This window comes from Drosophila elegans, unplaced genomic scaffold (genome assembly GCF_018152505.1).
Source record: "Drosophila elegans isolate 14027-0461.03 unplaced genomic scaffold, ASM1815250v1 contig_208, whole genome shotgun sequence".
Classification (NCBI taxonomy): Eukaryota; Metazoa; Arthropoda; class Insecta; order Diptera; family Drosophilidae; genus Drosophila; species Drosophila elegans.
This window is the reverse complement of record NW_024545578.1, coordinates 18,147,851-18,217,980: the sequence shown is the minus strand read 5'-3', so window position 1 is coordinate 18,217,980 and position 70,130 is coordinate 18,147,851. Positions and strand designations below refer to the sequence as shown.

General features: G+C 41.7%; 6 protein-coding genes across 18 annotated transcripts in view; 4 read left to right on the top strand and 2 right to left on the bottom strand.

Annotated features, from left to right (window-relative positions):
• LOC108142745 (POU domain protein CF1A) overlaps window positions 1-740 on the bottom strand; it is a 4,249-nt gene extending 3,509 nt beyond the window's left edge. The window contains exon 1 of the mRNA XM_017266771.2: window positions 1-740. This exon is cut by the window's left edge and continues 3,509 nt beyond it. The gene's annotated coding sequence lies outside the window, so the exon portion shown is untranslated.
• A 28,719-nt stretch (window positions 741-29,459) lies between these two features.
• Window positions 29,460-38,017, top strand: LOC108142820 (radial spoke head protein 3 homolog B). Of its 2 annotated transcripts, none has more exons than XM_017266882.2 (4): window positions 29,460-29,767; window positions 35,926-36,016; window positions 36,102-36,517; window positions 37,197-38,017. In XM_017266882.2, exons 1-4 carry the CDS (start codon window positions 29,562-29,564, stop codon window positions 37,711-37,713), a joined length of 1,230 nt encoding a protein of 409 aa, XP_017122371.1. In that variant the 5' UTR covers window positions 29,460-29,561; the 3' UTR covers window positions 37,714-38,017. The 2 variants fall into 2 exon arrangements, with proteins under 2 accessions (XP_017122371.1, XP_017122370.1); XM_017266881.2 differs by lacking the exon at window positions 29,460-29,767 and adding an exon at window positions 31,963-33,165.
• A 541-nt stretch (window positions 38,018-38,558) lies between these two features.
• Window positions 38,559-41,022, top strand: LOC108142510 (IST1 homolog). 6 transcript variants are annotated; one of them, XM_017266423.2, is made up of 5 exons: window positions 38,559-38,837; window positions 38,902-39,619; window positions 40,022-40,072; window positions 40,372-40,434; window positions 40,710-41,022. In XM_017266423.2, the coding sequence occupies exons 1-5, from the start codon at window positions 38,656-38,658 to the stop codon at window positions 40,926-40,928; spliced, it is 1,233 nt and encodes a 410-aa protein (XP_017121912.1). In that variant the 5' UTR covers window positions 38,559-38,655; the 3' UTR covers window positions 40,929-41,022. The 6 variants fall into 6 exon arrangements, with proteins under 6 accessions (XP_017121912.1, XP_017121915.1, XP_017121914.1 ...); XM_017266426.2 differs by lacking the exon at window positions 40,372-40,434 and having other exon boundaries at window positions 40,746-41,022; XM_017266425.2 differs by lacking the exon at window positions 40,372-40,434.
• Window positions 41,023-41,543: 521 nt separating this feature from the next.
• Window positions 41,544-42,529, bottom strand: LOC108142512 (ribosome maturation protein SBDS). Its single transcript, XM_017266429.2, has 2 exons — window positions 42,352-42,529; window positions 41,544-42,270 (listed from the first exon to the last, which is right to left on the bottom strand). Exons 1-2 carry the CDS (start codon window positions 42,480-42,482, stop codon window positions 41,643-41,645), a joined length of 759 nt encoding a protein of 252 aa, XP_017121918.1. The 5' UTR covers window positions 42,483-42,529; the 3' UTR covers window positions 41,544-41,642.
• Window positions 42,530-43,058: 529 nt separating this feature from the next.
• Window positions 43,059-51,672, top strand: LOC108142509. Of its 3 annotated transcripts, none has more exons than XM_017266421.2 (9): window positions 43,059-43,645; window positions 44,202-44,262; window positions 44,349-45,056; window positions 45,128-47,539; window positions 47,614-47,725; window positions 48,705-48,823; window positions 48,902-49,118; window positions 49,550-51,006; window positions 51,119-51,672. In XM_017266421.2, exons 2-9 carry the CDS (start codon window positions 44,212-44,214, stop codon window positions 51,446-51,448), a joined length of 5,406 nt encoding a protein of 1,801 aa, XP_017121910.1. In that variant the 5' UTR covers window positions 43,059-43,645; window positions 44,202-44,211; the 3' UTR covers window positions 51,449-51,672. The 3 variants fall into 3 exon arrangements, with proteins under 3 accessions (XP_017121910.1, XP_017121909.1, XP_017121911.1); XM_017266420.2 differs by having other exon boundaries at window positions 44,202-44,292; XM_017266422.2 differs by lacking the exons at window positions 43,059-43,645; window positions 44,202-44,262; window positions 44,349-45,056; window positions 45,128-47,539; window positions 47,614-47,725 and adding an exon at window positions 48,433-48,589.
• A 2,019-nt stretch (window positions 51,673-53,691) lies between these two features.
• LOC108142583 (protein split ends) lies at window positions 53,692-69,563 on the top strand. Of its 5 annotated transcripts, none has more exons than XM_017266541.2 (11): window positions 53,692-53,801; window positions 54,757-54,881; window positions 55,265-55,353; window positions 55,416-56,095; window positions 56,192-56,416; window positions 57,215-58,438; window positions 59,533-59,670; window positions 59,844-59,968; window positions 60,032-64,252; window positions 64,867-65,955; window positions 66,190-69,563. In XM_017266541.2, the coding sequence occupies exons 2-11, from the start codon at window positions 54,854-54,856 to the stop codon at window positions 67,713-67,715; spliced, it is 9,345 nt and encodes a 3,114-aa protein (XP_017122030.1). In that variant the 5' UTR covers window positions 53,692-53,801; window positions 54,757-54,853; the 3' UTR covers window positions 67,716-69,563. The 5 variants fall into 5 exon arrangements, 2 of the variants coding, with proteins under 2 accessions (XP_017122030.1, XP_017122029.1); XM_017266540.2 differs by having other exon boundaries at window positions 59,113-59,670; XR_001774307.2 differs by lacking the exons at window positions 59,533-59,670; window positions 59,844-59,968; window positions 60,032-64,252; window positions 64,867-65,955; window positions 66,190-69,563 and having other exon boundaries at window positions 56,192-56,783; window positions 57,215-57,240; window positions 57,311-57,359.
• The last annotated feature ends 567 nt before the right edge of the window (window positions 69,564-70,130 follow it).

The following is a 70,130-nucleotide window of genomic DNA, read 5'->3' as shown; positions in this document are numbered from 1 at the left end:
TTCAGGCCCTCCACGCTGGCGGGGTAGGGCTCCAAGTTGGGGCTCAGTTTAACGACTTTGTACACCGATCGATCGAAAGGAAGACCAGGGTCCCTATGCTCATTCCACTCGAACCGTGAGGCAACCGTCTTGACGTCTTTTACGGGCAACGTGGCAGGCGCAAAAATCTTCTAAATCTTTTCTCTGTTCTGTTTACGGCCTTTTTCGGGGGCGTGGCCCTCGAGCGCGCTCAACAAGTTTGGTTCTTTTTTGTTTCAAAAATCCGACGGCAAACGCTTGGGTTTTCACGGGTTTTTTTGTTGTTTTTTTTTTTTTTTTTGTGTTGTTTAGCTTGACTAGCGGTTGGCTAATTTGTTGTTTGATTTGGGTATTCTATTTATTTGTTGTTAGAATTTTGGTTTAGCACTCTTAAACACTTGGCACTTTTGTGACGAGAATTTCGCTTCGGGTGAAATTTCGCTTTGGATCATAACATTAATAATCAGTGGTCAAAACGCGAAACTCTGATTCGGATACAGATTGAGATTCGCTCGAATTGAAATTCAGATGCGATTGTGTTTGTGTGTGTGTGTGTGTAGTGGATTTGTTTGTGGGCTGACCGATTCGAAGCCGACTCGATGCGATTCGATTTCGATTGAGATTGTGTGTCTGAGATTGAGACTGAGAAGTCAAGACAGCCGAGAGCCCAGGGAAATTCACGTGCAGACTCGTAGAGCTATCGAAGTGAACTAACGTCATGTCTCGCACCGCAGCGCTACGTTGAGCGCTCTCGACGCTCGGCGGTACGGCACACAGACACGGCGACGCACACACTCGCACTCTCTCACGCACACCACCGTGCGAGCGGAACCAGTTTGTCCACTGGCCTTCCAGCATTCCACGGGTGCGAGCAGCACCGCCAGCAGTGCGACGAGTGAGACAGCTGCTATCGCAGCAAACTGGAAGTGAGACTTGCGCTCTATTGGGTTCGCCGTATTCCAGCGTTACGCCCCCAAAAAATTAAAAAAAAAAGATTCCAAGAGCCGGCTCTGCGAAGTTTCCTCAATGCATTCCCATGCAGAGTGACATTTTTAATTGCCCAGTGCGAGAGCGAGAGGGCGAGAGCGCATCTCTCGATTTTTTGCTTACCGCTGGCTATCGGGAATAAGCTATAGGTATAGGAATACGAATTGGGTTCCCGGTTGGAGCTTTTCCATCCAGGACTTCTCTCTCTTCCTTTTGGGAGCTTTGTTTCAGTTCCTTGCAGCTCCTTGGCCAGACAACTTTTAATTTCCTTTTGTCAGTGTGTGTGTGTGTGGTTATTGCGAAAAGGGGAGGAAATCAGGAGAGGTGCCATTGCGATTCTGAAAAACATATTAGTAACATAACGTGGATAAGGAATTGAGAATATATATAGTACAAATATTTTGTTTTTTTCACTTTGATCATCATTTTAAATGTGTATAAAATTCTATTTGACTATTTTCGTTCAGTTGGCCAATGTTTGTCATATAATGTTTAACAAGACAACCAAAAAATGGCATTTGGCTTATCAGTAAATATAAACTAAATTACTTTTACTATAACCCTTTCAATTTTAAAACATATATACTATAGGAAAAATATATTATTATTTAATTTTTTGTGTGTTTTATAAACTTGTGTTTTTGTAAACTTTTTCAAAAAAGTTTTGTCGTCTTTGTTGATTGTGAATTTATAAGCCGTAGAATTTAACTGTTGTGATTAAAAAGTAAATGTATTACAATAGCGCAGGCAGAATCACAAACTAGTTTAAACTGCTATTTAATTTACTGGTCAAGTTATCATTATACAATTATTCACTTGATGAGGTCCAATTAATTATCAAATTAATGTTTGTAATAATAGAACTAGGGCACTAGCCTGGAATAAAACTCAAATTAATTGAAAGCGCTGTAAGATAAACTTAATTTCTAAATTAAATTTCAAAATATAAATGCACTTTTACTTGGTAAGCCGTATGTGGTATTCCCTTTGTTATGCATATAAATATCATTTGTTTTTCTATACAAAAACTGCCTTTCTTTTGCGCGTGAACATCTTTTCCTTTTTTCTTTTGTCAGTCTGACTTTGTTATGACTAGTTAACAGTTAAATTATGGCCCAATGACAATTCATTGATTCTTTGAGGGGTTTGCGAAATTGCCGTTCCAATTTGCATAGCTAAAAGAACTGGCATCGTTATATCTTTCATCCAAATATCCCCTTTTGTTTCTCAATGTGCAGTTTTTAAGTTATTTGTCTCTCAGTGTGCAGTTTTGAAGCTTTTTATTTATTTGATCGCTGAGGGATAATGGGAAGAATCGAACGGAGATAATATGAAAAGTTTTATGTTCGCTAAAACAATGAATGAATGGATCCGAACCCAATCAACTAATATATTTACGTTTATTAAACAAATTCTCCTAAAAATTTCACTGGCTGGGCCAAAACTACAATTAATTTAAATAAATTTCCATTTCCTAATAGTTTATACGTTTTTAAGTAGCTGAATTTCAATCTGTTTAATAAAGAAAACCAACTCGACACTGTTTTGTAGTACATATTACCCCAAATAGTTTCTCTAATAAGCCCCTTAGCCTTTTCAACCAAACAAACTCACACCCCCACACGCTACAGCATAAAATTCTTAACATAGTTTTAGACCTCTTTTGAGGCAGGTCAAGAGCTCAATCAAAAAATTATGCAAACTAAGGTCATCCAACCGAGCAGACGCAAGCCAGACAAGTTCAACCGTATTTGCATGAAATTTGTTTACGTTTTTTCCACGACCATATCCTTTGGCCACGCACTTGGGCATAATTAATAAGCCAACAACCGTTTCCATCCCAAAAACCCAGTGACAAAATAAAGTCACAGTCACTCTCGTTCACTCATTGTTCATCCTTAGACAAAAATTTACATGATAATTAGGTGGCGGCGCTAAATAACAACAGCAAGAGACAAAAAACAGTATTTAAATTTCAAATGTCGAAGGAAAAATCCTGTTTTTGCCGGCCATCCTCCCTCGGTGATTCTGTATTTTTTGTTTCCCACTCCTTTCGGTGGCATATGCTAAATGCGCACGCGCCGCGTTTTTGGTTTTTGTGGCCAGGAAAGGACTTGTTGCATAATTATGCGCCGCATGCGAGTAAATAAAAAAAAAAAGATGGTAAAAAATGAGCAGGAAAGAAAAAATAACTAAGCGCTGCGTTTATGAATGGAAGATCTCTCGTTTCGGCCGCGACCACGGAGCCGTTGATTTGGATGATAATGAGCTCGATTAGCATTTTGGCTGCATTTTTATATGGCCATCTACCCGCTCCGACTCCGACTCCGATTCCGTCTCTATCTCACACCTCGTTCAGTGCCCGTTTTTGGGCGCACTTGTTTATAATTATTAGCATAATTTTCTTCTTATTTTGCATTAATTTGTTGTCCGGCAAGCGAGAGTGAGAGACCCGAAAACCTCGACGTCTGCTTTGGTAATTAAAGTGCCATAATTTCCGAATCAAGACATTTAAACTGGTCTGCTTTTGATCGCTTTGTTTATCGCGCAATACAATTAATGCACACAACCGCACACACACACACAAAATTTGTAGGGGTAATATAACGCGGCTACTAATTTGTGGCAAATGCAAAGCAATTTTATTTGCTTAAGCGGTATTTAATGCATTTAAACAGGATTTTAAGTAAGAAAAACATTATTTTATTGGCCTTGCCAAAAGCGGAATTTAGTCTGGCTGTGGGAGTAGTTTTATTTAAGTGTCAACCCATCGTAAATTAGCATCAGCTAATCCGATTTTTATAATTTTAGCAGCAATGAAAAAGTCTATAAAAGGAATTTGGGCTTTTCTTGATTTTTATTTTAACGTATAGGATTTACGTATTAAAATGGTAACACATACTTATCATTTAAGATTAAATTATAAAATTTTTAATTTGCTTGAACGGAAGCTTATTGTCATAACTTTTGAAATTTAATGGTTTCGTTCCATGAACTGATAATTTGATTCTTTTTTAAAATAATAGCTTATGGAACCCCAGTTGATTCTGAAGGTAACCCAAGGAGAATCGATTAAAAATCTCGCATACAATTAATCCTTACTGACTGTCCTACCTACATCATCTTCAAAGTATATTTCATGCAAATAATCCTTGCATCGTCTTCACAACCCCTTTTCACCCTATCTATTGGCTCATTTGCAAACAAACGTTTCATTAGAGAGACACATCGAAGGCATCATCGTCATCCTCAGCTGCAATCCATTTGCGTAAAAAGAATCCTCGGACAACTCTTTACCATATGCCCAACTTTAGATTATTTTTTTGCGCGCCAAAAAAAAACACAAACACTTAAGACAACAACAGGATGGGTTGGAAGTCCTGAAGACGAGACCACGGAAGACAACCCTTGAGCAACCCTTCATTGCTATTTTTTGGCAAGGTCAACTATCGTGTAGGCAAATTGCATGTAGGCAAATGCGAATCTCCCCGTGGATGCAACCTAGTCATTTATCATTTTTTTTTCATGTGCAGACCTCCTGCAATTTCAATTTTTGCGATTTTGCATGCAACGGCCGTTAAAAGTCTTCGGGTATGCAATCAGGGCGCTTATCCTTTGGGCCCCTTGGCCCGAATCCTTTCACTTTCGCTACCTACCAGCAAGCTGGCAGAGCAACCCAGTAGAGAGTTTGCCAAATTCCGGCACACACACACTCGCTCACTCACACGCACTGGGAACATCCTTGCTGTCATATGCAAATTAGGCCAGCCAAAAATAGAAAATTTCTGCGTCCCGCCAAAAAAATACAGAACGGTGAAAAAATAAAATGCGAGCGGAGCACAAAGTGGCAATTGTTGTCCAAAAGGGTAAATGGGTAGAAGTAGAAGCTGAAGCTGAAGCGCCCCGTTTGGGTTTAAATGCATTTTTGGTGCGCCTCATTGGCTTTTGGCATTGAAGTTCGTGGCCCGACGCCCAACTGTCAATAAGACCGCGCAAAGGGCAAATATGCAAATTAGTTAGCATTTTTCCCTTTTATTTATTAACTAATTTATCTCTGCGGCGCTGTGACACGTCCCATAGGCAGAGCGAACCCGTCATGGTCGTGAATTATTGGCGAACGACATAGAGGAGGTACGAAAAAAGCGTTGCAACACCTGGACACAAATTTTTTTTTTCGTTTTTTTGTGGGGTAAGCGTTGCTTTCAACGCTCGTTAAGTAGTTAAGTAGGTTATGGTAAAGCGGATTGGATTGGTTTAAATCCAATATTTAATAGAGAAAACGGTGAAAATGTAGTTAGATGATATTACTACAAAGAAAATTTCCTTGTTTTAACTGTGCTGTAGTGGAATTCAATTAGCTTATAATTTTTTACCTATCATTTATACGGTTTCTGACGCCATAAACAGTTTATATGTTGCAAATTATACATTTTTAGATTTCAAACAACATATTTAAGTAAGTGTTTTTTTCATTAAAATATCAAAATACCTTGGGCGTAAAAAATGAGTTATTATTAATAAAAAAATCTAATTAAAAACTACATATTTAAGGTATAGACTTTCCATAGCTTAATATGTTTCAAAATATTTTTATTTTAACGACCTAACTACTTTCTTAATCCCATCATATTGGTTTAATAACCGAAAAACTTTTTGAGTTATAATTAGTAGCTATAAGCCATATAACCCACCATAAAAATATATCATAAAATCAAAACTCAGCTTCATTTAGAGTTACAAAACTTGCATTCGCTTAACTCACTTTCAAGATCTGAGTTTAATAGTTTCGATTTTGGTTTTATTTTTTTGGGAAAATCCAACAAAGAGGAAAACTAGAAAAATAAATAATTCATTAAGGCGTAAAATCTCCATAAACTTCACTTTTGAGCGCTGGGCTCTCACTTTCAATCGGTTCGAAATGCAATCCAAGGCACTCTGTGACAGAAACCCAACCCAAGAAGTATGGCTGGAAAATGTATGAAAATTAAAACTCTGTTCACACCCACCGAAGTGGCGACAGGAAACCCAACGAAATACATATACATACGTATGGTACAAGCCAGGCAAAGGGAAAAACATATGTCAATAAAAATCTCTTTTCAAGGAACATTTGCATAATGCAGTCAAAAGGGCAACGCGTTCTCCGACTCTTCCTCTTCCTGTGCCCAGGTGACTGGGACTTCAAACAGAACCCAAACTTGCAAACTATGGCACAACTACGGCACGCATGTTGGTTTCCTTCGAAAAACAGGGAAAAAAAACCGATTGCGTCAAACGATATCCATCGCATTTGAGGGGTCGCGGCCTTTTAGGCCCAGGGGTGCATATCATTAGCGACAAAACCAAAAACAGTGGCACACATTTTCCGACTGACACTTTTTTCCTGGCTCACCAATCGCCTCCTGACACATCAAAGGCCAATCAACTCTTCCAATTGTTTTTATGCTTCGAGTTCTTGGTGTTTTCGAGTCTTATAGGAAGCGGAAGTGAACCCTTCTAACCCCCCGACTTAGCCTGTCCACAAACCATCTGCCCAAGGGGTGGGTTTCGTGCGGCGCGTGGTGAGTTTCTTTTGACCTTGCCATAAAAATTGCGAATTGGAAAAGTGTGTTAAAAAAGGTCGATACTGCCTATAACTTGCAAAAAAGTGAAAATGCTGTTAAAAATATTTTTTTTTATTTTGGTATGAATTTTTTTTTGTTTTTATCAATACAATTATTTTGGGATACATTTTATTATTAATGCCATTTTATATTAAGAACACAAAGACTTTAAGTGTTTTGAAATTACTAAACTTTTAAGCTTTAAAATATGTTGGCTAGTATTTTAGTCACAAATATCACCCTCAAGACATCCTCCCATATCACATAATTTCTGTATTTACTTACAAGTTTTGTTAAATGAATTTTAATTGAAGCATAAACGCCGTTTTTATTTCGTAAATCGCACGCGCCAAGCGATTGGGGCACTTATTTACCGAACGCTAAAAAAAAAATGACGGCGCAAATTGCGCAGAAATTGCAAATCGCCCATAAGGCATAAATGAAATTTTTATAATCGAATCGCATTGCCGAAAAGTGACCGAAAGTTGCGCATGTGCCGAATACTTGGTTTTTGCTGCTGCCCCGAAATTGCTTATACTGTTACTGTTATTGTTATTAACTTTTGCTGACAGTGACAGGAGCGAACAAAAAACACTTATGCCGACAAAGACTTGACGCCCTGACGTGACATGGTCAACTCTTATTTTTTTTTTTTGGTCAGCAGATAGCGCGCTTTGATCTGCGGTCGGCTGGCGGAGGTGGATATATAGCACGTGCAGAAACCCCAGCCGGCGATGCTATCTTCAGGTCCACTATCCTCCAGAGATGTGGCGAAAATCAAAAGACTTTGGACACAAACGCGTTTTCATTGAAACCGCTTTGAGCGCGATGCTTTACACCTGATAACCGACCAACAAAATAAAAACGCAAAAAAAATAAGGAAAACCTCCATTGAGGCCGCCACAGGACTGTGATGTAATCAGAGTCAGACCCCTGCCACTGCCACTGCCCCTGCCCCTGCCCCTGCGATTTGCCGTACGTGATATTGTTAAAAGCTTTTAATTGAAGTCATCTTCTTGCTCAAAACAGGTAGCTGCCCCCAAAGAGTTGGATTCTTCGCGGGCTGCCGTTGCTTCTGCTTCTGCTTCTGCCGTTCGATGTCGAGCATTTTTATGATTAAACTAATTTTTCTTTCCCCATAGCAGGTGAGATGGTTCCCCGAGCTCTCTGATCCCGCCATTCCAGTGCGTCCCTCTAGCCAAGTTATTTTAATAAACTGCGCGACGTGCCGCGCATTCTGAAATGCGATCAGTTTCAATTTTATTGTAGCTGCTGCTGCTGCTGCTGCTGCTGCTGCTGCTGCTGCGGTTGCTTCTGCTTTTCTGCTTTTAGATTATGTAGTTCCAGCACTTGTAAGTGTTTTTAGAAGGCAGCCCCAAAGAGGAGTGCCCCGGACACGGCTGACCAGGCCCAACGTGCTCATTTAACAGTAGCCAGCAAACGTTCATATTTCCCTGTTGTTTGTACCTCTTTGTATAATAATTTAAAGCGGCGTAAAAATATTTTAATGATAAGATATAATGGCCGTTCAAATGGCGGAGGCGCTTGCTTTTGCCCAAGTCAAACAAATCGGTTGAAAGGGCTTTTAAAATAGAAGACCGACGCGAGCTAGGAATTTTAATCGCTATTAAATAAAGCAGAAAACACACCTCGAACTACACGATTTGAATTGATATAATTAGTTAGACATTTGCTTATTATAACTTTCCTTATTTACATTTATTGCATGCGCAACTGTAAATAATAATAATAACAGTACAATTCTTCTTATATGACAAACAACTTATATACTGTTTTATAATTAAATTTTTGTTTATTTAATTAATTTTTGTGTTTTACAAGGTGAGTTAAAATATTTGAATTTCTTTGGAAACATGTTACTTAGATCAAAGGAGAAAATTTCAAAAAAATATACGTATAATTTTTTAATCCATATCTTTTTTTTTAACAAATTCCCCCTTCAAAAACTCATCTATTAACGCCCTTTTTACAAATTTCTGGCTGGCTTGTAGGCAACCTGTACAACGTTTATTTATTTTTCAATCCTTACCCCCTGAAATAATTTATGCGCTGCAATGACACTTGCTCATGACCTTATCGACGTCATCATCGTCATTGCAGTTGGGCCCGGACTTTAGCCACAACTTTGGCCAGCGGCACAAATATATTTTTAGCGGTTATTTTTTTTTTTTTTTTTTTTGGCCAGACCTAAACGAAAAACCAATAACAACAATTAAGCACATGTACACGACCATGCACAACAACGAGCCCAGAGTTGCCATGAATTGTATTGTTGCCATTTTTCTTTATGGTTTTATGCGTTTTGGCATAGAGTTCGAGCCAGAGTCGAAGGAGAGTTCGATATTGAGCAAATAAATCAATTTATTTCAATTATAATTATAGGCTCGAGTGCAGGTCGAAGCAGAGGCTTTGCTTCTCGCTGCATCCTTCTGCCTTTATGCCCGCGAGGTTAATGTTTTTCCCCCCTTTTTTCTGGGAGCGCGCGTGGCCAACTGCTCATTACTTTTGTGGCAGCACACGCCCCGTTTTGGTTATTGAGGCGTAGTTTTGGCCAATTGTTGAAAAATGAAATGGTCTGGCACATAGTTATGGCCCGGTATCGGATCGGCATCTCCCTCGCTCCTGGCTAGCATACATAAGTTACATGGAGATGTATAAATTTCATTTTTGATTTTAATCAATAGAATCGCCTGTTATTTATATGCCACCGCTACTTCACAACTTTATTTGAATGCCCCAAGGTTTGCACTTTTGAGCCCTCTGTTTGGTGGGTTTTCTGTTTTTTTTTTTTTTGTTTTTTATTTTTGTTTTCGGTAAGGTTGCAAATTATATGCATTACGCATGCGCAGCAGGGAAATCCTCCTGCTTCCAACTGCAGTTGCTTACGTTTTGTAAATTAACTTATAAGTGGAGCCCAGAAACAGGCTGCAGCGATGAGAGCGATAAGTAAGCGGAATAACCGAAGGTTTTAATCCAATTTTAATTGATATTATGGCAAGTTTATATAAAGGCTTGCAGGTCATGATGGAAAACGGTAAACCTTTAAATAAACTAAACAATTTATAGAATGTTTTAAAACCTATTCCTATTTGTATTAAACATGGGTAAAGCTCTAGACTAGGACGTTGGATTAATTAATGTTTACTATTCAGCAACTAAATGATGCCCTTTACCTTTTGACATTTTCTCACCTTTCAGAAAAAGTCACAGGCAATCTCTAATCGTTATCTCGAAACTGTACTGCACCTGCTATCCCCCAGTTGTCAACGACAGTAGCTGGGGACCCAGTCTTCAGAAATAGTTGTGGCCGTTCCGTACCTAAATATACATACGTACAGATACCGGGTCCGATGCTTTGCCAACCTGTCTCACATTTCAAAATACATAATTAAGTATGCACAGCGAGTTTGTTAGATAAAAATCTTAAAAACCCTTAAAAAGCTTTAAGCGCCTAAGACACACACACTGGAAATTGTTCAGCTGTATGGGGCGGGTAGGCGAGACAAACAGTGGAGGCAATACTTGATGGATAACTTGATGGGTATCAGAAGAGTTTTTCTCTTTCTGTTGGCGACTTTTTTTTTTGTTTTTTGTATAGCAGAGCACAAGAAAAAAGCTAGAAATACAACAAAATATTCAAAGGCAGCAACAACAATCACGTATTCGATGTATGATACGAAAACACTTTGGCGACAATCATGGGAACGAATTTTTTAGATTTGTGTGCGTCGCTGGCTGCGACCATTAAAATGACCAAACCCAAAGAAGAGGTCAGTCCGATAACGAGCGAAAGCTAAAAAGGCAGTTAAGACGGTCTATGGCACCTGATGGTCGTTTTAGACGATTTGTAACAGAAAGCTTTCACATGTGTCTCCAAAAACCAAAAAAGTAAAAACTAAAACTGAAACCCCAAGCCCAAAACCCCAAAACCAAACCGAACCGCGGCGACCAATCAACGACAGAAATCGATAAAGTTTCCCAATGCCAGAAAGACAGAGAAGAAACTTAATTAAAAGGTCTCTGTTAATGTTGTTAATTTGAAAATATTGTCGAAGGAAACGACTTGACATACCAGCACAGTCACACAAGCGGACCTCTCGAAATCAGACAAAAGAGGCTGCGTTATAAAATCGTAGAAGAAACGCCATAAAAACGGCAGCCAACAGCATCAACTAATTTTATGGCCCCCGCATTTTGCGTCTGCGTTGACAGACATCTCGGCGGGATCGGATCCCCTCCGATTGGATGTCAGCCTGAGCCACCTGGCTAATCAGGCCCCAAACGCAGTTGATCAACAATGTCAGCCTGATGACAAACAAGTTCGTTGCTCAATGCATTTGCTCTAAATATTCGACTGAAAGAAGCACAAACATCAAAAACCCATTTTCAATAACAAGTTCGTTGCCTAAGTCTTTTGTTTTGATTTTAATGAATTACAGAAAATGTGGCAGAATATTACAAAAATAGGTAGGGAGTAAAAATTTGTACAGTTGATAAACGAGATTACCATTTAAATATTAAAAAAGGCTTAAAATGTTACTTGTTGTTAAGTGCATATGTATCGTAAAAGTATCAGAGTAAAAAATAAATAAATAAATAAGCTAGAAATGGTTATTCTAATTTTGTTAAAGAAGTAATTGCTAAACTAAAATTGGCAAATCAAGTGTTTAAGGAACGCATAGATAGGTTTTTAGTTCTTTCATTCTAAATATTTAAAAAATTCAAAGTTTATTCAATATATTTCTTTATTACTTTTAAACAAAAAAAGCTGTTTTAATACTAAAACAATATGCGCTTACTTTCTAAAATATTGTATATAGGTTTAAGGATACTTACGGTTGCGTGAAAAATGTTCTGTACTCAAAATACTAAATTTAATTCCCCTAAATACTTTATGGGATATCTGTCAATAGTCTCTATAGCTGAAGCCCTTGTCTTTTCCCACTTCAATTAAGGCCTTAATGTATGAGAGCGACCACCGCTCTGCAAATGCATTCTTCGCATACAAATGACGCCCATTTGGCCTTAACCAAAACGAAAATTTCACTGAATTTTCAATGCGACAACCGATTTCCTCAATCAAAACGAAGGCATTGAAAATTAAGTCCCCCCTCCATCGTCGCCCCTTAATAATGTTAATAATCAGGCATAGAGTCGAAGCTAAAGAGGAACATCGGCAACAGAAAACAACCGTGATGCAGGTGGCTTTGGGGTGGGTGAACGGATGGGTGGATGGGGCCAATTGCGATTGCTGCGTGGCCTCCGTTTCATTTTTCTATATATGTATATAATTTTTGTTTGCCAGTACGCCCGAATGGCGTTGCACGCACACATGGACACACACATATGCACACACGCACTAGCAATGTAATTTCAACCTTCAATTGTTGTTGGCGGTTGTCACGAAACGTTATTCGTGCGGCGGCCATGCGAGTTCACTGCCTCCCCGCACTACGTTTGTATGGGTAGCTTTTGGTGCTTTTCACAGACAGTAAGCCTTCGAAATGGTGGACAAAAATTTTATTAAGAGCGAACGATATACTTGTAGTAAATGTGTGACATGAAATTTTTCCAAATATATAAATTCCTAACATTTTTCTTTCTTTAATTTATATTATATTTTATTTAAGACGTCGGCTTATTATCAAGACCCTGATATTTTTAAAATAACTCTTTAAACATTAGATTTATTTATTTACAAAGAAGACAATTGTAATTAATATATTGCACGATTTTTTTTTTAATTTCCATATTATATTTCAATTAAATAAAGTTGACTCTAGCATTTTAAGATATTAAATGCTAAAGTCATATGTTCTGGTTTAATTTAGGTAATATTGAAATTTTCTAATTTGAACTCCGTTTAATTAAATCCCCCGTTTCAATGGAAGTGTTGTCTAATATTTCTTAAATGTATATAATTTTATTAGTGAATGGGTTCCAAACCCCAATTTGTTTATTTTTTTATAGTATAATTACAGAATAAGAAACTACCACTCGCTAGTTTTGACTGTATAAAAACACATTGTATAATGTTGTTGGCCATTTGCCGTTCGCTTTGTTTTTATTGCTCCTCGCCGCATTCGTGGCTCTAACAACAGCAACAATCACAGCGGGCTCCACACCATGGCGGCCATATTAACATGGCTTAGAGTACAGTTTGCACCTGCAGCTAGGGAGGGACGGTCAGAAAAAAACTCAAAATATCGTTAACTGCTCACAAGTTTAACGACAGAGTATCTATTGTCGAGCACTGCACGTGATTGAATCGAACCAGAGAAGAAAAACCACAAACAAAAACACTGAAAAATTGCGTTGGCTTTTGGGGGCGAATTAGAAAACCCGCTCACGATCAAAGCCAGCTACAAGAACACAACAAACAACAAGCTAAAAACCACAGCAGGGCTAAACGGAGAATTATAGTAAAAATTTCCAAGCTTCGGGCCTGCTAATTGGTCAAGTCAATAATAACAATAAATATTTTTTTTTTATTTTTTGGCAATTTGTCGGCTGTCAACACTCAATCATATCAACAAATATTTATGGTCGGCTCTTTTTATTTTGATTTTTTGTGAACAATAAATATTTTGCATGCCTTTTAATTTGTTCAAATTCTTGTAATGCTGGCTACTTTTAAATATAGTAATCAACAAGAGGAAAACTTAAAAAAAAAGAGAGAAGATTCCATTGCTGTTTAATTGGCAAAGCACATGCAAGTGTAGGAGGAGGGGGAGGATCGTGGTGAGAAAACCCATCAGCTTGGCTAGCTGACATGCAATTATAATCTATATGTATATATAGCTGTGTCTTAAAACACAACAATGCGGGGCTCACACAATAAATTCATTAGTTATTGTCTAATTGGCGCATATAACGAAGGCAATTGCGAGTGCTCAATGGGCATGGGGGAATTAGTTTTGGCAGACATATGAAGATATTATATATAGAGCAGGTTGAAGGAACTTTCGATCAAAGATTAAGGCATCTTCGAGTGTTTTCGTGCCTGACTTTAATATCTTTTCCTTGATTTTAAAGATGTTACCTACTTAATTGATTCATTACTTCCTTTGGTGAGCCCTTTTTTTCTTGATTCCATCACAATAACCCACACACGGCAATTAATTTGGGCCGGAGCTTGTTGCCATTTTACGATCGCCAATAAAACCGAGGATGCTTCCTCTCAAAGGGGCTGTATTCCCCCCTCGTCATACAAACTTTAACGACTGCCATCAAGCTCACAACATTTGACGCTGATTTGCTGATTAGGCGCAGATCAAGAAACTAACCGAACTGAAAAAAGATAAGTCTTTGGTTAGTTGGCAGAAGAAAGAAGATTTTACCTATATAATATTTTAGTACCAGCCCCATTTTCCGCTCTTTTCAAGTGTTAATCTCCTGCCTAATGTGCGAAAAGTGTGCAAACTTTGTAGGTTCAAATTAAATGTGTTTTATTTTCAATTCTGCCCCGGGCTAAGCTTCTTTTTTAATTATTGCCCTCCCACCGATTAATATTCATGAACTCAAGTGCGGCTCCCATGGATCAGGGTCTTCAGCAAAACTCGTGATTGGCTGAAAAGAATTTTTATGAACATCTTCGTTTTTTTTTTGCAGTTGCTGTGGCATAGGGCGTCACTCGCTTAGAAGTCAATTAAAAAGCGGAAGTTTTTGTGTCTCACTCGAGATAGCGAGTGTCCACGCCCTTGACAGACATTCCAGCTGCATAAATCAGAGCTCCACGCCGAGCTGGCTAATAACAGCAATTGTTGTCAATTTGCCACAAAAGCAGGCGCGAAAAATGCAGACATAATTCTGTTGTTGCTGTCGTTGAGCTTCGAACACACCCTGACAATTGGCTGAATTTAAATTGTTTATAAAAATAGAATATGTCCCAAAACACGCGTCACACACTCACACTTCATCGAAAAATGCAGCTCACCCTGGCTGGCTGGCTGGCTGGCAAGTTCGTGCCTTAAGTCTTTCGTTTTGGGGCTACGGCGACAATGAAAGCCTAGGATAGCCGCCTGCATTTTCGGTTCCGACGCCACGAGCATGCAAAATACCATTAACAATTTGCGCACATAATGCCAAGGCAGCCACACAACAACAACAAAAATCTGTTCCACGCACAACTTAAAAGACCAAAAAAAAAAAATAAAACCGCAAAAAAGACTGTCTACAAGAGTTTTGAATTTATTTATGTCAGCAATTATTTTATTTATATTGTCATTGCACACAAGCAGACACTGTCTTTTCGCATTGTCCGCATCGCCATTCTGATTTCGTAGTCAAAATATGTTTGCAGCTTATGATATGCTACCCGTATTCAGCGTTTCTGCCGCTTCTGCTGCGGTTGCCTTTGGGGCTACTGGTCTTATGGTGACAGTCACGGACAGATGCAGAAACACACGATTAAGGCACGTAGATTACATGGAAAAAGCGAGGGAGGGATTTATAAGTGAAAAAGATTGGATTTTAAGGAGGTTCGGTACAAGTTCAACATGAACCCAAATTGTAAAAATGGATGTTTAGTAATGTTTTTAAAGGGGACGTAGGGATTTTAATTTTTTTTTTGTTAGTTTTATCTATAACATTTTTAAAAATTTTTGCCAGGATTTCCTATAAATCGGACTAAAACTGACAAAGTTAATGCGGTTAAAATCGATTTTTCCACGAATGTCATTGCTGAAGTCTGTTAACATCCTTCGCTGACGCCTCCACAGTACTCATCCACCAGAAGAAACCAGAAGACGTCAGCGAAGACGACGACGCGACACCAAATAATGCCATTCCAACAGCCTCGATTCCTGGGACCAAGCAACAACAGTAGCCCCCAGCACACGGCAGTTCGTCAATTGTCAGCGACAAATAAATTTCTGAAGCGAAACACCAAAAAAAAAAAAAAAATCAAAACCAAACCAAACCAAACTAAAACGCAACCACAAAAATCGCATTTCAAATTCAAAACGCGATTTTTGCCGAGGTTAAACTATTTTATCATTGTCACAAACGGAATTTTTCACCAGCGATCGGATCGTTTCGAACGCCTGTCCCTCGCCCTTGCTGCCACGCCCACCGACCCTCTTTCACCGCAGCCCCCATTTGCCAGTGCGTGCGAAAACGCAGCAAAAATGAGAAGAGAAGAGGAAAAAAGTCGCTGATTGTACGTTTTAGGGCGTTTTCTGGCCACGGTTTTCATTCTTCTCTCGGCCGTCTTTTATTTTCCTTGTGGCCTCCTCATAAGTTTTGCGTATGCAATAGGTAGGTGGGTTGGTGGATTGGTGGGTAGGAAGCGGGGGGCTGGACTTGGTTTATATCTCTTCATTTGCCCGGACCGGCCAGTTATTTATTGTATTTTATGTGCTTGCTGTTGTTGCTGTTTAATTGAAGGCCAAGAGCTGCCGCATTGCTGCATGCATGGCAAACATGTCCTGGTTGCTGCTGCTGTTGCTGCCGTTGCTGCTGCTGCTGCTGCAGTTGTTGCTGCGATTGCTGTTGTCGCCGCTTTGCAGCTGATGGCCACTGGCCAGACATGCCCTTATTTGCGCTGCCAGCCAAAACGTCCAGTGCATAAATTATATATGCCAACAACACAAATTTTTCGCTAAATACCCTTGATATTTGATTACGGCAACATTGTATATACCTTCGATATAAATTATCAGATTTCAAGAGCGGTTCTTCAGTTCTAATGTGATAAAAAAAATTATTGAGCAATATTTAAACTTATAATTATAAGATTAATTTGTTCTTAAACTTAAATAAATTTATTTTTATTATTTATTCTTTTCCTAAAACTAAAGATATTTCAAATGAAAAAATAACTTAGAAATACATTTTAATTTAAAGACAAATGTCTTGCAGCAACTTTAATTTATTGGTTGATTGAAAACAAATTTTCAAAACGTTCCTCTTTACACACTTGCTATTTGGTAAACTTCCGCTTTGGCCTTATTGAAATGAAGAGCTATATTTTATAGAGTCTAAAAACATTGTCAATGCTACCCAAAAAAATACATTTTACGGAAGCAGCTATGCCAGATTTTTACATTTTGTCTCCGAAAGCTTAAACAAATTCCCAGACTACCTGCGTTTCATGTTTATTAAATGGGCCTTTATTCATCGAATCAGTGGATCGTTTCGGTGGATGCAAAATCAAAATCGACGACAAGGGCATTCCTGCTTCGGTACCTCGATGTGAGCCCTCTTCCACCGCGGCAGCAACTTGATTTTCATTTTGGCATTGGCTGTTTTTGATTTGGGCCTTTGACTGACTGACAGTTTTTTCTGCTTTTCTGTTATATGTAAGCACGGGACAGAAACAATATTGTTTCTACATATTTTATATATACCAGAGAGGAAAGGATTACTTGCGCAACTTGGCGCGAACCACTTAGAATATTGTAGCAATTGTATTTGACATCCATAAAACATGCGATCGATTGGCCTCTTTAGGCGGGTAGCTCGCAGATCATGCAAATCGCTTGGTCCGAGATCGAGATCAATTATAAATGCAACAGCCGCCGTTGATAAACATAACTCGGACCCGGCGGTGCCAAATACAGTGGAGATCCCCAAAGACAGACACGCGGGGGTATAGACGGCTGGCTCGATAAGAATCTCGGGTCTGGCCCCTGCAGTTTATATAAGCAGCCAGCATCCGTAGAACGCGATCGATGTGACAGACATCGATCAACGGGGCGACCAGCGACATTAACGCTGCATAAATTGTCATAAATTACATCAAACAGACTGCGAGCTGGGATAGACACAAACACAGAAACAGAAACAGAAACTGAAACCGAAACCCAAGCCCAATCTCAGACCCAATCCCAACCCCAATCCCAATCCGAATCCGAAATCCAAATCCCAGGACCGAAACTCCACGCATTGTGTGGGTATGATCGTAACAGAGATATACGCACTGCTGTTTTGTAATGCGATAAAACCCGAAAAAGTCAGCATTTAAACCAAAAACAGTTTTTTTCGCCACACTCACTGATGGAACACCCCAAAGACAGATCCAACACATCGGGCACATCCCAGAGCGCTACCCAGATACGCATCATCGTTTGGCTAAATGCTTACCCAGTTTGGGTTTATCCATGCCCCCCCTAAAGTCCCCGCTCCGCAAAACGTAGATCGATATGTTAAAAATCGCGATTAAATGCGTCGAGCCAAGACATTGTGACAAAAACTTTGATTGACACAGCCTTTGTGTTGGAATTGGATTGTAGACGAAAAACGACGAATGGAGAAGGGACTGGTGGGAGTTCTCAAATGGCCATTGTAAAGGAAAAGATCCTAAAGGATGATGGAATGGCACGATAGAGTGCTTTAAGGGTCAACGATCTTGAGTCCTGAACAGGAACATTCCGATCATTTTTGGGTAATAACAATATGGTTCACTTTTATTCAGTGTGCTCCACTAACAATTGTTTTCGATAACTATAAATAAATATTTACACGTTAATCGGGATGAATTCCTATCAGGTTTAATATAACTTTTAACAAAATATAATGACGCATTACAGTTTATGGGGAATGAGTAATGAAAAAATTGAATTTTTTAATTTGAAGTTGCATGATAAAATGTTACTTTCCAAAAACTGAATATAAAACCAATTCAATTCCAAATTGAAGGATATTTGATACAGATGTTAAGTAATCGCACCGCTTAGATAAAAACAATATTATATCATTTTTTATTTATGAAAAATGGTGAAATATAATATATGCAGTGTGGTACATTTCTTTATGCTGAATTGTATCTAGAGGCGAAAATATATAGCACATTATGAGACAAAAATATTCTTGAACGTTTGCCTTGACCATTTTATGCCGTTTTTATAACCAAATCTAAGCAAAGCCTAAAATGGAATAATCGCATCATAAACGCTTCATAAACATGTGCAGATATTTGAATTGTAATGCAAATGACACAAAACCGAAGCTCGCAGTGAGGAAAATCAAAATCAAGTCGGGAAACAAAAGCAAACTTGGCAGGCAACAGGCATAAAAGTCGTGATACTAACAAATTTCATTAATGTACAACAGCGGCAACAAGTTGCAGGCAGGCAAAGTCGCTCGATGATCCTCATCCTCATCCCGATGCTCATCCTCATCCTCAACTCAACTCACAGCCTCATCTGCAGGCGATTCCATTCATAAAACGAAGCGCACTCAGGCCAAAAAAAAAAAAAGACAGACAACAAACACTAAGCGCATTGCATGATTTTGCATAATTTTATGCAAATTTACGCTGCGAGACGATCGGTGGTGGTGCGCAGGCGCAGATTCGAGGCAGTTTTGAGCGGGCGTTGGGGCGTGGCAATCGCCATGTCTACGACGACATGATATATGCCACATGATGTGGCCCACGATGCGGCGAACAGTAGCAATTGCTTTTGTTGTACAAGGACACGATTATGGACAGTGCGCAGTGTGCAGTATGCAGTGTGCAGGATATGCTGGCAGTTGGGCTTTTTAAGAATCTTCCAAAGCTACGACTTCGCACAATTTATGCAAAGTGCAAAACGTGGCAGCCAAAAGTAGATTTCTGCATTATTTCTTTTGCCTCTCGCGTTTTGTTTTCTTTTCTCTGCTTTATAAATAATTTTTGGCCAAAATCGAGAAAAAAAAATCACTGATTGTTTCAAGGCAAGACAAAACATAGAGATGACAATGAAATTCAATTTATGGCTCAGAAAAATATTGTTTAAAGCTTAACCAGTAAAGGAAGTGTACTTTTTGGAGGGGTCAGAAGATTTAAAGTTCTCGGTAAAAGAAGCCAGCAAGCCTCACACAAAAATTTAAACAATAAGTACAGTGGAACCGATGGTTGAGGTTGTACCTGTAATGTACAAATATTTATTCAGCAAATAATTTATATATATTTTATAAGGTTAAGCTTTAGAAAAGTGAAATCAACATTAAAGTTTCAAAAAGCCTTTTATTGTTTAATTTAAATCATACTAACAAAATTCTAGAGATAGGTAATGGCAAATGGGATAGTATTTCCACCCAAAATTATTTTTTTTAAGTGTAGTAGTAAATCTAAGGTTTCACTTAATATATCATAGAAACATAACATAAAAATCTAAATATTTTTATAGTAATCACACTGTTTTTTAAAAAGATTCTACTGAGGGATGTATAAATAATATAAATTATAGTGTCACAGCAAAATTGGAAGAAGTCTTTCTCACCGAATTTGATTTTAGTTATATGGTTGTGGTCATAAGATCCTGTATTAAACTTCTTAACCAAAAAGTTTTTGAAATTTATTTATGTTTATCTTTTGGATAAAACTTAAAACAGGAAGCTTTAGTGAATTTATCTTAGAGGATTTTTCCATCGATCCCCACTGTTTGCCATGGAGGATCCCTCGTTGTCTGTTCCTGTGAATTGTGCTTGCAGTGGTGCCTCCGGTTGCTCGCGGTCTCAGTGGCTCACTGGCTGCAGTGGTGCAGTGGTACAGTGGCTCGGTGGTTGTGTGGAGGCCGCCCGTCAGCCAACGTCAAGTTGGAGCGATGGACGGACGAGGACGAGGACGTGGACGAGCTGCCTTCTGCCTCTAATCAGATTCAGATGTCGTCGAAAAATGCGCGACGCGCTGGCCATTTTAGCCAGCATCGCGTAACACGGTAGTTGGGCCAACAACTTAGGGCTCCTTCACTGCCCTCTGTTGTTGTTTGCTTTTTTTTTTTTGTCAGTTTCAGATTCTGATTCCAGTGGCATTCAGCACCGGCAGCTGAAGCTGAAGAAGAATGACGAAGTCATAGCCGAGATGCGTCAATTTTAGATTCAACAAAAATGATTGCAATGCATGTTTGGGGCCGGATTCCCGTCCAGGATGGATTGAGGATTGCGGATTGAGGAGACGAGTAACCAGTTTGGTTGTGCTGGCACAGACCGACCGTCTGTCAGGGGCAACTTGTGAAATGCCAATTTATTCGTTAGCAAATATTGCATCTGATAGAACGGGCCAGACCAGGGTCTCTCCGAAACTGAACCCCAACCCGAACCCCAATCCGAACCCGGGACTTCTGATTTCGATTTCGAGTGGCAGTGCAACATATGCAGACATGACTGCCAGGATGCCGGGACTCGCGGGTCTTCTGGCTACTGAATCATGTGTAAAAATCTTAAGTGCAAACAATTGTACGCGTTTATCGTGTCTCTGGGGCGACGACCACCATTGAAGCTTCATCGCGGAGCCTCGGAAAACACAGAGTCGAACAGAAAGGGCAGTGGAGCGTCTTCACAAACGAAAAGAGCCAGGAGCCGGGGCCCAGGAAGAGATTCCGTTTAATTAAGCTCGCTGATTCCTGATTCCTTCTTCCTTTTTTGATTTTTTTGTTTTCAGTTTGGTTTTAGTAAAAATTGGTTTAAGCATTTTTTGGAAAGCCCTTAAGGTGGTACATCGATCCGATCGATCGGCAGACTTTTGCCAAAAATATCCATCAAATTGATCAGTGCTCATAAATCAAATGTGGATGCCACGGAGTATTATAAGACTTTGACTCGCTTTTACTGGAAATTGCCCGCAAGAGGGCCTGGCTGGTCGAAATTAGTTTTGCCCTTGCCTTTTTCGTTTGCCTGACGCGTCCGTTATGACGACGCACGTTGACCCAATAATTATGCCCCCCTGCTCATTCCACACCTAAGCATCCGTCCATGTCGATCCAGTCCTCCTCCATCCGTCCATCTCCATCCTATCGAGAAATTGAGAGTGAAACGCAGGCGCAGACATTCTATCCGATACATTTACTTAGTTATTTTCGGAGAGCCCGCGGCGATTTAAACATTTTTGCTTATCAGTTAGACATAGCCTAAAGTTTTCCATGTCACGGATACTCTACAAATGGGCATAAAAACTGATCATTTTTTTAAAAGATTTGTAAGCCTTATTTAAATGGCTGTTAAAAAATTCAAATATAAAATACAAATATTTTTAATGTTAGCTTTTATTTACATAACGTTGCTAGAAACAGTGCAATAACATAATGATTAAGTTGAATTAAAAATGATTGGAAATGCAATTATAAATTTCTAATGTGGTTTGAAACAATACCATACTATCCTTTTCATTTTTTAAATCTTTTGTAATAAAGCTGGAATTCTCTTTTATAAATTAAATAATTCAGTTTCCTAGTTCTTAATTTGTTGTGATATTGCATATTTTTAAGAATTATTTTGGATTTTATTTCTAATAAAAGTTTACTCAACATTTTTTTTTCTGTACCCGTAAATATATATATATTTTTTTTAGGGTATCGAAACTTCAACTTTTGAAAATGAACCAGCATTTATTTCTCTTTCAACTAATGTTCCAATTGATTGGCTAAAACATAATTTTGTGATTGCTGGCTATAATATATAGCACGCGACACACACGCATGGTGTGTGTTATAAGGCCCCCAGAAATTGTCTGCGATTTGGGAGAAGTTCGGGCCGCGGGCGAATGTCACACCACGCGATAAGCAGGGGGTTTCATTTCGTCTAGACATCTTCTACAGACTGGGATTAGAGCTTTGAATTTGGAATTTGGGATTTCGGATTTTTGGATTTTTGGATTTTTCATTTTTGATGCCTGATTTCGGTTTCAGCTTGACCGGGCTAATCAATTTTAAATGTGTTTTTGCGTGTCAATCGCTTGTTTGCGTGCGCGACTTTTATTGATATGCTTTTTGGTCTTTTGAATTTGATTGTTGCCAAGGCATTTCGGCTAATAATTATTGCCTGACTTGCCTTGAAGTCACTCCTCCCCAATAGTTGCTCAGTTTCTCAATTTCTCAGTTTCTCGATTGTTTTTCTGAGTGAAATTCAGATTCATTTGATTTATTGCACAAATTATGGAGACAGCGACTGGCTGTTGGCCATTATGCAAGCCAACAACCTGAAGCGGTGGCAAGCGACAACGACAACGACAACTATAGCTATTATAACCACGATGAGAGGAGTCAGCCAGCCAGTCAGCTAGCCAGCTTTACACTTGTCTCTTTGGCGCATTTTTACAAATTTGGCACGCCTGGCCATAAAAATTGGTTCGAATAAAAAAGTGTGAAACTGCAAATGGCGTCGCCTTGGTTAGACGAGTTCTTGACTCGATTTGGCATACCAACGATTAGCATAGTTGCTGCCAGATAAATATATTTTCTCTATATATACACACATCGTATCTGGCGATAGATATATCAACTGAAAATTGGGGTGGCCGTGCTCAAGGGGGCGTGGCACTGGTGCACGCGCTGCAACGGAAGTCCAGCTCATTTGGCCAGCGAAAGGAATCGAAAAATGCGGCGCGAGCGGAAGGGATTTCTTTTTTAAACGCATCCTGGACACACGTTCGAGGACAACTTCATTGATATATGTTCTGTTTTTCCTCCTTTTTTTTAGACCCATCCACATTTCCTGTGTGCGGCCTTTTGTTTGCCAGCAAACAGCCACCGAAAAAGTGTAATAAATATTCTCAAATTTTGGGAAGGTTCGTTTTATGAACTTGTCTAACCATTTTGAGCTGACCCAGCTACCAGCCATAAAAATACTATATATAAGAAGTATTTTCAATAATTAAAAACGAGTTGCTTTTTTAACGATTCGAAACCCTCTAACAAATAATAAATAAGACCAATAAAACCAATAAAACCGCACAAGGAAAGCCAAGAGTTGTAAAACATTATGAACCAGGTCTGATTCGTTGAGAGCCCCACGCAGCGCCACCCAAGAAACAAAGAATAAAGTCCGTAAAAATCCATTGATTGGTTAATTTCTTTCATAGTTTCCTCGGTTTTTATGGGCCCACAAAATCTCTTTTGTGGAATATGCTTCTTCAATGGCGAGGCAAATATGTTGACAATAAACAATAGATTGCGAGTGAAGTGGATGACTGTTGAAAGTTTGATGAAGTGAGATCGTATCGCCCGATATCCCAGTAATATTGCTCATAAGACGAGAGGGGTGTGCCATTAAATACCAATTTGTAGGCAATCGTTAAGTCGTAAGAGGATAAATCAGAGAGGGGGGTTGAATCACTGCTGAATCGCATGAAATTGTTCTATGAATATGTGATTTGATGATGATTTGTTTAGAAACTTCCGTCGGTCGAAGCAATGGCTGTAAAGATTATGAGGAAAGGAGAAAGAACCCAAACACTAAAAATGTATTTTAAGCGGTTTTTCATTTGAATTTTATAGGTGAAATAATAATAGAAAAATGTAAGGTAAATAAATCTGAGGTTTCAAGCATAATTAATTAAATATTGAGTATTACAATATATTTTAAAACAAGTGATTTAGGTTAAAATATTTAACTTACTTTTTCTTTTAGAAAGTATTATGTTGCTTGTAGGTGCATACAATTTTTGTTTTGTAATTTAAGAGCTACTTTTATATATTACATTGATAAGTAATTTAAAATGACTTGAAATGACTTAAAAAGAATCCCTTTACTCAAATGTGTTCTGTAAAAAATTTAATAAATCGAAAATTTTATTTTAGTCTGTAATATTTTAGTCGGCATAAGTTAATATATATTTTTATACACAAATTGTTATATTTTCTGTTGAAAAGGGTACAATGAATATAAAAAAAATTAATCACCTATGATCTACAGTATAAATCCAACACCTTTAATAGCCCTTAACTGTAAAAAGACCTCATCATCACACGTTTTCTAACCAAGAATTATTTTTAACCCGCTACCGCTACGTGACTCGATTTCCGGGTCCCGGTCACGCGCATCCTTAACACTTGTTCCCGATAAAGTCCCAACAGGAAGAACGTTTTCCACACTTTTCGGATCGCTTCCACGGAAAACGGAAGTCATCTACCAATTGTCTTGTAGTGTGGCCACAACAGATAGTCCTTGGCTAATAAAGATCTTCACTTTTTAACACCACACGTAGTCCTTGGAGATTTTCTGGCTAATTGAGTTATGAGCCAAAACAAGGCAGCACCCAAGAGATCGATTACAATCGAAGCCCAAAACAATAATATTTACAATTTTTCCAGGAAAACTCGAAGAGTTTTGCACGTGTGTAACAGGTAAATTCCGAGGAAATCTGTCTGGCCAGCAGAGTGAAAGTGTGCCCAGCACAAAAGATCTTTATCCCGGCAATCTTCGTTATCCTTGAAACGTTATCCTTGAAACGGGATAAGAGTGCTACAGGTGGCGCCTAACGGTGCTGCTGGTCATAATATCCCTTATTTATTTATGTGGGTGTCTGAAATGTTCGACGTAAAGGTCAACCGTCCATAAAGATTTACTTAAATAAAGGGATATGAGGGAAAAATGATTGTTGCAACCACAAATAATTACACAATTGAATGAATTGCAATAATTACATCTTAACAATATTAAGATTTAATAAACTTTAATTAAAAATTTTTATAGTTTTTTAGATTGTAAATGTTTTTAATAAACTCTACATTACAAGCTTTAAATTTCGAATTTAGATTCCGACAGGGTTGTAAAACTTTTATACCGAATAATTCTTAAATATTACAATAAATAAGTTGATAAGCAAAATTATTATATTATATACAAATAATTATAACATATTATAATAAATAAGTTGAATGGATGAACGATAAATATAAAATAACCTTGATTTAATATACCTACTTATCAGGGAAAGTTTATTTATTGATAAAACGATGATTTATTACATTGCAAGGCAATTAAATAGGCCTTCTATAAATATTTTATACGGACTCCAGTTATCTGCATATTAACTTGCTCAAGGGGAATCACACCCGCAGATTGGCAGCGCAACTTCTCAGTATGTAATTGAAAAATTGCGGCTTTTCCCAGCTGAATTTCATTTTCAAACTGCCAGACAAAAAAATCTCAGCTGCAGCAAATGATTTTTGTTTCTATTTTTGGTGGAAGAAACTATTTCGAGATCGAGAGGGCGACTCAATTATGAGGAATGGTTTTTGGTCTCGGGCTCCTAAGCCCGAGCACTGCCGCAAGCATTCGCATCAATTATGCATACGCCAACGCACACAAAGGACTCAGCCAGCTCCTGAAATCCTTGCTGCCGCTTGGAACTCAGCAGCTTACCGCATGGCAAATTCGACGAATTTCCTGCGGTTTTCAGGCATTTCACTGGCCCGGGCGCAAACCTAAAATGGGGGGGGGGCGAATCCTCGACCGCAACAGCATTGGTCAAATTCAATTTATTGTAAATGTGCAAAAGGATTTGTTGCGGCCCGGGGCCGAGAATGCGAACCCAAAATGCAGCTGTACTCGGGGCGAAAAAGGGGAACAGTTGTCTTCTCGTTAACATGGCACATCCGCATGTCAAAAATGTCGCACAAAAATCAATCGGCCGGCTACTCGACTCTGGGGTCCACTGGGGGTCCAAAAGGGAGGGTCAAACGTACCAGGAACCCAACAGTGGCCCTCGGCACTTGGCAAAAAAAAAATACAAATAAATAAAAACAAAAACAGAAACAGAAACAAAAACCCAAAGGCAAACCCAAGCCAAAAGCCCAAGTCAACTGAAAAGCAAATTAGCAATTCCGATGCGACCATTTATATTGTTCATTCTCATTGTTGTTGACGATCAGACGATCGCGTTTTTATTTTTATTTCATTTTCTATTTCCCCCAGTGTGTGTGTGTCTGTGTGTGTGTGTGCGTTTGTAAAGTAACAAAAACGCTCGAATTTTAAAATATTCCACCGTGTAGTTTGGAAGCGATCGACAAACGGATTTTGCTGTTATCAAGTCCCGACCCAATGCAAATTAGACGCACAAAAGTCAACCGAATGGCGAAATGGATGGCGAAGGGGAAGGGGGAGGGGAAACAATGTCTAATGTCTGACTAACCAACTAAAGCGGCATTTTCACTTACCTCGCACATTTGTCAGGCGAACGAAGAAGTTAAAGAGCCATTTATGCTCCGAATGTCGGCAATCAATAATACTCGGAAATATTTCAGTCATGCAAACTTGTACCTCCAAAGAGCCACAAATATGTTTGCGTGTTTTGCATTTCTTATATATGGGGCTTGTCATTAGGAGAAAAATTGTTATATTTATTTTAATTTGGGTGAGTTTGTTTATCGACTTAAGTAGAACGTTGCTTCTTTGTAAATATATTATACGGCAATTTAGGTCCGTTTTGTTGCGAAATTACCTCATCACATTTATTGAACTCCTGCAAATATGGCTAGCAATTAATCAGCTTGGATTGACATATACGAAAAAGTTGAAATAAATAGGGATGATGAAAACCATTTTGAAATAACAAATATTTAATGTAAATGTTTATAGCTAGCAAAAAATAATAAAATCGTTTGCTAAAATTAGTATTCCGCATTTGATTTATTTACACATTTCATTATTTAAAATCCTGTTTTATCACCAATAAATTTTAAGCCTTGTTAAATAAATTGGAAATTAATCAATAATATATATTGAATATGTTAAAAATAAATTTGTTTGTAAAAGGTGTTAATTTGTGTTTAGAATATTCAAAGATTTTTAAGTGTTGCTTTAATATTTGTTTTAATCAAATTGTTGATATTTGCAAAAACTTTAAGTTCAACGAACATTTAGAGTATTTGGTTTGAATACGTTAGCATGTATTTACACTCTGTTAGCCATAATTATTTTATTTTTCTGTTGGCGCCGCTGTCGCACATAAGGAACTCATAAAAAAGTGCCCACAACAGCAGCCCGCAGATAATTTAACAATTGTCTACCGAACGTTTTTTACGATCCCCTACCGTTAGGTACTCGAAGATCACTTTCCCTTTGGCAAACGGGTAATAAATTAATCAAATCTCGAACTGGACGTACTTTTTCCTGGGAAACTGCAGCTCACACCTACACAGGAGTTCGGGAGGTACGGGAATCCCTAAATGATTTGTTTGACAACCAGCCAACACACTCAGTGGGACACTTTTTCCGGGGCACTTCGCAGAATCCGGGCACTCGTACTCTTGCCTCGTATCTGTGCAAATGATCGGGAAATTGCTGGACAAGATCTCAGTCGCCAGTTGTCGCCTGTGTGGCCTTTAACCAATCCCAATGTCATGGCCACTTATGCAATGTTGACTCAATGTCCCATTGCCTCTGTGATCTTATTAGGCAGCCCGGGATTTTCAAGGGGTTCGGACACAATTATCACCCCCGCATAAAGCGAATCGTCATCGTTGATAGCCACGTCATTGTGTCCGGGCCCGAAGTCCAAAGTCCCCCGAAATGTTTGTTAATGAATAAGCAAAACAATACAAAGGATTCAATGTAACTCGAACAAAAAGGGGGGTAAAATGTACAAATGACAACCATGCAATAGTCCAAGATATGGATATGCCATGAAAACCTAATTAAATGACACGTTCCAGGGAATTCGATTCAGGCGGGGCCACGTCAAAACAGTTTAACTCATGGCAAAAGATTTAACTTCTGCGGTAATTAATTGAGGATGAAATCGAAAACGAGGTTGCCTATTTTCAAGGAATAAAAGTAATTTGTATGGGATAATCCTCAATTTAGATGAGTTGCTAGATAAACGTGGTAATTTTGATGCAACAAAATTTTATAGGTATCCACAGAATGTCATTTACCACATTAACCAATTATAACGATTTCTAATAAAAGAAATTTATAAATTAAACTTAAATATATTTTTGTGCGTTTTTAAAATGTTCTAAATTAAATTTTTATTGTTAGTTAGTTTATTTCATTAATATGTCCAGCGTGTTTAAGAACTTTTGAAAATTATTGGTAAGTGTAGTTAATTCTTCACCAAAAATATACATACTTTCCTATTACCAATCTAATTTTCTTATCTGGCAAAAAGTGACATCAAAAAATAAGGATGTATAAGTGTCGTTTATTTATAAGTATTTTTTTTCAATAGTTCATCATTTAAAAATTCGCGGGATAAACTGCTTGTTTTTACTTGTTGCACTGCTTTAAATGCCTTCGAAAAATAAAGCTACCGCATCGGTTGCTAAACATCGACAAGACACACACTGCTTGCAACAAATACAAAACCAAGTTGCCACATCACTTAAAAAACATCGCATAGGGCTGCCTGACTGTCAACAACACATGTCAGAAAAAATTTGAAAAAAAAAACGTAAAAGTTGTGTTATTAAATGTCAAGTTAAAAAAAAAAAAGAAATAAGAAAAAAAACAATTTCTGATTTGTAATCGGAAATACAGGTCATATATGTAAACTATGAATTAAATATATATTTTATGGTAATTATTATTTATTTTGCAATATTTCTTCCATTATGTTTTCTTTTATTTTAAATTTAGTTTATTGAAAAACAACAGTTTTCAGTGCTAGTTCCAAAATTAAGAAAATAAAAATTAAGACATTACTTCGCACTTCTAGCTTAAAGCTAAAAAAGCTCCTTCAAGTAATTTGTGGCTCCTTGAGTTTGATTTGAAGAAATAAAAATAGATTCCTCATACTAAGGGACAGTCAGTAGTGAATAATATATGGACAAGTTGAGTGACCAGAAATGGAGCAGGCTGAAATTCGTATGAGAAAGCACAAGGCATACAACTTGTGTACTTAAATATAAACGTACAAAATTTATCGAGTATTCATACAGAGTGTTTCTGCAAACAGAACCCATGCCAAAAACCCATCCCAGCACAGCAACAGTTTAACAATGCCGACATCAAATTTCCATGGCAACTGCGGAAATTCCGCCGTTGTTGTTTATTTGGGATACAAATTCTAGCCAATGTCAGCTAAGTACAACAAAAACAAAAATATTATTTGAATAAAATGTTTAATAACTTCAATATATAACGTGCGGATAACAAAGAAACCTGTGAAAATGTGACAGCTTTTGAGAATCACTTTTTTACACGTAGTTTCGGCAATCGGTTGACTTTTACCCCGTAAATATAATATTTTTTTAAAAACCTATAAACGTAACAAAGGAAAAGTGAACAATGCCGACGATCCCGAAGCGGGAATACAAGCCCAATGGCGGGGGAAAAGGCATGGGCATGGATTTCCTCAGTTCTGGAATCAAAGGAACCGAGGTCACCGAGATGCAGCTCAAGTGGCACGAGAATCCTTGTCCCGCGCCGCCCTGCAAACAGGCCTTCTGGTGGGCCAGCCATCCCAAGCCGATCAAAATCAAAGGTTGTCCCAAGTGAGTAGCAAACGGAAAACACCCAAGGAATTTTCCTTAAATACCCTGTCATGGGGGTAAAACTACTGGGGTGTATTTTAGTCCTAATTCAGAGGTTAAGTCCATAGTTTTACGAACTAAAAGAAAAACTGCAGCTAATGCCTAGTTGAATAGATGTAATATTTTATGTATTTTATTCACTTTATTTGATAAAGTATTAGGTTTTAAGTCTCAAAACTATTATAAAATTATCTGTGAATTAATAACACATTAAAAAAATACATTTTTTTTAATTAAATGCAAAACTTATGTATTATTAACTTTAGGTTTAGATAATAACCATGATAGAAAAAGCATTTCAACCTATTCTTAAAAAATATCAACACTTTCTGTACGTTAGTATTTCTAATCTTAATAAGTGATATAGAAAAAAGAAATCAAACAACCTGATGATGGGTATCTGAAAGTTGCAAAAGTAACCTTCAGTCATAAAAACTTATTTAACGCCCTGGGAATGGGATTTCCTATATGTCTCCCCACTGGGGTCAACGGAATCCGAGACCAAAAACGAAAGTCATAAATTGCGTAAATAAATTATTAAACGCCGACCGTGTTCGGGTGATGGTCAATACAGAGGCTCAACTAAAGGACACGCAAGCCGGCTAACATTTTGAACAGAAGCCTTCGTGTCCCGAAAGGAAACAAATGACGAACAACAGGGAAGGCGGATTTGCGGGGAAATTATGAGAAGTGTGCAAGTCGTTGACTGCTCAAAAGTATAAACTGACGCACTATCATAAAAATAAATAAATATACATATCGGAGTACAGATAATGACGGGGGCTGGTCTTGGGTCCGATTAAGGTCAAACAGGCATTAAGGATGATCCCAAAATGTGATAAAAACACAGTAAACTTTAATGTTTCGATATCAAGTTATAGCCAAACTCTCATGCTCCTTAACAAAAGATGGAATTAAGGTCATCAAAGCAATAATTATTGGATAAATTAATTGGTATAATTAAGGAAACATTTAAATAGATTTAATAGTTACCCGAACAGTCAATTATTGTCGATTGACTGCGCAACATTAAAAAACATAATTAAAAAATGTGGACTATAATAGTATTATTTCAGGGGGAGACCCTTATAAAACTAAACATTAAATTAGAAAAATGTGTTAGGTATTTGTTATCCTTAGAAAGAATTTTGTCATGTATCTAATTTAAGATAATTGGTTCCTTTTCTAATTAATTATGCTCAGATTGCTTTTGAATTCCGCTTATCGGGCAGTCCGAACCATCGACCTTGGCCATTGACATTAGTCGGGTGGAGTTCCAAGTAACAGAACCACCCACCTCCGATTTCAATGTCAGCCAGCAAAATGCGTGAAGTCATCTCCAGCAATGCGACAGGAAATGTGGACACCATTGAATGAAATTCAAGGTCCTCCGCCAGGCAGGACCTTTAATTGGAGACCCAACGACCTGCGTGGAAAAAAAAGCTCTTATGCAAAGTAGAATTCCTGGGAACTTGGATTTGGCCATGCCAACGCCGTCGACTGTTAACAGTTCGCATTATTATTGCAACACCTGCCCGTCAGGTGCCTCAAACTACGACGCGAACTTAAGACACACTTGTAAAAATCGGGTTATCACTCTGATTTATAAAGCGATTTATTAATTGGATTTTAAATGAATATTCCATTACTAATTATAAACGCAAAGGTATCATTTTTAAAGCGAAGTATTTTAAAATGCCTTTTCCAGAGATTAAATTTAAGTGACAGCCTTTTTTAGGGAAAACCAATATTTGCGTATGATTATTTATAAGTGTTAAAAAAAAATGTTAGCAATTAATTTAAGTTTCTTGTAAAACTTTAGTTTTAAAATTTATGAATTATTTAAGTTAAATCCCTTTTGACTGAAACCGAAACATAAATTGTTGTCAAAGAAATCACACCCATAAACGCAATTCCTATACAAAAAAAATGATGTTGCAACACATTACTTCCTAAGAAATGTTTTAAATACGTTTCCTTGCAAAAACGTTTACCACATAAACTCAAGGGCATGAGGTGGAATATTTCATAGAATCAATTTGTAATATTTTTCCGACTGCACAACCGACTGCTGACCACGGGCCGAGTTAAGGACGAAGCCGGGTCCGAGTGCTAGACCTGCGAGTCCTTTGGTCATTTGGCGTTTGCCATTCGAACCGTGCGGTAGTGTGTTCCGCGGACAAACAGCCAAAACCAAGCGAAGCAACACCTGACCGGGCGACCAGCGAACCACACAAAAAAGTATAGGAAAATTATTGATTAACTTTTTTTCGGTGCGCTGGGCGAGAGAACCGTGTGGTGGCTATTTATAATGAACGAGGTGACCGGTGGCCGGGAACAGGGATAACCAGGGCGGAGGAAGCGGAGACCATGCCAGAGACGGAACAGCAGCATCAGCAGCAGCAGCACCCAGCACTCTCACACCCTGAACCTCAGCCAGATCCAGACCTGGACCCGGAACCCATCCCCGCCAATAGACCGGATCGCGTGCAGAACTTCTCCTTCGCCAGCAGCTATCCCTATGCACCAGGACGCAACTCGTCCACATCTAACTCCAACTCTAACTATAACTACAACTCCAACTATAACTCCAACTACAATTCCAACGGTTTCAACGTTCAGCGGTACCAGAGTCCTTATAATTTCCAGCACGTGGTGACCAACGCATTTTCGGTGCTGCGCCATCAGCCCTCGGAGGAGCAGGAGCTCGTTGCCCATCCCACGCGACCCCAACAGGCCATCGTGCGTCCCATCAGACGTGAGGAGGCCGCCATCCCGACGGATCACCAGGATCACCATGTAGCAGAGCCTGCCGGTAATCAGCCGCCGCCGAGATCCTTCTTTTCGCGCAGCACCCAGGAGGTGCGCAGCTTTGCCGATGAGCTGAGCCAGAAGCTGCGCTTCCTGGCGCCCGAGGAGAACGGCTACGGCGGACGGCAGAGCGCCAGTTCCGGCGCCTGGATGGATCCGGCCATGGCCCAACGACCTCGGTTCGAGACGACTGTGCCGCAGGGCATCTTCCTGCCGCCGCCGCATGAAGTCCAGATGATACCGGCCACCATGCTGCGCAGGCATGTCTACGCCTACTCCTCGTATCCCATGATCCTGCAGGGCTACTACGCCAAGGATCCCGCCATCGGTGAGGCCAAGGAGCACAAGGTGACCGCCACCCGGCTGAACGGTGTGCGTGCCACGGCTGCAGTGGCAGCGGCAACAGCAGCGGCCTCCAAATCCGCCCACGATTCGCAATCCCTCGCCGGCGGTCTGCACATCACCAAGGCGCAGTTCCAACAGCAATTGCAGCAGCGACGCAACAACAACAGCAACAACAACAACAACAGCAACAGCAGCGACAAAAGGTAATAAAAAGGCCAACCCCTAAATACAAAAAAAAAAAAAGAGCAAAAAGGGGGGAAGGTTCTAGCAACTGACCAAGGCAAAGTGGGCCAAAATATATTACCATAAATTCAAATGAGAAATATACAGCCGGGCAGGAATGGAAATGGAACCAGAACTTAGCTCCCCCTTTAGACCGCAAATACTTGGCTTGCTACCTTTATCGATTGACACCTAAACATTGCAATTATCAATGTGTTTTTGCTACAAAGTGCTACTATTTAATTACAATTTAATAGAACCTTATAATATTTTTAATCGGAAATCTCTTGAACGTTTAGAGATATTTAAACATTTATTAACTGACTAGATCTAATGACTCAATTCAATTTCTTGAACATTGTTTCCAAAAGTAAACTTAATTAGTTATTTTCTTATTAATTGACTAGATCTAAAATGTCTCTGATGAAAAGCGTTTAAAAATTGCCTAGCTCTTGCCAACACTATTAATGTTTATAATATCTTTTAATACTTTTTAATAACAATTTAAACAAGGACACAAACTGCGGCAAGCAAATAGAATCGAAGGTTCTTCCCAATCTGCGTTTTTCCATATTTTATAAATATACCCCACTTCTTACCTTTTATTGACTGTTCGACAATTCAATTAGATATGCTTTTCCAATAGCATTTGGACATTGTAAATTCCCTGAACGGTTTGATTAATTTATTTAGCGCATTTTCGTTTGGGAAACTCGTTTGCCTTGCATAAACGAACATGCGAGCCCAACGGACAAAGGACCCTCGAATGTGTCGTGCCAGCGGTGAATATCCTATATTCCCAACTCAGGGCTTAAATAATTTAAATCAAGATTTCGTAAACAACAACAATGGTCGAAAAAACAGCGAAAAAAAAGTGCCACAAATGGAGGGAAATTAAGTTCAATTGCCACACCAAAAGAGGCAAGAAGGACACCTATGGAAAAACAAAAACAAAACACGTCCTGGCGGGTGTCTCTCATAAATGGATGTTATTCTGGTAAATGGGTTTTCTTTTTTTTTGTTACACACTAATATGAGATATCATTCAACATTGAAATTAGAATGGCGTAAAAGAGTTGACCGAATGCAGGTCATTTTCCCATTCTTTATTGAGGGAAATCCACAAAGTTAAATACACAATACATGACAATTTATTATTTTCTTTTTTTTTTTTATTTTAATTATTGGTGCCTTAGGCTGCTTAGTTAAAATATTGGTTCTTTATATTTGTAAAAAAAAATGTTTTGATACATTTTATAAAACCATGTTGCTCTGATATTATTATATCAAATTAAAAATACAAAGCTTTGAATCTTAAACACATTTAAAGTATACACTGCTGCTTTACTTAAAGTTTAACTTTTCAATTACTTAATCTCTTTTCATACCCTTTTTTTGAATAAACATTCTAAAAAATGTTGCTTAACTCTGTGAAAAGTTTCTTACTTGTACATTGTATTTGCGAATTTTAGAATGTATATTCCCTGTATACGAAAAATCCAAGAAATTATTGCAAACTATATTTTTTGTGCAAGGGTATATCCCCAAGTAATAGGCATAAGGAAGCCGGACCAGCGGTTTCTCGTTCCATTAGCTGATTGCTTTGGTCTTCAGACCCAGACCCAGAGAAATGTTGTTAGACATTCGCCAACAACTTCAATGTGACTTCCTGTTTGTGGGCCAAAAGTAGCAAAGAATTTGCATAGGTCACGAGTTCAGGTGCCAAGTTCTCCTAGTGCAATGTCTGGCAATGTTATGTACGCCATCGTATGTGCAAATGCGGTAAGAAATGTTTGTTTCACCGCTAACTTGCCGCCGGGGCCATACATATAAATTAGCAAGTCATAAATTACTCAGCAACTTCGGACTGGACTCGCTTAACTTTAAAGCTTTAAATCGGCGCCCCTCCATCTGACCCAAAAGTGTACTGAACTTTGGGGAAATTGATTCGAATCGGAGATGACTTGACAAGCGGCCTGCGAGGGCGTTGAGAAATGCACAAATTTGATGTTTATCGCCTTGATAGTGCAACAGATTTGGGTCTAGGAAAAGCTGAGAAGTGCACTGAACATAGGGCATGAACTATGCTCGAAACCGACATATATCCAATAACTAATAATTAAGTAAATCTATTAAATATAAACGGTACCTTTATAAAACAGACTTAACAACATCATATAAGCAGCTCATTAAATGCAATATTAATAAAGTACATATATGTAATGTAATTGTGTGCTTCTAACGGATTAAAAAACTACGTTTACTAACTGAATATTAAATACAATTTCAATTTTTAATAATTTTGTCTTACACCATTTTTAATAAATAATTTTTTTTTACTTCTATTATATATCAAATATTTTCTGAATTATTAATTTTTTTTAAGAGCAATACTTAAACTATAAGTACTAATTATGTCTTTTAAATCTAGGTATATTCTAAAAACGGTAAATAACAATCGTATTTAAAGACTACGTATACTTGAAATGCATTTACTAACTGAATAATAAATACAAGTTTTATTTTAAATTAGTTTAAGATAATAAGGTCCTAGACTAGAACATATATTTTTATTACTTTAGAATTTTAAACGAATTTAATAAAACTTCACATGAGAGCCTTTTGAAAAATAGGCAATTATTTTTCTGCATGTGGAGTTTGTTGAACTGGGTCGAGGCTTACTAATTGATGGCTCTCTCACCTGCCGGCACCTCCTTGCCTCCCAATTCCTACCTTTGCAGACCCATCGTCCCGCCGCCGGAGCCTTACAAGAACGTCATGTACGACCGTCGCGTCATAAAGGGCAGCAACTTCGGCAACTCCTCCATGGTGGTAGGTTTCCCCAGTTCACAGTTCTCGGTTCTCAGTTCTCTGCCAGCCCTGACCCGCGACTAATTCACATTACTTTCCGCTCCAGACGGATGTGGATCCCTTCGACAAGGCCGCCGAATTGAGGCGCCGCAATATGTTGCGCAAGCGGACGATCCAGTGCCGCAATCAACGCAACGTCCTGGGAACTCCGCCGCCGGTCAAGGGCCGCAAACACGAGACCATTCAGACGGAGAAGTACCTGGAGAAGCTGGTGCAGCGCCCGCCGGAGTTCTCCATCGACACCCAGACGGACCTGTTCCTGGAGAAGCCGCCAACGCCTCCGTTCATCCCGGCCAAGGTGGGCGTGGACGTGGGCACCGAGATCGGCGACGGCGAACTCTTCCACTTCGATGCCGAGGCCCAGCCCATCATCGATGTCCTGGTGGACGCGTGCATCGAGCAGAGCATGCTGGAGGTGGCCCACGAGATGGAGCTGGCCAGTCTGCGGCGCAAGCAGGAAGAGTAAGTACACTGAACAAAGTACAAAGTTAGAAAACAAAACTATTTCATACTCAATTTAAAATGTGTTCGCATGGATTTTCGTTGCGGTTTTTAGTTATTTCAAATATAAAAATATTATTTAATCTAATATTTAATTTGACTTGAATACATACAGTCTCTCAAAACTATATAGTTCAAAATCTCAAAAAAAATTAATACTTGCATTCGAATTTATAGTAGTGCCCTAAAACATTTTTTAATTAACTTGTTTAGCACGGAAGTAAACAAAAATTCTCCTTAATCTAACAAATTATCGTTATAGTTAAATTTCGAACGTAACTTAGATAATTATTTTAAAATTATATAATTTTTATGTGTTCCGAAATGTTCCAAAATTCATTTTTACATCATATGGTATATAATTTCTGTGCATTTACAATTTGTTGTATTTTGAGTCACAAATAATAGCTAAAATGAAGAGATATATATTCAAATCATATTGAAATCACATCGTATATTTTTCTGTATATTTTATGATTCACATATCCAATAACATTACATAAAATATTACTTTTAACAGCCAAAATCGGGTTACAAACGTTACAATCATTAAGTTTTGTATATATTACAGTTGTGTTCTGTGTGGCTATAACCATATCCATGACCTGAAATTATATTGTTTTTAATGACCATTCCACAGATTCCTGGCCCAACGGGAGGCTGAGCTGGCCGAGCTGCGTCGCCTGGAGGCGGAGGAGATTCGCCTGCAGGCGGAGAAGCAGCGCCGCCTGCGCCAGGATGCGATTGCCAAGGAGCTGGATGCGGAGATGCAGAAGAGCGTGACGGCGGCCAAGCTGCTCCAGGGACACATTGCCAGCCTGGTGCCGGAGGTTCTCGAGAACATTGAGCCGGCCAGCGATGCCGTGAAGAAGGAGCAGCTGATGAAGAGCGTCTGCCCGTGGCTGTCCGCCGAGGTGGCCGAGGAGGTCGGTCACATCGTGGACTCGCGCGAGATCCTTACGGCCATCATCCAGGAGATCATCAAGCAGCGGGCGGAAGTGTATGCCGGCTACCGGGATCCCGAATCTGAGCCATCCGCCCCGGATGCGGGTGTTTGCGAGGAGGAGGGCTGCGCCATCGACGAGATGGAGGCGTGTCCTTGCGAGACGGAGGAGGAGGAGTGTCCCGAACCGCCGCCACCGCCCCCGCATATCTAAATGATTTCGTTTCAGTTTAGTTAATATTTCGAGTCCTTAAAAATGGCGATTCCTAGCCCCACACACACACACACACACACATACACCACAAACACACACACCTGCGATCAAGGATGGCTGCAACTTTGTTGTTGTGTCTGGCGAAGGACTCGACTCGTCGCAGGATTCACGACCGGGCGCCAAACACAATTGCACAGCGGCGGCGGCGAAACGACATCGAATGGCAAATTGTAAACTGAATAATTGTTAAAGGTTTTTGTGTTACCTAAAATTCAACGAATAAAGCTCAACAAAACAAACCGAACATAAAACAAGAGACTTGGAGGGGAACCTCTTTATCTTATTTAATCCCATTCCTTTTAAATTTTTTTATTTATTTATTTATTATCTAAAAATATCCACACAAATTTTAACATGATAAAATTTTTAAGCCAGCTTTTCGAAACTTACCTCGTGTTTAAAGCTTCAAGTAAAAATACACACCAAACAACTACTAAAGTTTTAAAAACTTTAAGGGTACCAAAACAGAATTCTTTAAAATTTAATTTTTTTTTGTTCAATAATTAACAATATTTGAGATAAACTGGAGTTTAGTAATTATTTGTAGACAGTAAAAGGGATCTGTTTACAAAAACGATATACATCAATCAGCAGACTGGGGTTAACTCCAGTCAGTACCATATAAATAAAATGTTGACTTTAAAAAGTCACAAGACGGCCTAATAAGCATTTGAAAAGATATTTAAACTAGTTTTAAACAATTTTAAACTAATTGCGGCTATTTCGTGTGACCGTAGTGCGTAGAGCGTGCATTCTCGCGAAACCGATGTACGGTCACACAGTTTGTGACGTCATATTAATTTGTTTTTCCCGACTTAATGAATCACCGTCGCTAAATTCCTTGTTTTCATTAGTAAATCGTCTGCCCAGGGCGAAGTTAAGATGTTTTCCAGCGGCCCCAACTACAACAAACTGAAGACCAATCTTCGATTGGCTCTGAATCGCCTGAAATTGCTGGAGAAGAAGAAGGCGGAGCTGACGCAAAAGTCCAGGAAGGAGATAGCCGACTACTTGGCCACGGGAAAAACGGAGAGGGCTCGGATTCGTGTGGAGCATATAATAAGGTGGGTGCTTCGGATATAACACATCACCCTATACTTGTATTTATCTGACGGATAATTACTAAAGGGAGGATTACCTGGTCGAGGCCATGGAAATGGTGGAGATGTACTGTGACCTGTTGCTTGCCAGATTTGGCCTCATCACCCAGATGAAGGAACTGGACACTGGGATCGCCGAGCCGGTGGCCAGCTTGGTGTGGGTGTGTCCCCGCCTCCAGAGCGATATAGCGGAGCTAAAGATCATATCGGATATATTTGTGACCAAATACGGTCCGCAATTCGCCGAGCAATCGAGAACGGCCACGGGAGAGCACTTTGTGTCGGAGAAACTGATGCACAAGCTCACGCTGCAGGCGCCGCCCAAGCTTCTGGTGGAGAAGTACCTCATTGCCATTGCCAAGAACTACAACATCGAGTACGAACCGGATCCACAGGTCATGCAGGAGGAGCAGCCCCAGCAGCCGCATCTCATCGACCTGTCCGATCGGAACAATTTGAGTGGCGGCGGTGGTGGCGCTGCTCCACCGCAAATGGGTTTCATTGGTTATCCGGCAATGCCACAACTGCCCGACATGCCGATGCCACCGAGTACCAAGCCCTTTAATTACCCACCCTTTGGTGGATCAGGAGGAGGAGGCGGTGGAGGCGGAGCATGTGCTGCCCCCCAGCCAATGCAGCCACCTCCGCCATTTGCCTACAACATACCGCCCAATCAGCCGGCACCTCCCGCAGTCTTACCTGCAAAGTGCGCCGAGGAGAAGGATCTGAACACCAACTTTATCAATGTAAATATACTTCTATGATTTTTTATAACACCGCAGAGAAAAACAAAACAGTATTGACATATGCAGTTGCAATCAGATTAACTTTGAAATAGTTTTAATCTGATTTATAAGATTATAGGCACTAAAATTGCATATTTTCTTTATATTCTTCCAAAGACAATTTCATTTGTCCCATTAAATTATAAACTAACAAAATATAGTTCTATACCAAAGTCTTATATAGATCTTCAATATCTAAAAAAAATGTTTTGTTTTCGGAACCTTAGCTCAAAAAAAAAATCTAAAAAGGAAGCAAATTATTGATAATCTAATCGCAACTGCAGCTAGAGGTAACCCCCTCATTGGAAAATAGTTTATTGTTAAGCTTTCGCATGTTTTTGCATGATTCTTGGGCTGTTGCAGCGTGAATCGAACAATACGGATGGCTCGGGCAGCCCGGATGAGAATATTTTGGTAGGTTTACTTTGTGTAGAATGCTGGTAATCCAAAAACTAACTCGCTTATCGTTCTGCAACATCACTTAACAAATGGAAAACGCTTCCATGGTTTCTTCTCTCCACTGTTAATATCTGTGTGACGTATTTTGCCCGTCTGTGCCAACTGTGCGTGTAAGTCCAGTCATCCAAATGATTCATAGTTTGCTGCCCACTGTCTGTCCACCTGTTATCATTTGATTATTATGCCTATTAATTTGTTATGCGCGTGTTTATTATTTTTATTTGCCTTATGTTTTCTTTAATTTTGCTTGACAGCGCCCCAAACCCGAAAATGATCCGCCGCCGCGGTACACCTCGATTAACCCCGTTAATCTCCAGGTCAGGACATTGGATTTAACCCAACCAAGCACTTATTTTCTTATAAAATCTATTGTACCAAACCTTTCTTTACTGATAAGCTCTAAAACTAAAAATTATTCATTCTATTAAATCAAAAATGATGTTAGGCAAATCAAATTAATACTTTATTGAAATCATATTATTATTTAAGATTATTAATCAGACATCAGATAAAGAAGGTTTTTTGAATTGTGTGCCTTAGGGCTTTAAAAAAAAAAACTATGAATTTAATTGTTTTCACTTTCCCTTCGCAGAACGCCAACAAACCTAAACCACAACCCCGATCTAAGCTGCCACCGGGTAATCCCACTCTGCCAAGTGCTCCTCCGGCGTTGGATTTCCCCTCGCTGCCCAACGTGCCCAACGATCTGCCGGATATTCCGGGCTCAGGGGCCGAAAAGAAGGACGACGAGGAAGAGATCGACTTCGACGATCTCTCACGCCGCTTTGAAAACCTCAAGAAACGAAAGTGAAGCTCTCCAGCACAGAAATTTTCAATTTTGCAGTATATTTGTTATAATCTCGGTCCTACTTTCTATAAATAATCACATATATATGTAAAAAACACCAGATCCCTTTTAATTATTCATCTCAATACGAAGCTGGGCAGTTAAGCTTGTAATCCTACTTGTTATTTCCATAAAATTTACAAAAAATTTTAGTTTATCAAATTCAAATGCAAGAAAATCATTTATGTTATTTGAGGGTATCCAAACTCATCACTTTTTATGATAAATGTTTATGAAAGCTTGTAGCCGATATATGTTTAGCAATTGTTTATGCCTTTCACAATCTTGATGATTCATTTATAAACATGCAAACAGATGTACGATTACCTTTCGGTGGCAAATAATTTCTTTTTTGTTATTTTCTCAATTCCTTAAAATTGTCAAGAATCTATATTAAATAACGATTCTATACAGGATGTCTTAGTTATGACTTCCGATGGCGAGAAATTGCATGCATACCAAATACGTGGTCAAATAGAAACGTGGTATTTAAATTTTCTGGCTTATATAAAAAACACTTCAATTGAGACAAAGCAATAAACAAAAAAAAGCTATAAACCAAAGCAATTGATATTAACCTTTTTCAAGAAATCAAAATCGTTATAATTTTCACATAGTCTCATTTATGTTTTACATAAACATTACCAAACGGATGATTTTTAGGGGGGGTTAAAATTTCTAGAACAGTTCCTCGCTCTCCACAACTTCCTTCAGTTCGAGCAGCTCCAGCAGTCCTTTGCCCTTGGTCTCGTTCCTCACCAACTCATCAATGACGCGATACTGGCCAGGATCTATGAGCAAAGTGAGGTGCAATGTGGCCTCGTCCCATTCCTCGTGCTCCACGGTGTTGGCCAGCTTGACCACCGACTCCTTGAGCTTGCCACCTCCCTCTTTTCCTGCGAAGCTAACCCGCAGCTTCATGCGTGATCTTTCGATGGGCAGGTGCTCCCTGAGCATCTTAATGGCCTCCAGTGTGTTCTGCTTGGTGTTCCTGTTCATCTTCACAGAGAAGTGGGCATCCTTCAGCGATTTCTCGATGATGGAGGCGGAGTATGGACGACGGGTCTCCGGATTTACACAAAGGGCAGCCACGGAATTGACTATGCTGTTCAGCTGGGTGTCCAGGCAACTTTGACGCTCCTTTTCCGACACCTGGAGTTCTCCCTTGCTCAGGATCTCCTTGCAAATCTCCGTTTCATCTGTTTTATTGAAGGCCTTCTGCAACTCGTCCTTCTTGGCCGCCTGTCCTTTGGAGACATTGGTGAACACTGTGTGGGTCTGCAGCACTTCATCGATGTCCTTTTCGCTGTAAAAAACAAAAAAGCAGTGATTTTTTAAAGATCAAAACATTTCACAACAAGCACGTGCGGAATATCATGGATTTTACCTGTTGCTCCTCCAAGAAAGCACTTTATTTTTATAGCAGGCTATTTCAAAGCGTTTGCCTCCCTTTTTCAACCTCACAATAGCGACATTTGTGAGGCGTATTTGATTTGTCGGGGTAAATATCTTCGACATTGTTGTTAAAATAAAAATAATAAAAGCTGCGTAATTAGGGATGAGCCACTAAAAAAATAAACTTTCGATAGAACAAAACGATGGGTGGCTTGGAAGTTGATTTATATATATTTATTGTATTTTACGGTCAACAAGATTTAAACAAGTTAAGAAATTAAAAAGAATTTATATTGTTTAGGTGAATAATTCAACATAATTCAGTTGACAATTAACATTTTTAAAAATATTAATTTTGATATTTTTATTAACAACATTGTTTTAAATCTTATAATTTTGTTGTTTTTCTCTTAAAATAAAAAAAAATAAAAAATACGGGTATACAAATAAATATAATGTTGAGTTTTTAATCTGGTTTTTCAAAAAACCTTCCAATTTCAGCACATATTTAGCTATCAGCCAATTGTATAGTCCTAAGCATTTAGGCTTTCGTGAGCTTATGCACAATTTATTTTTATAGAGCTATATTTAAACTAACTATAACTATTTTCTTCCACCCACAGATTTCAGAGTTATCGTCTCACGTCTATCGCGGTTCTGTCATCACTTCCTTCTGCTGTTGTTGTTGCCTCTCTTCTTCTTCTTCACCCAATTCGCCAGAGCGCGCAGCAAACAACAAAACACAAACTGCCCAAAACCGCGTATCAACTGCAGTTAAAAATCGTTATCATTCGACTTTCGCCGATTAACTCCACCATGGGGCCCACAACAAGATCAAACGGCAAACGCCCGCGTTCAGTGCAAAAATACGAAGATTTTAAGCAAACTCCAGTGGCCCAACCGTTTAGAGGTCCCCTCAAACGAGCTACATGCCAATCAGAGGGACCTCTAAACATTAGGCGAAGACGACGGCACAGGGGAGACATCGATAAACCAGCGGCCAAAGCAACGCTGCAAAATGTTTGTAAACAGCCTCGCGGCCGCCAGGTGGCGCTCTCGGTCGAGCATTGCCAGGTCGAAAAATCCACCGAATGCTGCCCTGCATTGTGAACGCCATTTTTATTGCACGAAAGAAAGCCAGAGTTTTCAAGCAAAATCGCGAGTAATTAACGTGTGATAATTGTGAAAAGCCAGCGCGAATATGCTTTAATCGAGGATCAAGTGTTTCGGGGTGCCAGCACAGCGAGCGGCGCTAAGAATAAGCCGTTTTTGGAAAGTTGAAGGAGGTGTGTGTGTGTGGGAATGGCCAAAAATGAGGCACAAGAAATGCCCAGTAATTGTATAATAAATTTGCTTAAAAATGGTTGAATACGCAGTGAAATTTGCAAGGAAGTTGTGCATTCCTCAGGCGTTTTTGAATATTTAAATTTTCTGCTTAAAAACGCTCGATATCTTTCCATTTAACTGTGTTTTTTGTGTGTGTGTTTGAGGCCTGCGTAAATGTCTCAAAGTTGAGACGCCTGCAATGGGCCATTACAATTGTTCGTTAAATGTGTTTTAAATAGCATAAATACGTGTCAAACGTTGAGCTTCTGTCTGTTTAGTGATATTTTGGATAATAATTATCATAACTTTTTTATAAACTGAAAACTGTTAAAAAAAAGATAATCTCCAGTGTTAAATAAATTTACATATTGAATGTTAAGGAATTTGTTACTGGGCTATAAAATGCAACTCCGACTAAAAGCAGTAATTTGTATATAGAATAATTGTTTATTATTGAGATTTAAACCTGACTAAATGTGCTACCATAGTAAATTAACCTTTAATTCTTCTTCTTAGGTCCTTGATAATGGAGCAATATATAGTGCCCCTAGAGGAGCCCGTCTACTCGGATTTGCAGGTAGTGCAAGTGCCTCAAGATGAGGTGGGGGTGAGTAGTATCAAAAATCCTCTATAAATGCATTATTAAACTATGATACCTTACAGTCGTTGGTTCTGCAGGACGACCAGCAGTTGGTGTTCAACGACCAGCAGCAAGTTGTCTACCAAACGGCAGCTCCTGCTCAATATCAACAGCCCCAGCAGTCGGCTGCACCCACATACCACATCATCGGAGGCGATGATCTCGCCCAGCAGCAGCAGCACCAACAGCAGCAGCAGCAGCAACAACAGCAGCAGCAGCAACAGCAAGTTGTAATGCACCACCAGCAACATCAAGTGCAGCAGGTTCACTACCAGCAACAGGACGCACAGCAGCAGCAACAACAGCAGCAGCAATTGCATCTGGAGCAACAGCAACAGCAGCAATATGTGCAGCACCAGCAGCAACAACCCGCCATTCAGCACACGCAGCAGATTTACTACACTTCTGAGCAAGTTTTGCAACCAAACGCCATTGTTCAACATATGCAACAGCAAAAGAAACAGCAGCAAGTGATGCAGCAGCAGCAGCAACAACAACAACAACAACAACAGCAGCAACAGCAGTATCAGCAACATGCCCCCGCCTATCAAGTCCAAGCTGCTCCTCAAGGGCAAGCCCAATTGCTGCAAAGCCCACAGCAGCAGCATCAGCAAGCGCAGCAGCCACAAACGCTGCAGTTGCAGACATCGCCGGCCCAGCAGCAACCGCAGCAGCACCAGCAGATTGTCTATCGCATGACCACCACCCAGCAGCCACAAAGACCCATAGGGGTAAGTTGGGGATCTAGTGACCTTTACTCCATCCTTAATTTTTAAAATGTGTTATGTTTTCCTCTACTTAGATGCTGAACAATACGCACGTGATTGTGCAGCAGCAACCTGTGTTAATCCAGGCCCAACAGCATCAGGAACTGATTATGCGCCAGACGGCCATTCATCCGTACAACAATCGCGTCGTCTATGCCACTTCTCCACAACAGCAGCAGCAACAACAGCACGTCATCCAGCAGCACGTACAGCAGCAGCAAGTGCAGCAGCAACAAGTCCAGCAGCAACAGCAGATGCAACTGCAGGCCACGGGCCAAACAGCCCACTTGGTTCAGGCTCGTGTTGTGCCCCAGCAAACCCAAAACGTTGTCTACCAGCAGTTGCAAGTGCAAAAAGTTCAGCAACAGCAACAGGCGCCACAACAGCAGCAGCAGCCGCAGTTGGTGGCTCAACAGCAACCGCAACTAGTGACCACCTCTGCGTCAGGAGGAACCCAACTTGTCAGAGCCGCGTTCAGGAAATCTCCGCGCGGAGGAGCTGTTGTGAGCAGACCAGGAGCGCTAATCACCACTAGGCCCACGCTTACGCCCACAATAGTGCGGCAAGTTCGCCCGCGAGGAGGAGCTGTGGGCTCAGTGCCCGGTGGATTGGTTAGGAACATGCGTCCTGCCGGCTTGCGACCCACTCGAGCTCCATTGATGGTGCAGACCAGTGGCAGCGACGGTCAGACAATGCAAATTGTGACTCAGGCCCAGATGAAACAGATCACCATCAGCACGAATCTCGGCCAGCCGCAGCAGCAGCCACAACAACAGCAGTTGCAACAGCAGCAGCCGCGTCACATCTATCGCACCCACATGGTTACCGACGGAAATCCCCAAGCGCAGCAGCCTCACCAGCATATGCTGATGGTGCGGCATTCACCCATTCGTTATAGAGCTCCTGTAACGTTGACCTCAGCTGTTTCGGCACCAGTTCCGGCACCGGCTCCTGCAGCAAATCCCGCAGCTGGAGTGGTGCAATCAAGCAACATAGGCATGGATTTGGAGGAGCGGATTCAGGCGGCAGTGCTGAAGAAGGAGCAACAGAAGCCTGCACCACCGACGCAAGCGGTGGCCCCCAACCAATTGCAGTCCATGCAAATAGGAACGGGCACCACCCTCACCACCTACTATCCTGGAGGAGCTGCCTCGCAAGAAGAGGAGCAACAGCAACAGCAGCAGCAGGTGGTGCAGAGTCAGGCGCAGGGAACACGTCCGGCCAGTGGAGCCAGCATGACACTGGCGGAGTACAAGAAGAGGCAGACCCTGTCGGCCTCGCCGGCTCCTGTTGCGGCACCAAATCCCGGCCTGGCACCCATGAGAGCCAACAATCCTGGAACCATGGTTCGGCCAACGGCCAAAATTACGCCCACGCAACCACCTACTGGAGCTTTGGCCCCGGGCACCAGAATTATGCAGCCTCAAAGGGCGATACCAGCCGCAGTGGTGGCTCCACTTCCAGCGCCACCAGCGGCTACCCAGGGATCATCCGTGATGAAGACCTCGCACAACAACTACGAGATCCACTCGCAACATGTGCTGAATAACCGAGCCGGTCAGGAAATTGCAGACCGCGATAAGAACAGTGCCAAGATGCTGGTGATCCTGGCCAGCGGCGAGCAGCGTTTGATCACCTTTACTCTGCCACGCGAGTCCTGCACGGTGCAGGATCTCCTCGAGCAGGTGGGCGTGCCATTCGACCATACAACCTCCATCCAATGTGTCGAGCATCGCGGTGCCAATGTGGACTTTGTGGTCACCGTGGGCTTTACGGTGCAGGAGTCAACCAGCGAACTGATTTCACGGGCGGAGGAGAGTCTTCAGATGAACCGTTCGCAGGATAATCAAGCACCGGTAGCAGGAGCATCCGCCAATTCTGGTCCTGCCACCTCCAGTGCTTCGCCTGCCTACGCCCAAGCAAATGCCGCAGCGGAGCAGGCAAAACGCGAAGCGGCCAGTTCGGCAAGTGGTAACACATCAGTAGGGGCGGTATCGTCTGCCGGCTCCACTGCATCTGCTCCCTCGGAGGGCAGGAAGCTGATCGATGGCTTCCTGGCCGTCTGCCAGCTGTGTGGCTTCACTGGAATGGATCACGCACGCTGCGAACGTTGCAAACGCGTCTTCCCGGAGCCGCCGAAACGTAAATCCTACATGCCCAAGCCCAGTGCTTCATCATCGCCAGCTTCTTCGTCGTCCAGCGAGCCCGTGTCCGCAGCTGTGTCGGCGGCGGAGAAGAAACGAGAGCTGGCAGCAGCACGATTTAGCAAGCAAATCGGAGTGACCTACGGATCGGGAGTGGGAGTTGGAGGACGGGGCCGAGGATCCCTGGCCATGCGGGGAGGAAGGGCCAGAGGAGGCCGTCGAGTGGCCGAAGTGGATCCCGTGGTGCTGCTGAGCAGCGAGGACGAAGCTGATGAAGGCGAAAGCAACTCTGAGACTGGATATGTATGTTTAAAATTGACCTATTTGTCGTTGTATGGCTATTTTTTATAATACTTATTATTCTATAATCTTTGCAGCAATCGTCAAACAATTCCAAACTGAACACCAATGGCAGTCTGCATGATCTTCCCGCCGCCTTCGCCTGCGAGCCAAATCTGCCAGAGATCGATGAGGAACTTTTCTATAAAGGTAGGACCCATATGAAGCACCTATTTTTATCCCGAATCTTTGATAATGTGTCAGTCAGCTATTTATGTATTGTTAGTAAAGTTGTCGGGGAATTTATTAATAGCCACTCGTTTATCTATTTAAATATTTAGGTTTTTACTTAATTATACATAGACAAAACAATGACCGAAATAGGTAACTTTTATTCAGTATCTTTGCGAGCGTATTAAGAAACGTTTAAGATTATACCATACGTATCTTCGAAATATACGTACCATAAATTTACCAGTCATATATTTTTATACTAGATTGAGATACTAAATCTCGATAAATAGGAGTAACGTATATTTTTATCATTGGATTTAGATACTTATTTTTGACTAGATAGATACTTATTAGATTGCAGTATTAATTTGACATACTAATTTATTGTTAGGAAGCGTTGATGAAAGATACTTTAAATTATTGATAAAAAGCGACAAAAAAATTGTTTACAAATGAATTTGCAAATATGTTTACCAATTATTTACCAAAAAGTAAACACTAGCTTTTTTCGACAGTTTTGTTTTTTTTTTGCGATAAATTAAGCTAGTTTTTAGCTAGCGGCATCCCTCATGCATTGCAATGTTGTGTGTGCAGTAATTTCGTGTTGGCAACGCCGTCGACCAAGCGCTACCGCGTCAATCCGCCAGAGGGCGCCCCTGCCAGTCAGAGCACGCCATTTTAATGGTCGGCCGAGAAGAAGCAGAAAGCAAAGCGAATGCGTGAAAACATCGTTCCTCGTTCTTTTGGAAATCCCTTAGATTCGCTAGTTTTAGTTACTTTTTAATAATATATTTAAGCAAACAGAGCAGCTGCTATACAAGGACACAATGATTGACGAAGGTAATGCCGGGGGAAACCAAAATAGCAAGTGCTTGAAAAATGTGACTGCAGCCACGAGGAAAAGAGTACATAATTAAAGACCGTCTGATTTTTTTTTTTTTTTTTACCTTTCCAGACTTTTCCCGCGGTGATGTTACGGATTTGTCGGATATAGCGGAACCGGAAAAGTTCTCCACATCCCTGAGCTGCAGCTGCGTGCGTTTGGTGCCCTACAAATTCGAGATTACGGAGCCGGTAAGGCCTCACCCCTTTTCTCCTGCCCTTGAAATGTGTATAATACAATTTGGTAATCCGCTAATTGTAAATCCCCAGGTCTGTTTCACCTCCAAGGGCGTCCGGCTTGCGGGCATCCTCAAGGACAAGGACGAGAAGTTCGTGCTGCACATACATAAGCAGGAGGTCATCAAGGTGATAGCCCACTTTGGAAACGTCGAACCCGCGCGACCACTGGTCACGCTATATCTTCTCAAGACCTGCGCGCAATATGTCAAGAACCAGCTCCAGCTGCCCGACGATCAGCCCCATGAACGTGAGTAACTAATTATGGGTCATTATTTAAAATGCCCAGTTAAAGTGCGTCAGTCCTGAGATTGTTTCATAATACATTATAGTATCGACTATTTTATATCTTTTTTGTATTAACAATTGCTCTATCTTTATTAAAATAGTGTATTAAATGCTCAAAGTCAGACATAAGTACCCATTTCGGAGATGGGACGAAAAATCGGCTATTAATTCTCAGTTAAATGGTATCTGTAGTTAATATCAAATTTTATTTAAACCAAAAAATTCCAATTAGGTGTATTTCTTTTATGGTTTCATTGACCTACCATCTTTTTCAAACCGCCAACAAAAAAACATTCTTAAAATGTATCACTGCAATAGGTATTCATTGTATGATTAGTATAAAACAATTCTTATTTCCTTACTAATAAATTTATTTACCCTTGATAATTCCAGAAATCGGCTTCAAGACGCACAGCTATCACACTCGCCGCCTTATTCTGCTGTTCGATAGCGTCTCCTTGTCCGCCCGCGAACTCATTAAGTCGATGTTCAGCTGCGTGGACGAGATTTCCTCCACCGATGCGGCCGAGATTCTCGAGAGGATCGCTGACTCCGATCGCAAGACGCAGGACAAGAGTTCGCAACCAGCGCCTCGCCAGCTGAGAGCAGATGAGCAGGTCAGTCTGCTCATGTATCCGCCGAAGGGAACCGGAAGCCTGTGCATCCGCATGGAGGACTACGTGTGCCTCACCAAGGAGTCCTATCTCAACGATATCATCATTGATTTTTACCTGCTCTGGCTGAGAAACACGCTGATTCCTGAGCCTCAACGCGAGAGGACGCACATCTTCAGCACATTTTTTTACAAGAGATTAACTACGCTAACACGCCCAGCGGACATGAAACAAACGGCCGCTCAGAAGCGTCACGCCAGGGTGCAAAAGTGGACCAAAGTGGTCGATATATTTGATAAGGATTTTATTATAGTTCCCATCAACGAGCAGTCACATTGGTTCCTAGCCATAATATGCTTCCCCAACCTAAAAGGTCCAGTCACTTTCGACACAAACCAGCCCGTGGAACCGCAGCATCTGAAACGTGCCAGGGGCAAGAAGGTATCGCTTCAGATTGGCAACACAACCATAACCCCGCTAACGAAACGTGGAGAGGGTGGACAACTGCCTGCAGCTCTGACCGCCGACAACGTTTGCCGGATAGCAGACGATGAGAGCGAAAGAGACGAGGCGGAGGGCGATGACAGCGACATGGCCTCGGAAGACAGCGAAAACTCAAACTCGGCCAAGGAGCCCGTGGCCACGCCAACCTCCACGACTGCTAGCACCCCCAGTCAATCCAATTCACAGCCCACTCCCAGCGGTCCAGCGAGAAACATTGCTTCCGACGAGGTGCCAGCCGTTAAACAACCGTTGATCCTCATCTTCGACTCACTGGCGGGCGCTTCGCGAAGTCGCGTTGTGGCCACATTGCGGGATTACCTCACATGCGAGTACCGGGTGAAGAAGCCGGATGCGCAGGCGCACGTCTTCAACAAGGACAACATGCCGGGCCACTGCGTCAAGGTGCCGCAGCAGAACAACTTCACCGATTGCGGCCTGTACCTCCTGCAGTATGTGGAGCAGTTCTTCAGCGAGCCGATCAGAGACTATAGGCTGCCCATCAAGCAGCTGACCAATTGGTTCGACTTTCTCACTGTGACCAAGAAGCGCGAGGACATTGCCAATCTCATCCAGCAGCTGATGGACGATGGCAACCAGCAACAGAGGCAGATCCTGCCGGTGATTGAGTTCCCCACGCTGAACGGGCAGTTGGTGGAGTATCCCGAAGATACGGAGAGCGCCGAGTTTGAGGAGGAGGAGGGTCACGACGACGAGGATCCCACGAGCGAAATGGTGAGTTTGCGACTAGTGCTGATTGGGTATTTAAAACCCTTTCGTGCTCTGAAGAGTGCTATTTGATGTATAATTGCTGTAAAATGGTCACTAACGCTTGCGTTACTTTCAGCACGATGAGAACAATGCCGGCACGGACATGGATGTGGATCCCGTGAACGAAGAGCCAGCGCAGGGAGCGAAAACCGTCTCGTTGGCCACCGTGACCACCACGACGACGGCCACGACTGGCAAACGGTTCGTGCTAAAGCGGCGCCTGCATAACGGCTCCATATCGAGTCCCAGCAACGGAAACGGAGAGGCCAGCAGCAATGGAGGCCCACTGATGATGCCCCAGCTGGTAAGCACGGCAGCCGGGTCGGCGGGTGTATCGGCCGGAGTTGCGCATATCACGCCACGTGGACCAAGCGGAAGTCTGAAGATCCGCAAGATCGAGCCGTAGCCCCAAGAGATACTCGCTATGCGAGCCCGCGATCCGGATGCACATATGCCCCACCTGCCTGCGCTGCTCCAGCTGCCACAGCTGCGGCACCACCTGTAAATACGCATTACACATTACACTGGTTATTAATTCTATGTATCTAAAACTTTACCCCTTAAACTAAATGAAACTACATTAAATTAAAACTAAATAAAGACTACATTCGTATGTATGCAATACAAGCAGTTGGTTCGGGTTGTAAATGACAGTTTTTATGTGGGGAATGGAGAAAGTTAGTAAACAACAAAAAAACGTAGAGAAAATGCTAAACAAATTTAACGATTTTTAAATTTGTGCTCTTTATTTAATTTATCGCTTTTGAATATATGTGTGTGGTTTTTGTGGCATCATTGCCAATTAGCATAATAGATTACTTTAAATTTACATTTATGTAAATTATTTATCATATTTAAGTAAACTTAGTTTACGAATTATAATTTGTAAAAAACTACTCAATTTTCATAAAAAATAGAAGTAAGTTTAAATTTTAATGGGCAAAAAAAAACTTTAATTTTCAAAATTATTATTTTTATTTCAAATATTTTCAATTTATAAAAATAGGAGTTTTTTCTGTTCATTTAGCATACAGCTACACTTAAAAATGCTAATTTTAAACTAAAACAATATAAACAGATTTATTGTGTTTATAAATGGGTTATTTTTGTGTTCTTGGGGAGGCTTTTCCGGTACCATTCCATTTTACAACCGATTTCGACATTCCGCCCTTGCCCAAACCAGTTTCACATGTCTCGCCATGTAGGCTAGAATCGCCATGTAGACGAAACCTACATGGTGGGACTTCCCGGGCAGAGAAACGGATGTATTTGAATTTCGGCTAAAATTACCATAAAGTTAGCACGTAAGCTTGCAAATATTTTGTAAAGCCAAAACTACGTTTATGCTCTTGATAGTTCGTCATCATTTTGGTTAATCTTTAATTGATAGCCCCTCCACCCGCGGTTTATGCCATGTAGTTACTCTAGAATGTACATGGCGACCTACATGGTGACAGTCATGCACACACAGGCACACGTGCATGCAAAGCAACAACACACACAAGCACGCCACCATGTAGTTTATGGGCCAAAATGTAAGGTTAGACTCACAGCTGCTCGTGTAGGAGGAGGGAGAAGGAAGGGATGGAAAAAAGAAAGAAAAACAAGGGGTGGAGAGGTGGGGGTCGGCGAATGGCAAGCGCAAAGCAAGCGGCAGAGGACTATCGATAATATCGATTTGGGATAACGAGAAAACAAAATAATAAAAGACAACAAATGGACTAAGCAAATGGGGTAATGAATTTTGAATGTGCATGTATATTTTTTGGAAACGGTTAAACTAATTGAAAGTCAACAAATTTTAAGCCTTCTATAAAGGTGTGCTGTATAAGTTTGTGCCATTTTTGTTGACATTTTGGGTATTCCTTGAGTAACTGAACCTCTGAATGTCAGTAATTAAGGGAACGCACCAATTTTTTTTCCTACTGAGATTGTCAAACAGCTGTTTTATCGAGCAGCCGGTACAAATTGTCTAGCATTGTTTGAGGAAAATGCCTGGGAAAATCAGAAAGACGAACTAATGGACTTATTAACAAACTATGGACTATCTAAACTCCCTTTTTTTCAATTATGTGATGATTACTTTTATGTTGGAAACATTCTTGCGTTCTTAGTATTAGTAGAAAAGAGCAGAACAGCTGACAAACAGCTGACCGAATTTCAGCAGTTCAAAGATTCGGTAGTCTAGGGAATTTGCAAATATATATTTACTTCTTGATTATTGATTATAAATAATTACAAATATTGGGAACAAGTAAAATTATAAGGTAACGAACTAAATAATTTGTTTTTAAATTTAAATTTTAGTACTGTACTTAATAATAATTATAAGTAGCAAATAAATGTTCTAATTGTTTTCAAGCTTATTGAGCTATGGTTTGGCCCATATCCGTTTTCGGCTGAACTATCGATGTATTGCTTGTTGACAAATTCAAGGACGTCACTACTTATTGAACATTTTAATTCACTTTTCTTAACGGCAATTTAAAGTTCGACGAAATTTCAGTTAAAAAAACGATGATGACGCTGGCAGAGAGAAAGCAGAGTAGAGGTGGGCAAACATCGATTTTCACGTCAAACATCGGTGTAACTTTTAAGAACATCGATTGCACCGATTGAAAACATCGATAACACCGATTTGGAATCGACGTTTTTCCACCTCTATTTGCTGCTCGCTGAAGGAAAATAAAATTAACCAGGAGCGCAAAAACGCGTATCGCAAGTTATAAGCAACAAACAGACCAACGGGATCGAAAAGGGTTAGCAAAATGTATAGTTAACACCTGGCGCAATTTGTGTAGTGCGATTCGTTGTTGTTGTGAAATAATTAATAATATTTTGAGGCAGATGGAGCCCCTCTGTCCGTGAGACTGTGTGCGTGCCTTCGCATTCGAGCGTGTGCGTGTGTGTGAAAAAAGAAATTGAAGGGGAAAGCAGAAAGAAAGGAAGAAACACTGGGAAATGGGCGTCTCTAAAGTTAAATGACATTTTCGCACGTAACTGAAAAATATATATACATGTATTAATAAAAATAAATACACACTGGCCAGCAGGCAAAAAACAGAGGCGGAGAAAAGCGGTTGGTCGTCAGCCGCCGCGCGCATGCTCCGAAATCGGCAGTTAAATCGGATTGAATTAAGCTTATTGTTCCCTAACTAAATCCAAAAACAACCCAAAACAATCGCGTGCGAGAGCTGGTCAAAATGAAACCAAAAGCTCAAGAGCCGTGTAAATTGCACATTATAATTGCAAAATACTCGAGTGCAGTAGTCAAAATAGTAGTGACGTGCGAAAGCGAGATGGCAGGCAAACGTGAAAAAGTGAGCGGTTCGGCTATTGGTTGGGTGCTCTAGTGCTGGCCCGCTTTGGCGCACACGTTTGCCGTTTGTCGTCTGTCTGTTTTGATTTTCTCTTCGTAAAAATAAGCGCGCGAAAGGGGTGCTCGTGTACTTTCTTTTGACCTACCGCCCACTGTCCACCCACTCAGCCCACCCCCACCGCCTTTCCCATTCCCTCGCGTGCATCGCAATGTTTGATAAGTGATAAAGCCAGATGTTTGTGTATATATCGCCGCCAAATATCTCCACGACACTCGCACACACACACATGTTGCACACATTTTGCCGCCTTTCGACTTTTCGGCGACTTTCCGCCGTGTAACTTGAGCCTAATTCGTTAACGCCTGACAACACTCTTTATGTGTATTATATACAGCCCGACTTCCACGCAGTGAGGAACCAAAGAGGCCCAGGAATAGTTTTAGTCACATCTCAAAAATCCCACAACGTTTTCAATAAGCAAGCATACATAAATGGTTTCTACTTTCATTGGTCTATTAGGTGAGTTAAAAAATGGAGATACAATAAGTACTTCAGCTTATTATAAAGTGGTCAGTTCAAACGCAAAACAATGTACTCATGTATAAAACTACGGTTTTTAATTGTACAAAATATTTAAAGGCTTTACTTTGTCCTTAATACACAAGTTAACCCTTTATTTTGCAAAAACTTTAGTTTAGCTTACAGTTATCAACGTTAAAATTGAATTATTGCAATCTAGCAATACAATTAAAAATTGTTTCATAAATCAACATATTAAATTTGATGATCATGGAATTTGTTAATATAATTGTTTTAATTAGGGTTTAAAATAACTTCAAATAAAATTAAACTTGTCGTTATAGTCGCAAACTTCTGATAAAAGTATACCTCCTCTTCCACAGACATTCAATCATGGTGGGAGATACCGTGTATTTCGCATTTCTGTTCATTGTTTAGTTCCGCCTTTGATCTGCCCGACATCGACATCGAGGTGAGTGTTTGCTTAAAACTGTCCAATAACAAGATAATTAAAAATTGCCATCCAATTCGCAGGACCTCGAATCGGCGCTGCTTTCCGATGGTACCAGCGATGAGGATCAGGTCGCCTTAGTGCCCGAGTTAATTGTGCGCCTGCTCAAGGGCTGCGATGCGCTACAGTCGGTAGCCAAAGAAATCACACACAGCAACTATCAGATGTTCTTGCGTCGCTTCCTGCGCCAACAGTGTCGCCTGCACCAGACCGAGAACCACTTCGACACGGACATTGACTTCCAGTCGCTGCCCGTCCGCAAGCGTCTGCACATCCTGCACGACCTGTGCCACTTTCGCCTAGATTCGGCCGATGTGCAGGTCATCCTCAGCAATCTAGAGGCGGACAGTCTGCGCGTGGAGCCTCTGGGCTACGACGCCAAGAACTCCGGCTACTGGTATTTCTACGGCACACGGCTCTATCGTGAGGACAAGGCAGCGGCAGCCTCCAGTTCGGGTTCGTCGGGTTCGGGAGGTGACGGATCAGCCTCTTGTGGCGGCATATCGAGCACCAAGGGTATCGGTAGCAACGGCACCGTCTGGCAGGTCATCTGCTTCACCGAGGAGGACTGGCAGAACTTGGCCGCCAAGTTCAAGACCTCGACAAACGCCAAGGAGCGCGAACTTTTTCACATACTCGATGACAACTTTCTGCCCAAGCTTCCGCAGCTATTCCGCGAGCGTGAGCGTTTGAGGCGCAGAAAGTGAGTGAAATGGCTTAAATTAATGAGGAATACCTCACTGCGAGTCTTAAAATATATAAAGCATTTTCCTAATACATTTTTTTCTTTCTGACCCAGACTCCTGCAAGTGCGTAACTCCAGTCGCATTCGTAATATAGCTGAGTTAAAGGCGCGCCAGGAGGAGGAACGCAAGCGACGCGAACGGGAGAACCTGTACCCGGAGCGGCAAAACGGGCACTGGCTAACACCGCGGCAGCAGCAACAACAACAGCAGCAACAACAACAACAGCAACAGCAGCAACAACAACAGCAGCAGCAATCCCAACAGCGTACACGCAGACGGTTAGCACGCCAATGTTCCTAAAAAGCCTGGCGGAAGCGACGGCCACATCCCGCCCATATACCTGGAACCAAAATCGAAACCGAAACAGATCCATCAACACACTTGCATACCAAAAGCATCTTTGATTTACGTTTCAATTGATCTTTTGAGTTGTCGTAATTTATGATTTGTTGAACCAAACAATTTTCGCTTGCAATTTGTTTTGCCGACGTAATAGAAGCTAATCACAAATCACCATCATCAGCATCTACGTGAAAACCGGGACCAGAATCAGCGGAACGAGGATCAGCACTTAATTTGAGTTTTGCCCATCATTTAGTTTTGTATATGGAAGAATTGGTTGGATTTCGTTTTCAAAAATACTCTGTAAGCATGCTTTTTGATATATTTCTATTCGATATATGTCTTATCTTATGATTTAAGTTTATTTTATATTAAGTTCGCATTTTCATTCCATCCACGAGTCGCAGACATTGACATAATCATATCAAATATCCATTTATTATCAGATTATCATATCGTAAAAAAGCTGATTCAATCAGTACTGACTAATGTTAGCCAAGACTTAACTAAATTAACATTTCATGATTATTTTATATTGGCTCTAAACTGTTAACACACTAATCAAATTTCATGTATTTCATTTCCGTGAATAACTGCCATATCTTCGCTTTGAAATCTTTCATGTCAAACAAAAAACATTGAATCATAATTGAGTCTTAATGAAAATATATTTCTGGACATAACATTATAATAACAATAATAACATTGTTTGCATTTAATGCTGTATGTTTTAGATCCCAGTCAACATCGACGGCTAGTGGTATTTCAACATACGCAAGCTCCCTCAGACGAACAACCACAACTAATTCGAGCGAATTTCTGTGCCACAGGGAAACCTTCTGCCTCTCGCCAGAAAACGACGAAGACGACGACGACGAGGCCCTTGACGCGGAGCAGCATCCAAATCAGCCAGAGCAAACAGAACAACAGCCGCGTGAGGAGGAGCAGCAACAGGAACCGGAGGAATTATTAGCTGCCTCAGCAACTGGCGACGATTTTCGCTCTCCAGAAACACCAAAATCGCAGACGCCGGCGGAATTGAAGAGCAAGAGCGGCCACCACCACCATCATCATCATCACCACAAGAAGAAAAAATCGGGCAAGAAGCAGAAGAAGCGACACCATCGGGATAGAGATCGTGAGCGAGATCGCGAACACCATCATCATCATCGGCGGCGACACAAGTATGCTTCAGAGGCAGACGAGGGCGAGGACGACAACAATAACCACAACAGCAACAGCAATAGCAATAGTAACACCAATAGCACCAGCAGCAACAATAGTGCCCAGCCAAAGCGACGACGCAGTGGCCACCAGCAACATCAGCCAGAGCCACGAGAACCCACGACTTCTCTAAGTCCCGAGGACAAGGAGAACTTTTGTAGGCAGCTGCAGCTCTTGGACACGAATTCGGCTGCCATAGCGGTGGCCACGAGTATTGCTGATCTCAGTCTGCCCTCGCCGGTGGCACATGAGAGTGAAACGGAGCAGGACGAGCAGGTGGATCAGCCGGCAGCAGTGGAACCAGAGCCCCCAGCAATAGCTCCTTCAATGGCGCCAGCGGCCAATGTTAAGTTGCCAGGCAGGCAGACAAACAATTCGCTGAGTTCGCTTACCGGTAACATATTCATACCGGGAGGAAGCTCCCAACAACAGCAGCAGCAGCAGCAGCAGCAACAATCCCAGCAGCAGCAGCAGTCGCAGGAACCGCAGAGCAGTAGTAGCAGCAGCAGCCATAGTGCCACCTCTGCCAGCACCGTGCGTTCAAAGAAACAAAAGGCCGTGCTGAACAGCAGCGGGAGCAGCAGCAGCAGCAAAGTGGCGGACAAGGCGGATCGGAACTTGAGCAAGGCGGAGGCGGGAAAGTCCAAGAAGTCGACGGCGGGCTCATCGGCGTCCTCATCGTCCAGCAAGGCGGAGCGAAACAGCGGTGCCTACTCGGACAAGAGTGGCGATGAGTAAGTGAGGGCGGAGAAATTCGACCCCCAGACACAACACAATCGTACTATCAGTTTTCTCTCGGCATTTCCTTTAATCATTCTTTATTCTGCTTGCTGTTGGAGGTGTGGGGCATCATGTCATAGATATACGTACATCTTGATTAATCATAACATTCATATCATACTAAATCTCGAATGATTAACCTTACATTATCGTTCAACAATATTATTGATAAATCAGTTTTCTAATCAGCTAACAAATTTAATAAACAGCATTCAAATAAAATGACAAAATAAATTGGCCAATTTAACACAGTTCGGTAGCAGACTTAATCAAGGTATAATTGTATATTTTATGCAAAAGCATTCATGATGCTCAACTCTTGTATTGTTGTTGATTTTGAGTTTGAACCGATTGCAGAGGCTCTGACTCCTTTCCTATCACATGTCCTTTTTCCTCAGTTGAAAATATTCATGATTTCTTTTCACTTGTTTGTTATCCATTCTTATCTATGTGCCATTGCATGTTGTCGGCTTCTTTCATCCATTCACCCATCAAATTGTATATAATATGATCAATTGATTAACATATTTATCATTGTTATTGTAAACTTTTGTACCCACCTGCAAAAACAAACGAAAAAACATTCCGACTGTTGCTCATCAAAACCCCAACACCCGATAAAATGTAGCCATGTAAATAGTAGCAACCGTAGCACCACCAACAACAACAGCAGCCTTAACAACAACAACCATAAGCACGCGTCGCACCACAGTCACAACAACAACAACAACAGCCACCCAACGACGGCATCGGCTACAACAACAGCAACAACGACAACGTCGCAGCGATATCATAATAATTCGAATCATAATCATAATCAAAATAATCACAACCACCAAACCTCCCATTCACACCACACCCACACCCACCACCACCACACCACTAATATTTTCAGTAACAAACATAAATCCAATACGCACCATTCCCTAACCCACAACAACAACAACAACAATCACACAACAAACGCAACAAGCACATCACAACACCTCCCAGTAACCACGAACAACAATTCAACGTACAACTCCTCCAATCATGCAAATATTCTTAGCTTCACCGAAACGGAGGAGGTCCTACAAATCGGAATGCACAAGGTGCTCGTCTATGTGAAGAACCATCGCGATGCCTGGCCATTTGTGGATCCTGTGGAAGAGGATATAGCACCGCGCTATTACTCGATAATCAGGAGGTGGGTAGAACTCTACATTATAAGGTTTTCTAGAATTAAAAAAACTTAATACTTCATAATTTAACCAATCAAGTTCTAAAAAAATGTACTCACTGCAAATTTATATAAGAACCCGTTTTTTTGAATTATAAAATATACTTCAAAATCTAATCTCTTTTTGTTATTTTAAACAGACCAATGGACCTGCTGAAGATGGAGGACAAGCTAGACAGTGGGGAATATCACAAATTCAGCGAATTTCGCAATGACTTTCGCTTGATCGTCAACAACTGCAGATTGTACAATGGGCACAATAATGGTAAAATTCGTAGTAAGCACAAAAAAGTGTAGAAATCCTAACATTGCTTTTGATCGTCTACAGAATACACAGAGATGGTAAACAATCTGCAGGACGCTTTTGAAAAGGCAACCAAAAAGTACTTTGAGAATCTCTCCGACGACGAGGACGATGATCCCAATCTGAGCTATCCTGCCGCTGACTCTAAAATGAATGTATTCCGTGAAAAGTACTTCAGCAAGAAGGCCAAGGAGGAGACGGAGAAGGATGCGCCAGGTCGTCTGGAAAGTAGCGCCGAAGAGGATATCAGTGAGATTGAAGCGGAAGCCGCACAAAAGGCCCAAAAACGTAAGCGCAAAGAAAAAGACAAACGACGCAAAAAGAAAATCAAAAGCAAGGCTGATTTGGAAACGGATGATGAGGATTTGGAACCCGAGAGAGTACCAACACCACCGCCACTTCCTCCTCCGCCATCAGGCAAGAAGAGCAAAACGGGCAAGGTCGCCAAGGAAAAGGAGAAAGAAAAAGAGAAGGAAAAGGAGAAAGATAGGGATAAAGATAAGGAAAAGGAGAAAGAGAAAGATAAGGAGAAGGATAAGGATAAGGAGACCGCTTCCTCCAAGCGGGGACGCAAGACTAAGGGCGAAAAGTCCGCGTCCAAGCCCAGCAAACAGCAGCAAAAGACCAAAAAAGGAGCCAAGAAGTCGGCGCACGAATCGGAGCCAGAATCGGATCCCAGCGACAGCCGCGAGAGCGAGGACTACAGCGATGATGACCAAATATCCTTGGCCAAAGCCAAATCCTTGATCAAGCCCACAGCTCGAACGATAGCGGCCCAAAAAAAGAAAGTTGTACCCGCTGAATCCAAGGTAAAGATGCCCACCCCAGTCAAACGCCAAGTAAAAGGTAAGGGCAAGGGTGGACGCAAGGTTAAAGATGACTCACTGGACAGCGAGCAATCCGATTCGGATGTAAAGAAACTGCTGCCACCAACGGCAGCGGCTGCTTTAGCTGAATCCGCCGCCGAGCTGGAAGATGATGAGGATGATCAGCCCGCGGACGAAGACGAAGATGAGGACGGCTCGCGGTCACGCAGCATGTCGCCCTTCAAGGTTGATCTCCACAAAAAATACTCAAAAAGTGCCCTTAACGATGATCTCTCCGAGCTGTTGACCACCGTCAAGAAGGTTCCCACAGCGGAGACCACAAAACTAACTGCTCGGCACCAGGACGAAGCGGATAACGATGGCGAGAGATCCTCCCGAGAGTCTGACGGTGACTTTAAATCCCTGAGCAGCAGTCGGGCTAGTTCCGAGGAGCGTCCGCCGGTGCCAAAAAAGGGTAAAAAGGGGGAAAACTCCAAAAAAGAGAAGGAAAAGAAGAGTAGGGATAAGGAAAAAGATAGAGATAAAGATAAGGATAAGGATAAGGACAAGTCCCGCAGCGCCAAGCACAAGAAGAGCAAGGAAGAGTCCCCGCTTTCGGCAGCCGCTGCAGCAGCTGCAGCCGAGCAGGCCGAACTGGAGATGCTGCTGCCCTTTATGGACAAGTACGATGTGATCAAGTTCCGACGTAGTCGTGCCGCCCTCAGTGGCTCCAGTGCCTCCAACTCGATAGCTCCTTCCGAGGACTCCAAACCAGCCAGCACCAAAAGCAGTAGGGAAAGCAAGAAAGCCACTGCAAAGCGGGAAAAGTCGCCCGATCCTGTGGAGCACAAGCGCGGACGGAAGAGTAAAGATCAAAAGCGTTCGAAGGAGTCGGATAAAGTGGAGAAAACTGATAAAGCTGCCAAAGCCGATTCCGAGAAACACTCTGAGAAGTCTAAGAAAAAGGAGGAAGTACCAAAAGTATTGGAAAAACCTCCAAGAGAGAAATCACCACTACCGATAGTACCACAAGAACCGTTAAAGGAACCTCCAGCTCCAACTCCAGCCCCTGCACCAGCACCCAGCAAAGTGAAGGAAACGCCTGGCAAAACGGCGGCTAAGAAAAGACCCGACAAGCAAATGCCGCCGCCTCCCAAACCTGCCGATAAACCAAATGAGAAGGGGTCTGGTAAGAAAGCTTCCAGCAAAAAGGCAGCCCAGAAAGCAGGCCAACCGCAGACCAACAATAACACAAATCTGGAGGCTTTGGATGTGGAAACCGAGCAGACCCTCAAAGACATAAATCGTTGGCTGGAGCACACGCCCCGCTTTACGGAGTTCAGTTCGGCTAGCAATTCACCATCTCGTTATAATCTATTGGATGATTTCGACTCGGGAATTGGAAATAAACTGGATGCAGCAGATTTTCGAAGACCAGTGGCATTGGCTGCTCCAAAAGCGGAATTGGTACCTACTAAATTGGCGGAGGCTCTCAATGAACTTGTCAGCGAACCGAAAGAGGCTGCCAGCAAATCCGAATCGGAATCGGTGGCCCCAACGCCGAGCAGTGTAAGCAGCAGCTGTGGAACCCCACCACATTCGATGCACTCAGGAAATTCCATCGGCAGCACATCCGCCACTGCAGCATCCAGTTCGAATTGCTCCAACAACTCGATGCCCACGCCTCTGCCTGTGGCAGTGACCCCAACGCCAACACCCGCTCCGCCACCACTGCTTCCCATTCCCAAGCCAAAGGAGCCGAGTACCACGCAGCTGCTTCTGAATCCACCACCACCGCCTCACATCAAACAGCAACTGGCCAAGGAGGCCAAGCGCAAATCCCTCAAGGAAAAACAGGCAGCGCAAGCAGCCCAAGCTCAGCAGGTGAAAGCCAAGGCGAATGTTATGAGGACAATTGAACGGCTTCAACCTGGCAAGGCCAAGGGTAATCTTCTGCAAAATGTAGCCACTGGCAAACCGACGGAGGAAAGCGGAGACTCTCACGCAGGTGTAAACCCGGTGGCCACCAAGGTTAAGGAGCTGAAGAACGCCCTCATCACGGAAACCTGTGAAGGAGCACCGAAACTGAGTTTGGGTACAGTTCTTAAAACCCAGGACTTTGCACTGGGCAAATCTCTGGAGGAAATGTCAGGAAAGAAAGTCACAGACGAGGATGACAGTCCCAACGAGGAAAGCAAATCAGAGAAGCCTGCGACGCCCACAACACCGAACAAAGAGGCACCGAAACCGTTTGAAGCTCTTTTGGAACTCAGTAAAATAGGGAAATCCTCAGAGGGAGCAAAATCGGAAGCGAGCCAAAAGGAGAAGCCCAATCTTAGCGCCTGGCTAAAAGCTTTCGGTGGTCCAAAGGTTAGCAAAAAGTCCGAAGAGGAAGAGAAGCAGCAGACGTCTGTACAAGATCTTCAAGGCGATTCCAAGGTGGCTCCACCAGCTCATTCGCCTGCCGGGGACAACTTCTCCCTGCCAACGGTGATGCGTCAAAGAAAACCCAGCACCGGAAGCACGAACTCGGAAAGGAGCTCATTTAGCCAGGATCCGGATTCGCCTAGAATAGCCATCGATGAGCGGTACGGTTCGTATGCGGCTGGTTCATATACCTCGCCAATCGGTGCCTCACCCATTGGAGCATCTCCCATAATGGTTTCCCCCAAGCCCAATGATGATATGGGCAAACCCGCCTCACCTTATCCCCTGAATGGAGCTATCAAAGTGGGATTCTACCAGGACACCACGACCAAAAGCAGCCCGGACAAGAGTTGCAGCCCCAGGGAGATGAACTCTCCATATCCCCAGTACTCCCAGCATATCTACTCCTCCGCCTCGTCGCCCAATGTGTCCACTCCGGACATGAGTGGCACTTCTCCCTACGGCGGTGGAAACAGCTACAATCCCTCGGGCTCAGAGGCGTCCAAGACCCCGGCCTACTCTTCCACATCCCCGCTTCCAATTTATGACCAGTACAAGCAGCCGCGCTCTCAGGAGTCCGACTACAACTCGTCGATGAGTCCAAGCACCCCGAATCCACACTCGCCCTACCAACAGCCCCAGAGTTCGCCGTACACCACGCCGCAGCAATCGCAATCGACGCACCCGTCGCCATATCATGGCCAGTCGCCGTACCACCAGCAGCAGCACTCACCATATCATCCACCCGCCGCCCAGCAGCAACAGCAATCCACGCAGCCCTCCCACAGTCCGGCGGCCCACCAGCAGGCTCTCAGTCCCATGCACAGCGTGGAGTCCCCGGCATCCTCGGCAGCCACCCAGCCACCCACTCCGCTGGCTCAGTCGCCGGCGGAGCAGCAGCACTCGCCGTATCAGCAGCCCGTGCTGTCCCCCTATCAGCAACCGCAGCAACAGGTGCAGCCGCCCGTGGTGCCGCCCGTACAGCCAGCAACAGGTGCTGTGCCGTCAACGGGTGAGTATTTTATTTATACAAAAAAATGTAAAATCTTTGCTGGATAAGATGTTGGGAGATGTTATAGAGTAAAAGGGTATATTCGTTGAAAAGTGTGAACTTTACTTAAAGATTATTTCAACATTTTTGAGAGCTGAAGAATGCGAAAGACCTATTAGGTTAGCTGAGTAAATGGTTTCTAAGTCAGTGCACCCGATAATATAATAGTAAAGTAAAAAGTAAAGTAAAAGTACATTTATCATGTCTTTTTCGTTTTCAAAAAAATACATCGTACAGAAATTTTGAAACTTTTTTATGTTACTTTATTAATGTTAAAATTAATTAATTAAATTCATCAGATGATGATGGTTGTGTATGTACTTGCATCACTAAAGACTTATTATAAGGTTTGTTTAACTTAGTGGTCCAATAAACCTGGTTTCAATATACAAATTTGTAAAAATCGGTATTAAAAATTTTATTTCATCTTTAAATTATAAGAGCAAAACAAAAGTTTTGACCTGCAAATGTAGAGCAATTCCTTTATATTTTTTTCAATAACAATAATTTTAAATCAGTGACTTTACTTTAAACAATTCATGCTTATTATTGACCCACTGCCTTCTGTGTTTCAGCTCTGAGCAACAATGGTTATGCGCCCACTCACGACAGCTACCAGCAACTGCAGCAGCAACAGCGATCCTTGTATAATCCAGCCACTTTGATTAATCCCCTGCCGAGTTCTACAACTGCAACTGCCTCTATAACCAAGCCGAATAATGATTGGAGCCTGAATCGCAGCCTGTTGCCGCCTAGCATTACCAATACTGTTAATCAGGCAACGCAGCAGCAACAACAGCAATCTGGGCAGTTGCAACAACAATCACAGATGCAGGCAACAACCCAACAACAGCAGCAGTTACAGGCAACACCTCAACAGCAGCAACAATTGCAAGCCCCACAGCAACAGCAGCAGCAATTGCAGACACCGCAACAACAGCAGCAACAATTACAAACGCCACAGCAGCAACAGCAGTTGCAGACACCGCAGCAGCAACAACAGGTGCTGGGGCATCAACAGCAACATAAACCGAAATATCCAACCTATGCGCAATATCAGTCAACAAATGCCGCAGCTAATGCTGCAGCAGCAGCAGATGCAGTGGATACCATGCAACAGCAGCAACAGCAACAGCAAAAGATTGTGCCGCCCACTTATGGCAGTGATATGGCCACTTTTATGCAGCATCAAATGCAGCAGCCTCCCAAAACGGATACATTAATAAACCCGCTCAAACGACCTGGGGAGGAAATGGGCATGGATTACAGTGGAAATGCGGCAAATAAAATGCCAAAAATAGACGACACTGCCGCACAGCAGCAGCAACCGCAGCCTCAGTTGCAGCAACAGCAACAGCAACAACAACAGCAACAAACCCAGAACCAAACGCAATCCCTGCTTAACAAACAACAGCAAATGTTTAATAGTTTCTTGGGTTCCATGGCTTTCGGCAAACCAATTGGGAACATTGCACCGGACAAAGCATTCGAAATGTATAACAGAGCTGCGGCAATGGGTTTCCCCAAGGACTTTGCGAAAGACAACAGTTGTCAGCTGCAGCAACAGCAACAGCAGCAATCACCGCAAGTGGCTACCAACAAGCAGCAGACGCCCCAGCCACAGCAGCAACAAGAGAGACAACAGCAAACGCAGCATATGATTGGTGAGTATAATCTACAAGAATTATACTATTATTTATGTTTAACTGTATTATAGAAGATTATTTGCAAGAATGAAATTATGTCCTATAACGTTTTACTGTCTTCGTGTGTACTATCTATCAGAAATGTATTTTTAAATAATTAATTTTCTTTATTAATTTTAGCTTTAATGTTTCCTATTTTACAATCCTAGATTTGTCATTTCTTCTGATCATTTGGTATTCTTTTTCTTGCAGGAATGGGTCACCAGCAACAGTCTAGTCTGGAGATCCTACAGTTACAGCAGCAGCAGCAACAGCAGCAGCAAAACCCGCCGCAAAAGTTGCCACAGCAACAGCAGCAGCCCCCGCAACAACTTAACTACCAGCAACAGCAGACGCAACTTAACCACAATTATACCGCTCAGCAACAGCAATCTGCGGTGACGGACAAACCTACCACAACACAGTCTGCAGTTGCTGCTGCGGTCAGTGATGCCAGCAGCAACATGATGCATCTGCCGTCAACCGCTCATCAGCATCATCTCAGCCAGACGCATCACTTGGCCGCCTACAACAAGCCCACACCGCCTCCGCCCCAAACCTACAGCAATCCCTTGATGCAGTCGATGTTGGGCTATGCCGGAAACTACTTCGACAAGACCATGCCGCCGGCGGCCCATATGTACAGTGCCTCAAGTTCGGCGGCCACGGCTTACGGCAATCCGGCGCAGCAATTGCCCGGGAACTATGTTCCCGGCAACAACAATCCCGCACACCAGCCACAGCAACAGCAACAACAACAACAACAGCAGCAGCAGCAGCAACCTGCTGCAGTTGCTCCAGTCGAAGTCAAGGCTCCAGCGAAAAGGGGAAGGAAAAAGAAGGCAGCCACGATTGCAGCGGAGGCAGCCAAGCAACAGCAGCAACAACAACAACAGCAGCAACAAGCTGCTGCCCAACAGCAACAAGCGGCCGCCCAGCAGCAACAGCAGCAGCAACAACAACAAGCTGTAGCCCAACAGCAGCAACAACAACAAGTGGCCGCACAGCAGCAGCAGCAGCAACACCAAACCATGCCGCAATACAACACCGCTGCCACCAATAATCAGCTACAGGCGCATGCGCAGGCGCTGCATCAAGGCTTCCAATTGTATGCGGGTTTAAAATCCGGAGGAGTATCCTCGCCAGTTGGCAGCACAGCGGCAACTCCGGCAACTAGTGGAACCGCCAGCAATCAAACAGCTGCTGATGCAGCCGCCATTTCGCTGAAAACTTCGACCGGTGGAATGGTACCGGGCAGTGCCTTCAATTTTGCGCCTGCTCCAGGAGCACTGGGCTTGTATGGCGACCAAGCGGCGGCGGCCAGTAGTTATCTTGATCAGTTCAGGGATGCGCCCAATCCCTACTATATGCCACCGGCGCCGGCACACAGCGGTGCAACTGCGAATCCGGGTGGCAATGCAGCGGATAAGAGCCAGAACCCACTGAATACGGCTGCCGGATCGTATCCCTTCCTAGCGGCGGCACATCCTTCATCGCGGGCGGCGGCTGCAGCAGCCGCTTATCCGTTTGCGGATCCCAACTCGCAGCTGTACCAGCAGTACCTACGACGCGATGACTTCCACACGCGGATGATCTTCAACCAGAGTCTGCTGGGCGGGCCGGCAGCGGCGGCGGCAGCAGCCGGTTATGGTCAGCCGCCGCCGCCGCCGTCCGCCTACCAACGCGCCACATTGGGCATGCCAAAGCCGTACGACATCAATCGGCAGTCATGGTTTTAGCAGTACGCCAGTGCCGCCAACGTGGATCTCCAAGGGGACGACCTGACGGGGGCGGCAACTGGAACAGCATCGGGATCAGCGGCAGCATCAGCATCGGCGGCAGCCACACAGCGATAAGTTCGAAGGAGTCTACAGGCTTAGAAAGGTTTCAAACCAGAAGGCAAATTGGTTCCAAAGAGGTTAGGAAACACCTGAGTTTTTGTTTCGTTTGGCGGAATTTGATTGGTAATTTTATTTTTTAAAACCTGATCCTTATATTTTTTAATCCAATTTTTGTGTTAATGTTCAAAGGCTTTTCTAGGTTTATTGTTTAAATTAGTCAAAGTTTCGATTTATCCGTTAAAATTTATCAAAATTTTATCAAAGCTTAAATTTCTGCTAGGAATCAGAACATTCGGTGTATGTACATGTGGTGAATTTATGGCGACATGATTGTTTTGTACTGATATTTGATCTTCATTTGCGAGACTCGAATTCCACTGCCCCTCCCTCAATTTTCGATTTTGTTGTATTTTATGACCATTTTCTTTTGTGCAATGTTTCCTTTTGACTGCAGTTGCGCCCTGGACTTTGGCCACGCCTAATTATCAAGTTTGTTGGTCCCTAGTTTGTATTTTTCAGTAGTCTTTAGGTACTAAGTCTTCTGTTTATGACAATTAATTTTAATAGTTGTAGCAATTAGGCCTCTAATCTTATTTAATTGAACTTAATTTGCTAAAAATGCTTCAAAAAAGAAACTAAGCAGAAAAGCAAAGCAGAAGTAATGGAAAAGAATTCAAAGAATTACTCTAAAGCTCCCCCTGACTATAATTAGAATTTAGTTTTTTCCAGAATTTAACTCGTAACTATAGAACACGTGTAAATTAACTACGATTATTAATTTTATTACTATTGATTATGTACTATGACTATTATAACTATTATCGATTCGTGCTGCGGGCGATTTGTTGAAATATTTATTAATCCAACTAAACAAAGAGATTCGCAACACACAACTAAAGCTTAAATCTAAGTAAGGAAAACTCTTTTAGTTTGTAGAACGCCAAGCAGATGTATAAATTTTTGTTAAATATGCTTAGTTAAACGTACGGTCTAATCTTTAAGTTCCCCTTCAACTAAAATAAACCAATGTAAACCCACAGAGCTCACATATGTGCAACATTCCGCCTCAATCCCTCATCCCCTCCAATCCCCTCAAACAAAAAACATTTGCTGTACATACAAGAAGTAAACAAAACAAAAAAAAACAGACAAGTAAAAACGTTTGTCGTTTTTACACATCTCAAATTGTAGCTTTAAAACATGTAAGAAATCGATCGATATAGATATGACAAAAAGCAAAACAATTGAAATTTAAGAAATATGAATGAAAAAGTGTCTTAGTCGCTATTAAAAGCGAACGGAGCAGATGAAACGCATTAACCGAGCGCCCATAATATTATTAATAAATATTTATATATATATATTATATAGTGAAAACAATAAACAAGAGAACCCGTATTCAGTTAAGTTGTTAAAGCTTTCGTTTTGCAAACGTAAATTTTAAATTTCATTACGATAACATAGTTGATAAACCTCAAACGAAAGAGGAGCGATACGAAATTGCGAAGAGACGGTACCTAGAGCATAAAAGAGCAGCAACAAACATATTTAAAGAACCACAAGCTAAATATTATATTAATAATGAATATGTACACATAAATTATATATATATATATACAAACATATATATTATATGCAGTAAGTGCAGCGAGTGCACATTATACATAAATCCGTATGTATAGGCAACAGCAGCAGCAACAAAAGTAAATTACAATAAAGAATTCTATTGCATATTGTACGAAAAAATCTAAAGAACTCATGTTTCAAATCAAGGCGATAATTTCACCCAACAATTATTATGCAATTTGAGGCTCTCGACACGGCACGCGTTCATTTGCATACAATTGCAGTCCGGATTGCGACTCCAACTGCCCTTCACCAGCTGGTGTTCCCAGTTTCCAATTCCCAGACTGCAATTGCAGACAGCTGTGCTGTGCGCTTGATTGCCGATCGAGCGGCTATATCTATACGCTGTATATGCCGTATACCATATAGCTTATAGCCTATGGCCTATAGATCCATCGATCATCTGTGCAGGTCTTTTAGAACGGCACGAAGTCGGGAAGCGTGTTGCTAATGCACTGTGCCATTTAACGGCCTCTGGACTGGAAGGCTTTCGAATCAAATGGAATCGAATCGCTGAAAGCAATTGATCAGCTTTAATTATTATCGCCAGCAGGGCGATTACAACATTGTCTTGGAGAGTGGAGTGACTTGTGGCGGCCAGTTATCCCAGTTATCCCAAGAATCTTGACTTTTCGAGAGGGCAAATTCCCCGGGGTGAGAGGTGAGAGGTCAAAACTCCGGCGACGG

What these genes read in the sequence shown, in the direction of transcription:
- LOC108142509 (XM_017266420.2), top strand. Translation starts at nt 44,212, where the DNA reads ATGGAGCAATATATAGTGCCCCTAGAGGAGCCCGTCTACTCGGATTTG. An exon ending in AATTCGAGATTACGGAGCCG is followed by an intron (nt 48,824 to 48,901) that starts GTAAGGCCTCAC and finishes GTAAATCCCCAG; the next exon opens with GTCTGTTTCACCTCCAAGGG. An exon ending in CGACGATCAGCCCCATGAAC is followed by an intron (nt 49,119 to 49,549) that starts GTGAGTAACTAA and finishes TGATAATTCCAG; the next exon opens with AAATCGGCTTCAAGACGCAC.
- LOC108142510 (XM_017266423.2), top strand. Translation starts at nt 38,656, where the DNA reads ATGTTTTCCAGCGGCCCCAACTACAACAAACTGAAGACCAATCTTCGA. An exon ending in GCCCGGATGAGAATATTTTG is followed by an intron (nt 40,073 to 40,371) that starts GTAGGTTTACTT and finishes TTTGCTTGACAG; the next exon opens with CGCCCCAAACCCGAAAATGA. An exon ending in TTAACCCCGTTAATCTCCAG is followed by an intron (nt 40,435 to 40,709) that starts GTCAGGACATTG and finishes TTCCCTTCGCAG; the next exon opens with AACGCCAACAAACCTAAACC.
- LOC108142820 (XM_017266881.2), top strand. Translation starts at nt 32,177, where the DNA reads ATGCCAGAGACGGAACAGCAGCATCAGCAGCAGCAGCACCCAGCACTC. An exon ending in AGCAACAGCAGCGACAAAAG is followed by an intron (nt 33,166 to 35,925) that starts GTAATAAAAAGG and finishes CTACCTTTGCAG; the next exon opens with ACCCATCGTCCCGCCGCCGG. An exon ending in TCGGCAACTCCTCCATGGTG is followed by an intron (nt 36,017 to 36,101) that starts GTAGGTTTCCCC and finishes TTTCCGCTCCAG; the next exon opens with ACGGATGTGGATCCCTTCGA.
- LOC108142583 (XM_017266540.2), top strand. Translation starts at nt 54,854, where the DNA reads ATGGTTTCTACTTTCATTGGTCTATTAG. An exon ending in GAGCGTTTGAGGCGCAGAAA is followed by an intron (nt 56,096 to 56,191) that starts GTGAGTGAAATG and finishes TTTCTGACCCAG; the next exon opens with ACTCCTGCAAGTGCGTAACT. An exon ending in CAACAGCGTACACGCAGACG is followed by an intron (nt 56,417 to 57,214) that starts GTTAGCACGCCA and finishes TGTATGTTTTAG; the next exon opens with ATCCCAGTCAACATCGACGG.
- LOC108142512 (XM_017266429.2), bottom strand. Translation starts at nt 42,482, where the DNA reads ATGTCGAAGATATTTACCCCGACAAATCAAATACGCCTCACAAATGTC. An exon ending in CTTTCTTGGAGGAGCAACAG is followed by an intron (nt 42,271 to 42,351) that starts GTAAAATCCATG and finishes TGTTTTTTACAG; the next exon opens with CGAAAAGGACATCGATGAAG.